Consider the following 72,089-nt stretch of genomic DNA (forward strand, 5'->3'; position numbering starts at 1 on the left):
ATTGCATTATTCTTTAACCGTTAGTAACGCTTTATGCCATTAAACATTAATTTTAGAACGGAAAAATGAAAATCTGCGATCTGATCTGTTGATTGCAGTCTAAAACCACTGGTTTGCAGATATTTACGCAAAGATTGGCTCACTCCAAGACAAAAAAATTAAAAAGTTGTCAAAATGATCAATCTGTGAGAGTGCAGCTTTATGAACTTGACAATGATATTATGTTGTTTTCTTCCATGAAATAAAAGTCAGAGTTTTTTTTATCGCAAAGATCAGACAAAAATTAATCTATTGAAAGAAACAATTCAATTTAATCCACCAAGTGGACGTTACGTACCACTTGATACCTACATTTCTCCACCCAAAGCATTGCGTCAAACCCTTCTCGAGACAATAAGTACATAAAACAAAAACGTTTTACCCCAGAGCAAAGAAAAACATTAAATCGTTAGCACAGGATAAATCTATTATCATGCAAGAAGCAGACAAAGGTGGTGGTACAGTAAAAATTAATTATGAATTTTATAAAAAAAGAGTTTTTAAAAAACATGTTAACCTATGAATCTTATGACTGAAAAAATGCATCCAAACGATCAAAAAGAAATACTTACTTAAGTAAGAAACTTCGTTAAGAAAATCAATAGCATAACGAGACATGAAATTATCTAGTTGTTATTTTCCCAGCAGAACGAGAACATTTTACGGTCTTCCTTTAATATACGAAAGTAAACTAACTCACAATGTGCGCAATGAACAAAGTAGTGACTATATCAATACATAGAATCTTAAAGATTTGCAACTTATGCTTTGAATTTGAAACCAGTCGTCTGAGTTCCCTTTCGGATATTTTATTAAACCTTTTTTTGTAAAAAGTGTGTATTATTATATTCGTGATAAAATACACTTTCTTAAGATCATACCCTGAGACACATAAACATAATGACGTAAGTCTAGAAGTTATGTGTTTCTGGCTTGATAAATATCGATAGTTGATAATAGTGAGATTTGGCTGGTATTTTATTGTGTCATCGGCATTAACCCTGCGCTATTATACGGGGTTTATGTTTAAATGTTTGACTATTGAACTAGTTACTGTAGTTATTCATATAAATATTTCAATCTTTCATTATTGAAGGATGTAAAGAAATAATTACAGAAAACAGTAAGTGTTCACCAACTCTTTTCCTACACATGTCACGCTTGTCCTCGGCTACTTAATTATGTCCTAAAATTGATCAGTCCACGGAAGAATCATTTGCCTATATATCACTGGAAACGATAACTATACGGTGTATCTTTTGGCAATTGCTATTCTTGAACAAATGAAGTTCAATGCATAGAGTTTTTGATTTCAAAATGAAAACAAGCGTTGAACAAATACCATTTTAGACATACTGTTAGATAAGGCAGGAACATCAATAACTGCCGATGTATACTTTAAAACCATCTATTCTAATTAGTACTTATTGTTTGAGTCATGCCATCCAAAACACACTAAAAGCAACATACCTTTTTTAAGCACGTAGGCGTTGTACCATTCTGTCGGATAAAACAGTTTTTAGATTTTTTTTTATTAAGATTAAGTGAACTCATGCATTCCAATTAAACGAAATGATATAAAACTGTTATTATAAAAGCAACACGATTTCTAAAAGTGTATTAATGGAAAATTTTAGAGAAAACTGAATACAGTTCATTTTAGCACGTAACCCGAAGAATAAAGAGACATTAGTGTTTTAAAAGATAATTTTAAACTTTAAGATTCTGATGAAACCACGAAAATGATATAAAGTAGCACTTAAATAATTAAATTCCTAACGAAAATGAACAAAAAGATGCCCACGGTTCACATAAGATTGTTCGAGGAAAATGATGTGAAATTGTGAAGATAACGTGTCACTTATTAGAACTATATATGATCTATGAATAATTGACTTCTTATTTATAACTAATAAGCTTCCTTTACAATTGAAGTGAGACTCGCAGTGGTGTGACGCCCACTCTGATATATGAGTTTGAACGATAAAGTAATTAATATTTAAGGCTAGTGTAACTATGATGGTCTATATTGGTATTTCTAATCTTTTTTAATTGTATTAGGATAATGATGTTTGAAGACTAAAGAGCAAAATCTGATTTTTTCTGTATATGGATAAACACCTAATGGATTGTTTTAACTCACAAAGCGCGGTACGTACACACGCCAAAATGCTTTCACTTTTATATTTCTCTTATGAAGACATATATAAATATAAACTAACTGAGTAGTGCACCTCTCAATGTCTGCATAATTATGTATTTATTATTATAATTTATGTATTTTATTATTTTTTTCATTATTGTGTTAAGTGTTATTGCTGGTTTTTTTGTCGCCATGGTAAATGTACATATATTGTCAGATGGGTACATGACCTTCTTGGAAATAAATGTTCTGTTCTGTTCTTTTTTCTTATTTATTTTCACATAGAGTACCATTAACATATTCCTCTTTAAATAATATAACCTTTTATGCATTTTCTATCAGTATGGTTAAGCTCACACACGCACGCACGCACGCACGCACGCACGCACGCACGCACGCACACACACACCCACGCACAAACATACACACACACACACACACACACACACACACACACACACACACACACACACACGACAGTGATGTCCCCTACACTTAGATATTCGTACAAGAAAAGCTACAATAGAAATTTAATATTTGTTAAATAATTAAAAAAAAAAAAGTTCTGTTCTGTTCTATTAATTTAGCTATAGAAAGGATTTTAATTCACATGTCTGGGAAAAAATCAAATCAAGATCATGGAGAATGTCAATAGTACTTCTAATAAATGTATTTCAACATACGTATTAGTAAAATTTCTTTAAACGTTTGGAATATATGTTTTAAACGTTGACTCTAACATTAAGTCATGTATGTATTTTGACGATAACGTTTTGTTCGAATCTCGCACATGATTTGGGGTGATCTTTTCATATGCATTTTAAAATTAATACGTTTAAGCAGATATCTAATTTTGATGAAAAAAATTGCGAAAAGCATATTGCAAAATCAAAATGATATGAATATTAAATCTGTTGCTAGTATAATCCAGTCATCTTTTGTCAAGTGTGCATTTTAGAGAGATTTAAAACATTTTATTACAAATCTCTTTGTAATATGAAACGAAATCAAGTTCTTTACAGCATATTTCAGCCAAATTTGGCAACATTTGAATAAAACAAAATGGTAAACATGCAAACAGTGTTCAACTGAGTGCAACATTGTTTTCCATGCTGTTTTATTACTCTCATGCTTTTTAATTGAAAGACACATCCTTTTATCTATCACAATTTAACTTTATAAGTAGGTAACTTCTGCAGACATAATGCCTGTATTTCGAATTTCAAACTTAATTCTGTTTCAAAGGAAAGAGCAACGAATGAAGGACCATTTTCAAATTGAACCACCGATTTTAAGGATGACCAAAGACTTAAAACATTAAAGCATTTTCGAAATAACTGAAATATACATCATGGATGGTTGATACTCTTTACAGAAATCCTCAAAAAACAATTAGTTTTGGAAAAATCACGGGAAATTTCGAAAGATTCGTCCAAAACGTCCATTGAATGCAAAGATAGATAGATGGACATGCTCAGTTATAAAAATTACAAACATATTATCATTATTATTATTATTATTATTATTATTATTATTATTATTATTATTAATAATAATTGAATTCAAATGAACTTGATTAACCCCATGTAAAGGGGCTTTGTATATTTGTGTAGTTATTTAAACTCATGACATACCACTCAAACCTAATGAACATATATTAAAGAATTCAAGACATTTCTGTATTAAACTGCTCTGGCGTTCCAATCTTGATAGACATACGGTTTTTGTTAATAAGTTTTATTTTATTTTCCTTCCTAGGAGGGAAAGTACATATCAAAGGAAATTAGCAATGTTTATCCACAAGGCTTTTGAATTGGGAAACTTAATGTTCTATGTATGATCATGTTGTGTAATACATTATAATGATAGTGTAACTACTGTCTCATCATTATGTTCATATAATATACTATGTGTACTTTCTATGTATCCTTCTTGTTTTGTTAGTACCTTGTTAGCATAAAGAAGTGAACATGTTTTCTTATATATTTTGACCAACGATCGATTGACATATGTGTATATACTTATATATATTTTTCTCTAGGTACGTAAGTCATTTGAATGCACTGTATGGCATATTAATGTCTCTTCTTTTTCTGCTCGCAGGCAATGATAATGGTACTGCTTGTACTATTCATGCAAGTATCAGCCGTTCACAGTAGCGTTATACGTGGGCCTACGACATTTACGTTACAAAAACGACCATCCAACACTGGCAGTGCCAACACAAACATAGCCACGGTCCAACGGCAGCTAACCCAGATGGAGTCAGTAGAGAGATACTACCAGCAGCTCTTTCTTAGAGGATATTTGTCGGAGGAGGCTTTTAACAATTTGCGTACGTACCACGCGATGTTTGACAGAAAACTAATAACATAGATGTATTATCTTATTAAGTTGAGATAATGAATTTACTCTAAACGTTTTTCGAAAGGCTTACATCACCAAAGAGATTTATATATGTATGTTTTATTTATGTTTCAATTGTTTGTTCCTAGACTAAGAATAAAACTGAATACGGACAATCCATGTTCCTATTAGTCAGGTTAGATAATAAGTAGGATGCATACATGCAAGAATTGGAAATGGTAATTTGAACTTACACTGAATGTTTGTGTTGCTAATTGTACTATATTTATAGCAAATACTGCATTTACAGCATACCTTCCCTATTATTGCAACTAATATGCAAAAAGAAAGTGATTACTAAATAAGTGTAACATACCTTATACTCTTCAAAAACATTAAGTGATGAAGAGTGTTAGTAAAGTTTACGTTATTATATTGAGTGTTAATACCATGATCTGTTTATTTTTTGCAGGTAGTATACAAGATTACATTGAATACTTACGGAATTATTTGGACACGACTCAAACAAACGGACCAAGCAACTAGATTGACGAAAGAGGAAAAAATAATTTTGAATAAATTCAGCATAATAAGCCCGTATTGGTGTTTAAATTCCAATGGCAAACGAGAACCAGTCTGTATCCACGACTCGCTCATAATGGTTGTTTGTCGAATATACTTGACCATTTTGTTATAAACAAAAGGTTATCAATTTATTTGCTCGGCTGTTTACCTAATACTAATGTCGAGACATTGTAATAACCTTGGTGTCGTCGTACACAAATTTTAATGTTTGATACAATTTAAAACCACACAATTACAGTACATGTACGTTATACTTGATGGATGCATTTTTTAACATTTTAATGCATTATTTGTTTAACTCATTTATTTAATTGCTCAAGACAAAAAACAACATATGAGTTGTGTCCCTTTAGTATCGTGGAATTTGTACGAATGGTTAGCATGGTAACACGCCCACGTGTATAAACTTGTTTAAAAGACTTGTCGAGATTTGTTTAACTCATTTTACTTAAATGGTCAAGACAAAAAACAACAACATATGATTTGTGTCCATTTTAGTATCGTGGAATTGGTACGAATTGTTAACATGGCAACACGCCCACGTGTACAAGTCTGTATAAAAGACTTGTCGAGCTATGATCCTTAATCGATGGTGCTCTTGTTGGTGAACTTAATCAATAACTACCAAGTCAAATGAATTTCGCTTGTTTTTCAACTATATTGTTGTTTTTGTTAACATTTATCGGAACTGAAATAACGACCCTCATAACATTCCCAAAGTTTAACAGCAAAATTACTAGTACACTTCAACATCTTGATGCAAGACTAGATAAATTCGAGTCGCGATGTAAACGTGTCTTATGTCTTTTCCACTGTACGTCATTGACTTCTGCAGTTTCACAATTAAGCCAGAGTCACCGTATAATGACCTTCTGTTAGATCTAACCATTACAGTGGTCTTTGAGGTAAGGTTACATACCTACGTAGGTACCAATGGCAAGGCATGAAATGCTGATTCCTTGAAGCCTTATCGAATGGTGCCAACAAGACTGTAGTTTCTTGTACATCGGATCCCCCATGCCAGGCGAGTCACTTGCAACAACGCGTTTTCTCTAGTTTCTTTTATTAGGCCACACAAAATTAATGTTTAGCTCCTCGAATTTTTTCCATAAAAAATGGAGCGAGTGAGTGAAAAAAATACGAGTTTGTCAGTTTTCATAAAACCCGAAGCGAGCGAAGGGCGAAAAATAATTCTTATAGCCAATTTAAAGAAAAAAATCTTTTAATTTAATTGCCCATTTATAACATAACTGCCAACTACAGCATTTTAAGAGATGGTCAGAAAATCACTAAGAACCTACTACATGTATGTCTAAGATAACCTAAAGTGGACCAACACGCTATTGTGACTCTCGTGTACATGTTCCACATCCGGTGAGTCAATTGTTGGTAAGGCGACAAAAGGAATGATTGGGAAATGGCATTTGGCCCAAATGCAACTCCGCATTTCTGTAAATAAAACTGTAGAACATATTTGACGTATTCTTTACATCGTATAAGTGTGGCATATTTATCAATATTACCGTAAGATAACCTTAAAATGTTTGCGAATTGTTTCGTGTTAACCAGTGAGTGCCAGATATCACGTGATGTACGTAGTAATGGCCGCGTTTTTCAAATCGTATAGGAAAAAAATATATTTTGGATATTTAAGTGATATTCGACGGTTCAAACTTGGGAATTTATTTGATCATGATGTGGAACTTCTTATTAACATGACTAAAACATCAAACAAAAACCGCAAGGATAGGACTAGTAGTGGAAGTGATAGTGATTCAACAAACAATAGAAAAATCGCAAAACAAAGAGGCCCTTCTGAGGAACAATCTGTTGACATTTCTGTAAGTGAAATTCTTGGTCAAACTAATTCTGTTTTATATGCAGAGGATAATGTTAACACTGCAAAGAACAATATTTCGTTAGATGAGTTTAAATTGTTTTTTTGAAAATCTTAGCAATAACATAGTAGATTGTTGCAATGAAGAAGCAGAATCGTTTTGTAATAATAATGACTTCAGCCAGCCTAATACTGTATACCCTGAATTAGATAATCCGATTAGTATTGAAGTAGTATAAAACTAGGTGGAGCGATCTTTATAAAATAAAGATTTGGCTCCTTTTGCTGGGGAGCGATCTTTGCTTTTTGCTATCGTATATGGTCTATGGGAAATAACTCGTACAATGGAGTACATAGGTGTATACAAGAGTGATGTACCTGTGAACTATGGATTCTCGGTTTAGTGTGTCATATGAAGATGGGGGGGGGGGGGGAGGGGCGTACTTTTGTCGAGAGCCGTTACGGGTGATATGATATGGTTTAGTCATTGTTTTTTTATAAATGAAACGGTTGTTTATGTTTTGGCTTCATTGATGCCGAGTTTGATCTACCGTCAGTACTACGCGGTGTCAGTATAAACACAATATTTGGTGTATGGGAAATAACTTTTACATACGAGTACATGTGTCTTGTTTTTAGAGCATTATTTTCACTTTACTTACTCATAAGAAGAGAAACATTATATAAGCTTTTAGTTTTTCAATTTTGTTTTTAATGAAATGCTTAGTTATACCTATTAATATGTGTGCATTATTGTGTTTTGTATATGTGCTTACATATGTTTTAAAAGGTTTGTATTTACTTAATAAAAACAGCTCAAACTAAACTTGTTTTGGTTATACAAGTGCGTGTTAGACATGACATACTTTTAAAAGTATATTCGACCTACTATTAAAATAATTTAAATATTATCTGATATTTCACACGTTTTCGGAAATGACTTGTATTATAAAATTAATTTATGAAATAGCGATACTGACATTCATAATAATTGTGGGTCATGTATCATTACTAATCTGAGTTCCAAATCAGAAATATATGTAAATTATATTACTGTTTATGAAAAGCGTTATTATATCATTAAATAAAATTGTATAAGTTAAACATTATATGGTATAATTTAAACATTACATTACCATGAGAATTAAACATCTTCGTTAGATATGAAAGTATTACATTTTAACATACCATCATTTTGAAAAGTCACTATGATAACCCTTTTTTAATTGAAAAATAAAATTGTGTTATGATTACTGGATGTCTCACATTTATGATTTTTAACCTATATATTTTCATCAGTCTACATTTAACCTTTGTTAAGTGAGGATGGCTAACCAACATTTTAGCATTGTGTTAACACAGCTTTTAAAGTGCCAGGTGGAAAACAGCCTGCTTTGCCACAAGGTGTGTTTTTGTTGTTGTTTTTTACGATTTATCAACTTATTTATTATATTAGAATTAAAATATCGTTTACGTTATTTTTTTTTATTTTTTTTTAGGAAAGACAATTACTCAGTAAGCTAGTTTTAGTATAGCTAATATGACGATATTAAATTTGTGGGAATTTTGATATGTTTATCTTTTTTTTTTTTATCCGATTTGGTATTTGGTGGTTTGCCTCTTTAAGTTGTAAGCTTTTTATTGTAACTTTTTTAGAATGCTGCCTTAGAAAGAAAGATTGGTTCTTTGTGATTATAATTTGCTTTACTGAATTATTTAACAATTTCAAGTTATTTTTATTTTACTTCATGTGTGACATTTGAAAACCCAATTTGTTATGTCAAGACAGAATTAAGCCATAATGCATTGAAATACACACATTGACCAATTTAAATTTACAAGTAGGAAATTGTTTCGCAAACCACAACCAGATTCTTAATGTTTATTGCTCTTGTTTTTCAGTTAGAAACCGTGAGATCTCAATTATTGGGGATCCAACAATGTATGGAAACTCAAAGGGAAAAGGAGAGGTGGGTTTTTTAAATATTTTTATTAAGGATGATACCTTTAGGAAATATAACATCTTTTTAAATACAACAACTTAAATCAAACTTAAAAACAGTCAACAAACATTAACGTGACAATAAACTTTTGTTTTAAAAAATACCCTTTTATACCGAATAATACTGTTATTGATAGAAAATTGACAAAAATGGATGTGATTGATTTTAGAATTAATGAAAAAATATTTACATTGGTAAAGGATGTAAAATGAACATGACAATGTTATGAGGTAAAATGTTGACATGCAAAAAAATATATGATGGGATATATATATATATATAATTTTATTATGATATATGGCCTCCGGCCCAATCATTTACATAAACATATATATTTAAATCAATACAACAGGTGTGACAGGTCATGAAAATTATGCAATTCAATATTCATTATTCATAACGTAATATAGATATTATAGATTGGTTCTATTTTACAAACATATCAGTGTAAGTACATAGACATATTTAACAATGTGCATCATTTCTTATAATTCAACACATATGAAGGTAATATTGATATACTATGCGTAAAATGGCAAGAAGTTTTATCAATCTCATATGCTGATATATCATTCAATTCATGATTAATACACTATGCACAATGACATAAATATATGCCTATACATAATAATCATGGAAATAATTATTTCGTAGTTTGAAAGCATGGTATACAAACATAGCAGTATTTCTTATAATTAGCTCATTTCTACTTGACATCAAATTATAAAATCTTTGCAATGTTGGAAACTCATGATACATGCTAGATATGTATTTAACACGTAATTTAGAATAAAGGGGGCACACAAGAAGGAAATGAAATTCATCCTCGACAATACATTCACAATATGGACAATATCTATAGTCTCTATCTATTTCATAATGCCTCCCCTTTTCAATCATAAGATTGTGACAAGAACTTCTAAATCTTGCATAGCAGATTCTGACCTTTACAATATCAATAACATGTACATATAATGCAACTTCAAAGGTATCTTTGTAATTTGCAAAATGAAATAACTTGCTATTCGAGAATATCCTTTCTCTCCAAGTTTGCACATATTGGTCTTTTAGCCTTTGAACATATTGATGCAAGAACACTTTCTCATTTGCAACAGATTGGCATTCCCATATATATCCAAAACCATTTATATACAAATGTTTTCTAACATGTGTCACCCATGATTCAATGCCCAAGTTATCATAATACAAAAGCATATTATAGCATTTCCTAACATATCTGTCATTATTTAAATTCAGGATTCTAATCCAATATTTCAAACATCTCTTGGCAGACATAATAAACATAGGAAATCTCCCAAGATCAGCTAATATAGCATCATTGCAAGCACTGGGTGGGACTTTTAAATATCTTTTACAAGCAGTAACATGTACAGATTCAATACATTGCATATGTTTTAGTCCCCACAGCTCTGATCCATATAATAGAATAGGACTTATTTTAGTATCAAATATTTTATAGTACATCGAGTAAGGCACATAACACAAATTCTGCAGAGAAACATAGATATGATTTAGTACACGTCTTGCCTTAAGGGCAACAGATTCTGACATTTTATACATCGACAATCTACTTGTAAAATAAACACCAACATACGTAAAACCATTTACAACTTCTATACATCTGCTATTGTAACCCCATTTCTCACTTCTGGCGATTCTACCACCATTTTTAAAAACAACAACTTTTGATTTATCAATATTAACAGTTAGCTTCATTTCTAGACAATATTTATGCAGTAAATTAATTTGCTTTTGTAACCCACTTATCGTATCCGACAGTAGAGCTATGTCATCAGCAAACATCAATAAGAATATCTCTGTATAATCCGGAAAAAGTTGAATACCTCTGACATCATTATTAGACATAAATACAGATAACTCATTTATGAACATACAGAATAAAACAGGACTAAGACTGCAACCCTGACGTAGACCAACAGGGCATGTGAATACATCTGAACATCCTTCATCCGTTTTAACATAAGCTTTAACAGAAGAATATATAGCATTAATAGCATTGTACAAATTTCCCTTTACACCATTCAGGCTAATAACATCATACAATTTTTGTCTAATAACTGAATCAAATGCCTTTTGAAAATCAATAAAGGCGACATACAAAGATTTCTTTCGGACATATAGTTGTTTACTTATTAAAGATAACATAGTAAATGCATTGTCAATTGTACTATAATTGGTTCTAAACCCTGCTTGTGACTCACATAATTTACTGTACATATCAACATAAAATGTCAGACGTGCAGTTAAAATTGATATATATATTTTACTCGACACATCAATGAGTGCAATACCTCGAAAGTTATTAGTATTGTACTTATCTCCCTTTTTATAAACAGGTATAATAATTGTTTCTGTCCATGCTGTTGGGAATGTACCCGTAGTGAATATTCTATTAAAAAGATTAACAATAAATGGAAGCAGCGGTTTAATACCATATATTAAATGTCTTGGCTTCAAATTTCCACCAACTGCCTTATCAGCCTTAAGATGTTTCACACTTTCTAATATTTCAATGTCAGTAATAGGGGAATTAAAAATATAGTCTGTAATATCGTCAACACTGTCATCTGGTTGGCGTTCTCCCATCGGTTCTGCGTTGCTGCTCGAGTCGGTAGAAGAAAATAACTGTTTGAAATGTTCATACCATATATCTAAGGAAATATTAGAACTGTCAACATAGCAATTGTTAGATAATTTCTTAATTTCACCCCAAAACAATTTAGAGTTATTAATATTCTGCTGCAATTCCTTGGTGTAATTCCTCTCATACTGATATCGTTTTCGCCTACATAGTAGCTGATAAGCTTTTTTCTTATTGGTATATTCTACGAGACTAATTTGGCTTTTATTAAGTCTAAAAGCGCGTAGGAACTTTCTAGTTGTTTTCTTAGCTTTGTGACATTCATTGTCAAACCAGGATTTTGTTGATCGTTTTGATTTAACTGATTTTAAAAATGTTTCACTAGAGAGCAATATTTTGTCTTCAAGTGTTTCTACAATAATGTCTATATCTGTATTGTCATCAATTAACATATTATTCAATTCTTCAAATTGCCCTTCATTAATATTTTGAATAAGGATATCTTCATAATTTCCAGCTGTTGTGTTGTTTAGATTATAGAACTTGCTTTTATTTTGCTCTTTATCATTTCCTATCGTACTTTTAAAATCTGTCTTTAATTTTACAGCTATAGGCATGTGGCAACTTTCTTCAGATTGTAGAACTCTAAAATTGTCAATGATAGGCATCATATCTTTTGAAACAATGAAATAGTCCACTACACTACATCCATTTCTGTTAATAAAGGTATATTCGTTACTTCCAAACCGACCATTTACTATTGAGAGACCGAATGTTTTGCATGTATCAAGTAATTCTCGGCCAAATTTATTAACTAATCTGTCACATGAATGCCTTAAAGTATCTTCGCTATTATCAAATAAATCAGCATATTCGTGTAGTTGTGGCACATTGTCTACGTGTACTAAATTGTCACTTTCAAGGTAAATTGATATTTTTTATCATCAAGTAATAACTAAGAAAATATGCAGTATCAGTATCATAAGAACAGGTATAAAATACAACAAAAAATATGTGAGCGTTGAGTTTATCAAAAAGCATGGATGTGTTCGATTGAAACAATCAGACGGAGATCGCTTGATTGCTAGCAGAGTTTTAATTCACGATGGTCGGAAGTATTATAGACATTTCTCGCTATTGGCTCTCTATATTTTTCACCAAGAAATGGCAAGCAATGTTGTACAAGGATATAGTCAGCACAGTTCGCTTTATTTTAAAATTGATAACAATAGTCAAACTAGGATTGAAAAAGAAATCGAAACACCTGTCGAAAAGGCACATTTACAGCAGTCTGGTTACGGGCGCAGACTTAAACGCATATTATAGATATAGTGTTGCAGATATCAAAGGCGAAGAAGGATTTGCACTGTTGCAGATGACATACACAATGAATGTGTTAGTAAACGCATATAACATAGAGATATAAAAATAGAACATAACCAGTCCTGTAGACATACAAGCTGGGTAATAAAATGTCATCGAGAATATTACTTATGTAATATGTATGAATTGTAACCAGATATAAAACTTACTTGATTAAATTTGGTAGTAATTGTAGTTTTAAACCTAATGCTCAGTACTGTCACAATGAAATGAGTTCATTATTTGGACAGTTGAGATGTTTAATTTTAAGCACACCTTTTTACAATCTATATGACTGAATACAATATCAACATAATATTTTAATGCAATCATTATTATTTTTAACTGATCTGGCGGCGTCGTTGATACCCAGCATCAACATTTGTCTTGTTTCTATATGGAAAACGCTAAAAACATAAATAAAACTACAACTAAAACACACAACAATTATAAGACATTTTATTTTACATCATTACAGACATTTATTTTACTTAAAAACAAGTACGTGTTGCAAAACTATCAGATACAATTGTGTTATGGAATTAAATGGCGTCTGTATTCTGCATTGTGTAAGGATTGAAAACAAATAAATTCCAAAAGCACTCTAGTCCGAACGAATTAAAGTATCTTTAAATGATTTTCACTGTTTTGTTTCTTCCTCTTGCTCTGCATCCAACTGAGGAACGTCGTAACTGTACAAGACCTTATCTAACAGAAATCTCCGCTTAAGGATGGCGTACTTTACGGCTTCCTGTTCGTCGTAGTCCTCTGTGTCTTTAAGTTGATTAACTGTTTTCTTTATGGTTTTATAGATGGTATCTCGCTTGATAGAGTCAAACCACATCAACTTTGCCCCAAAACTATTCATCAGGGCCTTTCTGTAAGTACCTCGCATATTCCCAAAGACATCCTTCTTGGCTTCGCTTTCACTAAGGTCGGTATCATCCTGCATAAGTTCACGCACTTCCTCCTCGTACTGCGATTGACACTCTTGAAAAGCCTCATGGACAACCTCTTGCCAAGGATCAATACCCGAAGAGTTCTCCGAGGTTACAGACATGTCGTCGTCGCTGTTATCAGACTCGTTTTCATCAACAGATCCAAAAATATCCTCTTGATCAGTAACGTCAGACATAGCGTCTTCATCCGAATCTTCGTTTGAATGCACAGACCTTTTATGTCGCAACATATTATCGCGTCTTCCGAAACTTTTCAAACAAAGATCACACTGGTGCATCGCAACAAAATCCTTAAGCGATAATGAGGAGGAAAGTGAGTGAAACATTCAGCTTTATACCTGCCCGATGGTAACGATGTTTTCGGACTTTTCTGAAGTTTGTCTCGGCGTTTTCTGTCTAGATGGTGCCACCTTTCTAGGTTTCTTGTTGCCATTATTACCGATAACACCCGCACTGAGCACTTTGCCCTTTCGTTTGTTGCTGGCTTCTTTCATTCTTTGTAATTCCAAGTCAATCCAAGTCCCTTTAGGTTTCGACTGACGGTCAAGTATGCTTTTGGCGATAGCTGTCGTCTGTTCAGCCGGGAGAACCATCCGTATATACATTTTGGAGAGAGGCTCATGTCTGTTTCGAGAGGCACTGCTTTTTAATTTACTCCTCATCTTATATTTTCGTGTATCCAATAGATCCATTTTTTACCAATAATGTACGACTTGACTACTTGTCATCCAAACACTCACTGAGGTTGAAAACTTCATGACACTTGATTTTATAGTAGCATCATTAACCGCGCGGGTTTGTACCAAGTCTTTTCTTCAAATGCAACAAAAATGTTTTCCGATTCTGAAACGTTTGCTCGCAGCATATACATGTGTAGGAATAATACGCGCAGGTATGCCATACTCGTAAATGGTGCAACAGATTCCTCCAGGAAAAGAAAAAGTACCTACATTTGAGGCACGAATATAGACGAATTTCGTTCTCGTTTGGTTCCATTATAAATGCAGATCTGTCAACGGTATTTCGCCGTACACTGACTTTAATTCGACACAAGTATATTTGTTAAAGGAATGCGTACAATGCAACCCTCACGTTTCTCAAATGCTTGGAAAACACTACTAGAAACTCATTATAGCCTCCTCGTCACACCTCCCTACCTCCTAAATCCTCGTCAATCCCTCATGTCTCCTGTTGTATTTGAGGTACATACGCATTGATAGGGTGGAAGAAGACTCTGAAAAAGAAAAAAAAGAACCTATAAGTAAAAGGACAAGAGCTAAAACTGCAAAGTGATTTGCATATTAAGATTAATTGAAAATCACAGAAACAGACAGTAAATTTTCTGATACATTTATTAAATGTAAAAAGTTATTTCGTAAAACTTAAGTACAATATTACATTAATACACGCAACATGTTTATTTATCAAAAATAAACCGATAATAAGCTCAATTCAAGTTAGTTGTCTTACGCGGTGTCACAGATTTTCTCTGCTCGAGATATCACTCAGAAAATTGTCAATTCAAATCAAACGCCAATGTAACTATTGACTGCTTCTCTAGTCAGTTACCTTTCGTGATCGTTTATTTAGGTTTAAAAACTAAAATTATATGTTGTATTATTTTGTTCCTATTGTTAGTTTTTTTCATTAGTGTTATTTCTGTTGTTATACATATGCATAGTTACAGTGTTAGTTCCAACTTGCTCTTGATTTAATCTTGTATTCATGTATGATCCATTTTTTTTTTTTTTTTTTTTAACTGAAAACTAATTTTGAACTTCTATTTTCAATATAACATGTTGTTACATACCGGATAGACATTTCGGGTTTTGTTCTTCTGGATACTGCAATAGAATCACATTTCATGTATTTTATATTTGTGGATGTAAAAATAATTATCATAGGTATTTTTACTTTGATAACCTTATTTTATACGGTTTAGTATCTATTCTGTTTTTAATATAATCTCATATACTACCTCATATATTTTGTATGTCGTATATATTCTACCTCATATATCCCATCATATATTTTTTTGCATGTCAACATTTTACCTCATAACATTGTCATGTTCATTTTACATCCTTTACCAATGTAAATATTTTTTCATTAATTCTAAAATCAATCACATCCATTTTTGTCAATTTTCTATCAATAACAGTATTATTCGGTATAAAAGGGTATTTTTTAAAACAAAAGTTTATTGTCACGTTAATGTTTGTTGACTGTTTTTAAGTTTGATTTAAGTTGTTGTATTTAAAAAGATGTTATATTTCCTAAAGGTATCATCCTTAATAAAAATATTTAAAAAACCCACCTCTCCTTTTCCCTTTGAGTTTCCATATATTGTTGGATCCCCAATAATTGAGATCTCACGGTTTCTAACTGAAAAACAAGAGCAATAAACATTAAGAATCTGGTTGTGGTTTGCGAAACAATTTCCTACTTGTAAATTTAAATTGGTCAATGTGTGTATTTCAATGCATTATGGCTTAATTCTGTCTTGACATAACAAATTGGGTTTTCAAATGTCACACATGAAGTAAAATAAAAATAACTTGAAATTGTTAAATAATTCAGTAAAGCAAATTATAATCACAAAGAACCAATCTCTCTTTCTAAGGCAGCATTCTAAAAAGTTACAATAAAAAGCTTACAACTTAAAGAGGCAAACCACCAAATACCAAATCGGATAAAAAAAAAAAAGATAAACATATCAAAATTCCCACAAATTTAATATCGTCATATTAGGTATACTAAAACTAGCTTACTGAGTAATTGTCTTTCCTAAAAAAAAAAATAAAAAAAAATAACGTAAACGATATTTTAATTCTAATATAATAAATAAGTTGATAAATCGTAAAAAAACAACAACAAAAACACACCTTGTGGCAAAGCAGGCTGTTTTCCACCTGGCACTTTAAAAGCTGTGTTAACACAATGCTAAAATGTTGGTTAGCCATCCTCACTTAACAAAGGTTAAATGTAGACTGATGAAAATATATAGGTTAAAAATCATAAATGTGAGACATCCAGTAATCATAACACAATTTTATTTTTCAATTAAAAAAGGGTTATCATAGTGACTTTTCAAAATGATGGTATGTTAAAATGTAATACTTTCATATCTAACGAAGATGTTTAATTCTCATGGTAATGTAATGTTTAAATTATACCATATAATGTTTAACTTATACAATTTTATTTAATGATATAATAACGCTTTTCATAAACAGTAATATAATTTACATATATTTCTGATTTGGAACTCAGATTAGTAATGATACATGACCCACAATTATTATGAATGTCAGTATCGCTATTTCATAAATTAATTTTATAATACAAGTCATTTCCGAAAACGTGTGAAATATCAGATAATATTTAAATTATTTTAATAGTAGGTCGAATATACTTTTAAAAGTATGTCATGTCTAACACGCACTTGTATAACCAAAACAAGTTTAGTTTGAGCTGTTTTTATTAAGTAAATACAAACCTTTTAAAACATATGTAAGCACATATACAAAACACAATAATGCACACATATTAATAGGTATAACTAAGCATTTCATTAAAAACAAAATTGAAAAACTAAAAGCTTATATAATGTTTCTCTTCTTATGAGTAAGTAAAGTGAAAATAATGCTCTAAAAACAAGACACATGTACTCGTATGTAAAAGTTATTTCCCATACACCAAATATTGTGTTTATACTGACACCGCGTAGTACTGACGGTAGATCAAACTCGGCATCAATGAAGCCAAAACATAAACAACCGTTTCATTTATAAAAAAACAATGACTAAACCATATCATATCACCCGTAACGGCTCTCGACAAAAGTACGCCCCTCCCCCCCATCTTCATATGACACACTAAACCGAGAATCCATTGTTCACAGGTACATCACTCTTGTATACACCTATGTACTCCATTGTACGAGTTATTTCCCATAGACCATATACGATAGCAAAAAGCAAAGATCGCTCCCCAGCAAAAGGAGCCAAATCTTTATTTTATAAAGATCGCTCCACCTAGTTTTATACTACTTATTGATGAGGTGAAGAATGCTATTAAAGCATTAAACCGTTGTAAATCCAATGGTAATGATTGCATGTTAAATGAATATTTTATTGAATGTGCCGACATACTTGCTGCACACATATATATGAGATATATTTAACTGTATTTTGAACTCCGGTTGTTATCCGGATAAATGGACAGAAGGGATTATTGTACCATTGCATAAAAAAGGCGGTGTAAATGATGTTAACAATTATAGGGGTATTACTCTAGTTAGTTGCTTTTCAAAATTGTTTACGACTGTATTAAATAAACGCATTGAATTTATATGCGATAACAATAATATTATTTCGGACGCACAATTCGGATTTCGTAAAGGTCGATCGACTGTCGACGCTATATTTTTACTTACGTATTTAGTTAAAAAATATATGAACGAAAATAAACGATTGTACGTTATATTTGTTGATACGATGAAGTGTTTTGATACTATTTATAGAAATGCGCTGTGGTTGAAATTATATAAATTTGGTATTCAAGGGAAAATATTGAATGTTATGAAAGATATGTATCAGAATAATAAATCTTGTGTAAAATCATGTTCATCATACTCAGAATACTTGAGTTATGCAGTTGGCTTACGACAAGGGGAGGTAATGTCCCCAATATTATTTTCACTATTTGTCGAAGACCTAGAATTGTTTTTACAAGATAGCGTTAATTCTGGTATAAACATAAATGAAGTTGTATTAAATATGTTACTGTTTGCCGATGATATGGCCATTTTAGGGAAGACACCGGCTGAAACTCAACATCAATTGGATTTACTTAATACCTATTGTAATACTTGGGGTCAAAATTATGGTATTTCGTAAGCGCGGACGTTTATTACCGCATGAAAGCTGGATCTATGATGGCCAAAACATCGAAGTCGTTAGCGATTTTAACTACCTAGGAACTGTTTTAACTATACTGGTAATTATGCATTAAACCAAGAATATTTAGCTGGAAAAGCTCTAAAGGCTTTAAATGTGTTACTGTATAAATGTAAAGAGTATGATCTAAAGCCTCATATATTTTGTCAGTTGTTTGACGCCTTTGTAGGGTCTATATTAAACTATTCATGTGAAATATGGGGTTATACTAAATCGAAAGAAATAGAACGTATTCATTTGAAGTTCTGTAAAAGATTATTACATGTTAAAATCAACACTTGTACTGCTAGTGTATACGGAGAATTAGGTAGATATCCCTTATATATTACTAGATACATACGTATAATTAGGTACTGGTTGAAAATAGCTAACACTAATAATATATTGATAAGTGTTGTATATCTGCAAGCAGTAGCTGATAGTAATAAAGGATATTCCAATTGGGTTACCAATGTTAAAACACTTCTTAATGATTATGGTTTTACACATATATTTGATAATGTATAAAATGTAAACGTAAATACATTTGTTCACGAATTTAAATGTAGAGTTATAGATACATTTATGCAGGAATGGCATGGTTCATTATCTAATAGCTCTGTTCTTGATATGTATACGGTATTTAAAAATGCATTCCAGTATGAAGAATATCTGAATATATTACCAAGGAAATACCGACATTATATTTGTAGATTACGATTATCTGTACATCCATTAAGGATACAAACTGGACGATATGCACGAAATAATACACCGCGTAATGAACGCTATGTGTTGTAACCATCTTGATATTGAAGATGAATACCATTTTGTATGTATATGCCCATGTTATTTAGTTATAAGACAGAAATACATTAAACGTCATTATTATGTTCGCCCCTCCGTGTTTAAATATCACCAACTATTAAACTCTGTTAATAGATTTGAGCTTATTAATCTCTGTAAATACGTTAAGGAATCACTATGTATCCGTAACTGTATTCTAAACAATGATACATAACTCTGTTCATCCTCTTTTATAGCCTGTTTATGAAGCTGTTACACTACTGCGTTTACAAATTTATACCTTATAGTAGTTAATTATAATTGCATAACGCTCCTGTAACACAAATATTTGTTCAACTTTTAAACTTACCTTGTACAAACACATGACCTATTTAAGTGAATTATTATATGTGATTAGACAATGTACGTTAGTATAAGTCTTAATAAAATGTCTGTTCTGTTCTGTCTGTTCTGTTAACCACTTAATTTTCGGGATAATTATCTAGCTATCTAGTTAATACTCGCGAAACATTTTCGGTAAGATAAACTTCTACTTCAAAGTTAATAGGCAAAATTCGGCATACAAATGCCTATGGCCATTAAACACATGGTCATGGTGATAACATAAACAAACACAAAGATTAAATAGTACAGTAGAGATCACAATTCAAAAAGACACAAAAAACAACAATATAATAATCAGACAGGTAAGTTATAAATCATAATTATATTCTTAATTATTATCAGTAAATTTTAGTTAAAGTTCCAGGGTAGATTTTCTTAATTCCATTGCAAATTTGATAAATCTTACAGTATTTAGTAACTTAATAGTTGATTTGCTTAGTAATACAGATTTTAACATATTTATAGAAGGCCAGGAGGTGTTGCCTAAGTATATTTGTCTCAATCTAGTGTATAGAGTACAACACAACATGAAATGGTACTCCTCTTCTATCATATTTGAAGAACAACATTTACATTTTTTGTCAGCTCTGGCAGTACCAAAATATCTACCATTTTCAATTTCAAGATAATGTGCTGATATTCTAAAACAGGTCATATATTTTCTTAGTCTGTCATTTTTAATATGTACAAGATAATTTTTAACAGAAAAGTTTTCCTTAAGTATATTTTATAATGTTTAACAAAAATTTATCAGATCGTTCCTTGCATACAATGGATAAAGGAAATCTACCAAGTTCACCATATACAGCAGAGTTAGGGGTGTGTTGCTTTACACCAAAATATATTTCAGAAATCTAATATGTAGCTTATCAACTTCCTTAAAGTTATAAACCCCCCCCCCCCATACCTTTGATCCGTACAATAAATTTGGAACAAACATAGCGTCAAACAAAGACAATTTAGTTTTAATATCGAGATGAACTTTGTCAAACAATGACAAGAGACTATGGTAGGCCTTAAGGGCTTGATCATTTAGCATTTTTACTGCATTTGACATATTGCATGTATAGTGAAAATTGACACCTAGATAATTTAAGTTATCGACTATATTTACCAATTCATTGTTAATATAAAATTGCACATTTCTAGCTTGCTTCCGTTTTTCAAAAACACAAACTTTAGTTTTATTTACATTGATTTTTAATCCCCATTTAACAGAATAATGGTGAATAGCATCCATCTGGGCTTGTAAACTTGCTGGATCTGTAGTAAATAATGCAATATCATCAGCGAATAAAATCATATACAATGATAAAATTTCTAAATTCTTAGTAGTAAAGGCTTGAAAATTTAAATTCTCAAGACGTCATTTATAAACAATATAAATAAAAGAGGAGAAAGTGGTTCTTCTTGTTTCAGACCATCGGTTACATCGAAAAATTGACCAAATTCCAATTCGCCAGCAGAGCATACTTTAACACATAACTGTACGTCATTATAAATACATTTGATCATGTTGGTCATTTTACAGCTAATTCCTGTTTGTATTAACTTAATCCATAACGCATCTCTATTTACCGTATCAAAGGCTCGCTGGTTATCAATAAATACACACCAAAGCTTTGACTTGTTGTTTAATACATTTATGATAATAGCGTGTAGAAGAAAAATGGCATCAGCAGTAGAATGATTATCACGAAAACCAAACTGGCAATCACTATACTTATTATTCAGTTCACACCAGCTTTTTATTCTATTCCTCAAAATTAAAGAAAATACTTTAGAAGTAACATTAACTAATGTAGTACCTCTGTAATTAGCAGGGTCAGATTTATTTCCCTTCTTGAATATAGGGACCCTTCGACCAAGATTTAGGGTAAACACAATTGTCATATATATAATTAAAGGTAGTACAAAGATATGATCAAATAAAATCATTCGCATCTATGAAAAAGTCCGCTACATAATTATCAAAGTCACATGACTTGTAACGGGAGTTCAGTTTAATAGTTTTACTAATCTCTTCAATTGTAATAGCTCAGTCGAGTTGTCATATTCAAAGTATCATTTCTAACAAAATCGAGATCATTCCTATTAAATTGCCCTTCAGTACAATTTGATATTTTGGAAAAATGTTTTAAAAAAATCATCAGCATCAACAGAGTTATTGCTGCTTGAAGTATTTCTGATTTTTTTAATATAATTCCAAAATTTGCGTGGAGAAGATTTACTCATTTGAGACAACGTTAAATTTTCTTGGCTATAAAATAATCCTTTAGATTTTCTTTTGGCTGCAGCAAAAGTACGCCGTGTAGTAAGAAATGCAATTTTATTTATATCACATTATTTGAGGACAATAAACGCTTGGCTTTTAGAAATAAATCCTTGTTCTTTTTACAATTTTCATCAAACCAAGGAGATAAATATCATAAGGCTAAAAGCAGGCTTGAAAGTGCCCAGAACTGCCACTTGTTACCTTTATTTAAAGAAGGAAACACATTAAAACATAGGCATCATATTATAAACAAACATAACACACGACTCATTTACAATATTATCTAGGTTAAACAGGTTATCTTGTTATGATTGGCAAATTCCACTTAGTAAGTAGCATATAACTGGCATTGTAACTAATAAACAAATACGAGTGATAATTTTTTAAATAATGATAAAACATATATATTTAAAACCACTTTAAATGCATGGTCACCATTGTTATATCGAAATTGTGAAGCGTCATGATTAAATCATATTGTTTATTATATCTTATTTTTATTCTAAAAAAAGTGCTAGAAATGAAATTGTCCATTTGATGGGAAGGGAAAGTTTTGTATGTTTTTTAGTCCAAGGCCTTGCAATAATAATATTTCTGTTAGTATTGGAAAAAACCCACAACAACAGCTAAAAGACAAGATGTATTGTCCATTGCTAAAATAAAACATTCAGAACTGCACAGCAGGACACTCAGGTCGGAGATCTGATAGACACCAAAAGACAATAAAGAGTATTAAAAACACTGAAGTTGTGTATTGTACAAGGATTTTTCGATATTTATTTATTTTATTTATTTTTTTTATTTTTTTTTTTTGGGGGGGGGTGGGCGGGGGGGGGGGGGTACTTATAGAAGGCTTAAAATAGCCTTTAATACAAGATCTAAGTCGGTTCTAACAAGAGTTATTGTCATCTGTCTAACTCTTACAAGATGCAAATTATATGTAAGGCAAATCCCAGTACTCTGGATTCAGTACTTATGCGTAAATACATGTAGTGCGTATATTTTAGATACCGCGGCATAATTGATGGTTTTACACTTCGAGCATATTAAACGTCTATCTAAAACATTAATTATACGTGTAGTTCAACGACGCCGAGGCAGAAAATACCTAGCCATGAGCTTACGTTATCCCTACTGCACCACAGCTCTTACACTGCAACGCAAACGTAAGCCGCAAACATCTCTAGTTAGCCTTAACTGAATGCAGCGCTAAACATGCAAATTGCAAACCAACGTTTATAGCAGCAAACCCTTTTACTGAACGCAGGGCTGAAATCGACGAGCACACATTCGAAACACTGAAATTACATACAAAACTTTCCCTGCCCAAAATAGACAATTTCATTTCTGGCACCAATTCTAGCGAAAACATACATATATCCAAACCGTGAATAATATGATAGTTTGGGTGGTGAAATAGTATCTTGTATAAACTTGATACATACATAGAATGCGACTATGACGTAGGACGTTATGTAAGGTTATATGACATTAGTGACCTTTATAAACTTCGATTGGAGTGGGTGCTAGCCTCTCACCTTTTCGGAACGAATACATCTCTAATTTCAAGCTCAGTCCTACACGTGCATTTATGCTACGTGTGCTGGTCATTTCTAGCGAAGTTGAATTACCGAATACTGTCAATCAGCCTCATAGATAAGACAAGGGCCCGCGTAGTGACACTCTTATTCAAAATCAATACATACACATGTATAACAATCATCAATTTTGACTGATAAACCTTTAACTACTTACTAAATAATGTATGTTATGGAAAATATGAATTACTGATAACAAGATTGTACCCGTGTATTTAATAGCAGACAGCGCAAAAATATTAAATGATTGGTGAATGCTAAAAGATTTACAGTGGTCTACTTTAGTCTCATAAGGTAGAAATGCCGTGTTTTATGCTCATTTCTTTCAAATTAAACTCGGAATCCTTCATAAGAACCATTGTTTTCGACATTTATTCATCCTTTTATGAATATTAAAACAATATTATTACTTGTAGTAAATCTTATTTGGGAGTAAGAGTGCATCTTTCATTTGAATTATTTTTGTTTGTTTTTTACAGTAGCGAGATTTAAACTTTATATTAATCACTCTCGTTGGCATGATGTTACTCAAGAGTGTGGTCTTTATAATCTTGAGGGGGAAACCGGAGTTCCCGGAGGAAACCCACTTGTCCGGCTTGGCGACCACAAACCAAACTCTTTTGCGCCCAAGCCGGGGATCGAACCCGGGTCGCCAACATGTATATGAGAAGTGATTGCGCTAATTACAGTGCTAGACTGATAAGCGTGATTGTTACTGTCCCACTTATTTGAGTCCCTTGGGTGCATGCAACCTTAATGGCACCAGTTTGTCTTAGTTCTTGCATGATCTATGTAAGATAGATATCTTTAGAGCAAAAAACATAAGCAGTATGTATGCTACTATATAAATTATATTGAAATAATGGTGTTAGTACGTTAGTTTAGATTTTAAAATGTTTTTCCTTTATTTGTACTAACATATACATTATTTAAACTTTTCAATTTTAAATATTTAATAGAGGAGAAAATAAAGTATACAGATGTACATGGGATCAATAACAAATTTAATCCTACTCCCAGATTGTACCTTTTCGGATTTAAAGGGTATCGCTCATGTTTTTAGACCAAAAATAGTTTCTCGGTCATGCATCATTTATATATTACTCTATATTATCAAAATTACAGAAAAAATACAACTTTAGTAAAAAAAAAAAAATTAGTGGGGTACGAAACCACGCCTGTAAAGTCAAGAAAAAAAATAGAGAGCCTGTACTTATAACGGTGATGGATATTTTTATCTTCTAAATACATTGATAATCTGATACAATGTTCTTACTACACACTACTATACAACAAACTCTTAACAATGGTTCCAAACTGTGGTGCGCATTCATAGATTACCAAAGAGCTTTTGACACAGTAAATAGAGGTGCATTATGGGTAAAATTGATTAAATCAGGTATAAGCTGTAAAATGATCAACATGATTAAGTGTATCTAAAGCGACATCCAATCCTGTAAAAAAATAGCTAGAGATAATAGCTTTTCTCCAATGTTTGATGTAACAGTCGGTTTAAAACAGGGGGCGCCATAATATCCCCTTTTGTTTACATTATTTATAAATGAATTATATGAAAATATTGATATCAACTCACTCTGTACTAAAGACCTTGAACTGCTATCTATGTATATGATTCTCTTTGCTGATGATATTGTGCTTTTTACTACTGATGCAGCCAGTCTCCCGGCTCAGATTAACTCTATTTATCATTACTCTATCAAATGGGGTTTGAAAAATTAATGTTTATAAAACAAAAGTTTGTATAAAGTAAATAAGTAAGTAAGTAAATTGTTTATTATTGTGACATGTGCAATTCAAACAGAGTAGTAATAACATATATACAAACATTTGCACCCGACCCGTTGGGTCTATAGGTCACCAAATCTAAAGTGTAATGTAAGTAACATAAGGTATATAACATAAATTGACTAGTATCATAACAAAGTTGGTATTACAGATACAATGTGAGTTCCAAGAATATGTATATTTGAAAAGAGGAAGCAAATTAGAAATATTGAGTTATTTATAAATAATGAGATTATTGAAGCTATTGATAATTTTACGTACTTAGGTATTAATTTTATGTACTCAGGCACTATGTCTAGTGCTGATAAGATATTACATGTTCAAGCCCTTTGGACAAATAATAGTCTCCTGATGTTGTTCGATCGAGTCAAATTACTTGTTAAGACCAAGTTAGCGTTGTCCAAAACTATGATTGTGCCTGTTCTTGTACACGGGTCAAAAGTCTGTGGAGTTTATAATTTTAAAGAAGTTGATAAACTGCAAATTAGATTTTTGAAGCATTCACTTTGTGTCAAAAACAAACTCCTAACTATATGCTGTTTACGATGAATTTGAAGAAATACCATTATCTATCGTTTGCAAGGATGCTGGGCGACTAAGATGAAATCTATTATAAATCATTTAGGATAAAAAAAAAATACTGATAACTTAAATTTGATGTAAATGCCGAATACTTTTCGTTCTTAAAAGCTAGACTCCGTGACCAGTTAATCCAAGACTGGCGCGGACCGATAAATAGCATGACTAAATTAGATACATATTGTTCATTTAAAAAAAATGAATGCGAAGAATATCTTGATAAAATTGGAAATGATAATTTACGCAAACATTTTTCTTCCATGAGGTTATCTGCTCACATGTAAGAAATCGAAGTCGGAAGATATACCGGTATTGCGAGAGAAAACAAACTATGCAAATGCTATAACGCTAATATGTAACTGAAAATGAATACCATTTGTATCATGCTGTAGTAAACTACACACACGCTTATAAAACCTAGGTAAAATATCATAGCCAAGTTTAGATATATTTTAACGACTAATGTCAGGCAGAAGAACAACTAAGATAGCAATTTACATTAAAGAGGCCGCGAATTTAAGAAAAACTTTTATTGTACAATAGCAATGCTCCTAATGTAAAGCTTTTTTATTTATGTATTTTCCGTTTAAATGTTTAACAATTTATATTGTGATATTTAATTACATAATGTATATTTATTATTATATCGTTATTCTCCATAGTTGAGCTATCCTTTTGCCATACTTATGTTGTTAATGGCCAACGGCTATTTGATGCCGATCTGCCAGTTAACTTTGAAACTTGATAATATCACGTGACACTGTGAAGCAATCAATCGCACAACAACATAGCCGTTATTAAGTGATAATAAGTGTTATTAAAGCTAATGAAAATTGTGGTTTTCAAAGACGATATTCAAGCAAATATCAACATTTGCTGAAGGGTTCCAGCTATTACTATCTTAGTTTTAACATTCCTAATGATTTGACACACTTTATTTCGTAATGCAAAAAATGCATTTTACCAATAAAAAGCATGAGCCGTTCATATTAATTTATAGATATTAAATTACGGAAACACTTGAAACATCCCCATGCAATCTTTTATTTGGTCATGGGTTACCTTAAACGGGAAGTAACCGCGGCGTTGAGTTTGTGCTCTCTGAAGATATTGGTCGTATGTAATCTTCATCTCGAATAAAAAGTTTCGTATTAAAAAAATGCCTTTCTTATTGTACTATTCAAAGTATTTTTTCTCAATGATAAAAATGAAAGAAACTCTCATATTATAATTTTCAACATTTAAATACTTTTATTTTAAAAATTCGTAACTCCCAATGTTTTGATGTTGTCAAAATACCAATGTTGAGAATCAGAGCCTTCCGTAGGCGATGGTTTTTGGCCTTATTTGCGTTTATTTTCGTTTTGTTTTTGCTTATTAGATCACTAGAACAGGTAAAAAACAAGCAGTTTTTCATATTTGAAATGATGTAATAAACATATAGTCTTAATTCGTGAATTAGTATTCGTACCCTTTGTATTCGTACCTGTCTCCCAACAATTAGTCTTTTTCGTTTATGCTCTACAGTATCATCAGTTACCATGTTGACATATGCAACACACACATACACACTTGGACAATCATTAAACTCCACAAGAGGCACAACGAATTATTTACCTAGCTCTCAGTTAGAAAAATCTACACAGCCTTATGATGGCTTATCCAGCATCCATCATTCACTGGAACTATCTAACATCAAACATAGTCAACCAGCCTTCTCTTGTGGGGTTCCAGTCAGCCCTTGTGAGACTGGGAGGCATCTAAAAATTATTTGTGTCTGAAAAGTTGAGTGAAGCGATCACTTCAGATGATGATGATGTGATCCCTTTTCGCCAGAAAATGGAAGTTATTTTTGAATAACTCTTAAAAGTTCGAATATTTTCAAATATGATTTCACAAGGAGAAAATAATGCCCCATATCTGAAAATATATATTAAGATTTATAATGAACCAGTAGGCAAGTGGTTCTCAAACAGCGTTTGTTCTTGGGACGTTCATAATTTTTGTCTCATTTCGGAAGTTACATATTATTGTAATGTGCGACGTCAAAGACGCAACAGATCCCTTCAGAGAAAAGCATGCTCAACCCTGAAGGGGTCCGCTGGTCTTTATAATTATACAGTAAATTCTCAATCCACACAGAGCCCATGCTTTGCCAATTTGCATATTATCAACCAAGTAAACCAAGTCTATAACGGAATGTTATACTATGAACGCACAACCGCCGCCTACAGCCGACTGTTACATTTTGACATGTATAATATCATCTGCACTTAAAAAGGTTAAAATGTTCTCACCTGACTGTTGCCTGTATTTTATGATGTGCTTTTTGCACGAGCACTAGTGTTGGGAATCGGACAGAAAAATTACTATCGATAATCAGTTTATGAAACCGATCAATGATCGATAATAAATTGATTTAATAATTATTCAATTATCTTTGCTCATCAAATTTAAGGCAAACATATACAATGCATGCACCAGTTTTAAGCACCAATGTTCCCTTACAATATTGTTTGTAGATTTCTTTACATAAATTAATATTATATATTCAGAAAGCGACTACATGAACATGAATCTTTTAGTGTTTACAAGTTACTATTACAGAACATGAGACCACAGGCTCTAATTATTGTCTTCAATTTAGTATTGTGAACATGTGTAAAATAAACACTAAGATTCAATTTCTTTTTTAATAATCATTCAGTAACAAGTACAACAAGCGGTTGAATATTCTATATGTTTTACAAGAACAGTTTCTGTTTTACAGGAACAGTTTCTTTCCGAAAACTGGTAAAACTAAATTCTTACATGGTTAGAAGTAAAAGATAACATGTTTTAAAAATAACTTTTAAAACACAAACATGAGAAGTTGAGAACCCAATCCTTAAGCAGTTAAATTACAAAAAAAATTTGTAATAAGGTACTGTAGTGACTAATTGACTTGATAAGAATATGAGTAAATAACATAACATAGTAAGACCTGAACATTTCAACATAAACTAGCATTAACCAGAAATAAGTAAATTATTCGGTAGCGGGCACGTCCCTTGTTTCTATAATCGATTGTTCAAATTTCACTATCGATTGTCGCCTACGTATGCCTTTCCGATCAATTGTCGATTAAAATCGATCATCGGCACAACACTAACAAGCACTGCAATTGTGATTCCCAGCTGATTTTAAATGTGATTTTGTAAGCAACTGGAAAATTTTAGAATTTCACTTGAAATACTCATGACCTGATGAAAAATGTCAAGCATTTAAAGCATGGTGAAGCACCTGATTGACAATAACCAGGCACTTGATAATGTTAGGAAAAAATTCATTTTTAGTTGAATATTTACATTCAAAACATGTGAAAAATAGATACCCTTGTTACTGGCTGGTACCAATGATGTCTTATGTACATTTGTATATATAGTTATAATAATCATTAAATGACAAAAGAATATAATCTATTATTTACTGGTTTATAAAATTCTCTTTTAAACAAAGTAAATGAATAAAAAAGGTTAATGGCAGGATTCCCGGTTTTGTTGATAATGTTTAAAAAAGCGTTCGAGAACTACTTCTATCAAACCTACACATGTCAGTTTGACCCCTTTTGAACACCTCATTTCTAACCTACAATGGAGTTAAGTTTGATATTCAATTTCCCTTTATTTTGCATTATTTCATCAAAAGTAGAGATTAAGTTTATTATTAAAACAAATATTTAAATATCTTCAAAAATCAGGAGAATATCTCGATAAAACCTCAAAAAGTGTGCCAGAACTACTTGCCTTCTGGTATGTTTTAATTCTTTATTTTTAGAATGAATTCAATCAGTCAAATCCAAAGAAATAAGAGTGTACTTTACGAGGATTGTTTGAAAAAAAAAATGTTCCAACAGACAAGAAAGTATTCTATATTTCCCTCTAAATGTATTTTCTATAAAATTGAGCATTTTGCTCTGTTTAATGGAGTATTTTTGGGGCAAAATATTTTCATTTTTGTTGAGTGGTTTAAACTTATAATCCCCGCTGGAAAAAAATGTGGTGTAATCTGGTGCAAATTGCAATATTGTTGATAAATTGCTCATTTTCAGAGAAGGTATAAGGTTTCCTATTGAACATAAATAATCATATGTATGAAAAACAATCATAATGGAACAAGGGATTGACAGGGTGGGTGAATAATTGGTGCAGACAAAAAGCAGTACAATACTTGTTTAATGAAATGTACATTTTTCATCGCCAGAGATGTCTGAGATGATGAAAAAAAACTGTTTCTTTAAAGATACACTCTTACTCCCAAACAAGATTTACCACAATTAATAATAATGCTTTAATATTAAAATAAAGATGAATAAATGTCGAAAACAATGGTTCTTATGAAGGATAGTATCATACCGAATTTAATTTGAAAGAAATGAGCATAAAACATGGCATTTCTACCTTATGAGACTATAGTAGACCACAATAAATCTTTTAGCATTCACCAATCATTTAATATTTTTGCGCTTTCTGCTATTTAAGACACGGTTACAATCTTGTTATCAGTAAATAATATTTTCCATAAAATGCATTATTTAGATTATTTAGTAAGAGGTTAAATGTTTTATCAGTCAAAATGTATGTTTTGTTATACCGTACATGTGTATGTATTAATTTTGAATAAGAATGTCACTTTTAATTTCTTTTCGTAATGTTAAGCAATGTAATTGTTATAAGAACTTAAAAGGGAATTGTAAATGCTTTTATTACATTTGCATTCCTGCTTTAAGAAAAATAAAATGATTTAATACTTAATTGCTTAATTATTTTTCTTTTCAATTACACTTCCCCACAAAAAAAGAGTGGGTATGTCTAATTTTTAGGTAAAGCTGTGTCTGAATATCATAGGAGTAGCCATTTTGTCTGGGTCAACATGAAGTAGAGTGCTATATAAAAATGCTACATGAAGAAGAACAACATACGGTTAAACTCTCTCCAATGGTAAAAAACTTGGTTTGGTCGGGAAACAGGACCAAAAAATTAATAATTTGATAGGCCTTACATTGTGACGCCTAACATTCCCTGATCATTTAGTTTCCAGTGATATTGTTCATGAATATTCACTGGTGTTTACAGGCTGTTTTCGTAAATAGTGAAACAAGCATCATAATTTACCTCAATCAAGATATTAAATTTTTTAAAAACATTACAAAAAAACACATTCTAATTTATCTTCCCCTGCAAAAATGATAGGAATAGTAAATAAAGCTACAGTAAAAAGCTCAAATTGTAAATTAAATGCAATGTATTTACTATTATGATTATATCATTGTAATATTTCTAGACTTTGAATAATACAAAAATTGTCTATTAATAGGGTAAAAGATGTGCTTAAATGAAGTAATTGTACGTTAACATGATCTTATTTTCCCAAAATTAAGGACTTATTTTCTCAATCAAGAAGTCATTTTACGTAGTTAAAATGACTTTATTGTACAAGAATAAAACACTGTTTCCTGCTAATTTCAGCTGATCAGCCTTATCTCCAATATTGATATGGGTTGCTAGAAATCATTCAAACTCTTTGATTAAGAACAAGATTTTGACTTTTTCATTACGTTTTAATTGCTTGTCAGTTTATATATCCCATATACCAAGAAGCCCCCTTCTATTTGCTGCAATTTTTATCTGAAAATTTCCAGCAAAATTCCAGCCATACCCTAAAAACCTCAGGTCATACGTTTTGAGCCCAGTCTGGGCGAAATAAACAAGCCTGAAGGCCAAAGCTTGTAAAATCTCTTCTGGGCCCAAACAATACTTATGCGTTTTGCATTAAAAATGCAAATGAAGAAATGTACATTTAAAAGAACTCTAAAAGTTGGCTTTTATATGTATGATATTGTACTGGTAAGGTTCAAATTTTGAAATTGAGTTTATATTTCTGATATAGGTACACATTCCCACATCAGGGGCATATGATGTTGAACACACTCTGCTAAGACAACCATTCCAGTGGCACCCGAGACTAAGCGATGTAGAAACTGCAAACATTACCACCTGCAGAAACTCCGTCCAAGGCAGTCAGCTCATTGTTGATGAAAGGGGTATGGAACAGTATGGAAAATATTTTGTGGTTCTTACTTACAAAATATACTTTCATTTTTGGTCTGCAATTACAAAAAATGTGATGGAGTTTTGTTCATTCAAGAAAAAAAGTTTTTATTCACGTTAGAACATGTAGCATTTTTTATCATGACAGTGGTCGAAATAAGTACAAGCTTGTGAGCCTTACTTTGGTCAGATATTTGCAGATTATCTGAAAATTGGTATTTAAAGTGTTGCTTGGGAGCATTCCTGAAGTCAGTTACCGGTAGATGTGTTAGAACTCTTGTTTGATGATCCAAAGAAGTTCAATGACTTGATATGTTTTTTTTGTAGACTTATTCTTTTGTAGACTTATTCTAAAATGTTGATTGTTGCAGGATATGTTTGTTCGCGTGGGGATTTGACATCAGGAGGGTGCTGTGAGGGTACAGCCAGTCAGTATAATTGCTCATCGTGCAAGGCTAACGGCTGTTGTATGTTCTATGAACACTGTGTGTCCTGTTGTTTACATCCAGAAAAGGTACTTACTATGTAACCGTTTGTGTTTATTATTGGTCTTTTAAACAATTAAGTCATAGGTTTCGTCGCATTGCGTCACTTCTAGTTTACATTTGTATTGTTGAACATGAAAAATTTTACTTTATGGAAATTGTGATTTTTAGCTTGACTATTCGAAGAATAGGTGGGCTATACTACTCGCCCCAGCGTCGGCGTCGGCGTCCGGTTAAAGTTTTAGGGCAAGTTGGGATTTCACTTATAAGTCCAATACCCTACATTCAATTGACTTAATACTTCACACAGTTGTTCAGGGCCATCACATGATGAGGTTACATAACTCCATATTATTCTTTACACATATTATGGCCCCTGATTGACTATGGAACTTGGGTTAAAGTTTTAGGGCAAGTTGGAATATTTATTAATAACTTCTATATCCTTTGTTCAATTGACTTAATACTTCACACAGATGTTCAGAGCCATCACATAATGAGGTTAGATAACTCCATATTATCTTTTATACAAATTATGACCCCTGATTGACTATGGAACTTAGGTTAAAGTTTTAGGGCAGGTTGGGATATTGTTTAATAACTTCTATACCCTTCATTCAATTGACTTAATACTTCACACAATTGCTCAGGACCATCACCCAATGAGGTTACATAACTCCATATCCTTAATACAAGTTATGGCTCCTGATTGACTTAGGTTAAAGTTTTAGTCAAGTAAAAGTTAAGGGCAAGTTGGGATTTTAATAAAAAAAACTTCTATACCGTTCATTAAATGCACTTAATAAAATTCAAAATTATTTACGACCATCTTACAACAAGAAACATAACTCCGTTTTCAGCCTAAATACAAGTTATGGCCCTTGATTTTTTTTTATATTTTATTTCCTTTGAAAGGCATATTTGCATATTCTTAACCTCATTTTCATAACGGGAAATCAAGTTATTTGAATGACTTGTGTCATTGTTTGGGCAGGCTGGTGGGAGGGCAGCATCAAAGTAACCTTATATATCAAATGATTTTAGTTAGGTTTGACATAAAGAGACCAAACATGGTATTATTACATGGTTATTGTATCCTAAGTCAAAGCGGCGTAGTCGAGCGCGCTGTCTTACGACGGCTCTTGTTTATTTGTACATGTAGATCAAAATATTTAAATCAAGAATTATTTTATGGCTATCCTTATGTACAATACATGCAACAAAATGTAAACATAATTATGTTGCCTGATTATTGTGAAATGATATTTTGGTACAATGTTTAGATGAATTGTCTTTGCAACCTCTGGATAATCATAATGTTTCCATCACCTTGATGGTGACTGGTATATTAATTTATCATCATTACATATATAATTTATTTCCTCACAGCAACCACTGCTTGAGAAAGTGTTGAAGGAAGCCCGCCAGATTTATGACAAGCTGATAGTCTCAGCCTCTGACCAGTTTGAGCTCTGCCTCGCTAAGTGTAGAACATCCTCAAAGGTAAGAAATTCAACAGGGATATAAACCCCTTAACCCAGCTGGGCATGCATTCCCTGTTATTAAAAGTTATTTTCAGAATTGGGACTTACAATCAGTAATTGTTCGAGGTAATTACAGTAACTAAATTCACAATTTTAAAGTCAGAGGAGAGACTTAGTAAAACCAATTATGGTTAATTCTCAATTCTGTGATTTACTCACTGTTTATGCATTTCATCACTCATTATTTTGTATGTATGTTATGCATTTCTGTATCTCAATTGCTTATTTATTTTGTTCAATATTTTCTACAATTAATACTGGTTAAACTAAATTCAGTAATCTGAAATATAGCATAGAAGAAAATGTGCAGAGTTATCATTCAGTTAGATGATTGAAGATGGTATATAGTGTAATAATGAGACTTTATTACTTCTGTACTTCTATCTGTTCCTGTATTTACAGAGTGTTCAACATGAGAACTCCTATCGTGACCCCCATGCTAAGCATTGTTACGGAGAGAGTCCGCCAGACCTACAGATGGCGCTCACTTGAATGCTAAACTACTTCAGATCTCGCTCACATTGACTTATATATATATATACAGATGATGTGTACATGTTCCATAATATTTAAATTGTAAATAGTATCTGGATGTATATATTATTTTGTACCTTTTTATTGTGATATCTTTTTTTATATATGTTGTTTGGTATAGTCCTTTAATTATGTGATTGAATTTGTTTTGAATTCCAAATCCACCCTATCTGTGATATGTACATACAAATGTGTGCTTTATGCGTGTTATCAGTGTAAAGCTATTAATTGTAAACAGTGTCAAAGTATAAACTGTAATCAGTGTAAAGGATTTTAACTTCAACCAAGAACCGCAAATCATACGCTTATAAAAAATACAATGGCTCACCTGGATGAATTGAGGAACAGTCGTGCAGACCGTGAGCCGTACAAGGTTCAATGGCTGGACTCTGCCTACCAACAGACACTCCTACCCAACGCCCCATGGCATCAGGTATGCTGTTAAAAAAGTGTTGTACATTTTACCAGGTCTCATTAGGTTTTCAAGGGTTTATTGCTACAATTGAGGCCCTTATTCAAGATCTACTTGTAAAAAAGTGAAACAAAATTATAAGGACATGGAATTGTAAACTAAGAGTACATGTAACATCTTGAGTTCTGAACAAAGAATATAATTTGTGCAAGAATGACATATATAGAGAACATACTGGAAGTAAATCTTGAGCTAATCATAGTATTGAAAACTTACTTAAAAAGATTTTATTTGATCAAGTTTTTATTATCATCAGTGATCCTGATATGTCCGCTTCACTGTATTCCCAGATTGAGGACCGTATAGCATACATTATGGCCCAGCGTGTGGAGAAGCAGTTTCTAAAGCCGGAAAGGAAGGAGGCCCTGCTCTCACTCCTTGGGCAGGACTTCACTGATAAATACCTGCCATCTGCACGCCGCAATCCATGGGTCTTGGTGAGTATGGGGTACTTAAAAAAAGTTAGTTGTTAGGTTGTAAGGTAGTAGCCGTGCTCACACTTTTTGAGCATGACCGCCATATATATGTGCCTTCTGAACGCTATTATCAATGGGTCTAGTGAGTGTGTGGGGAGCTTTAATTATTAAAGTTAGCTGGTAGGGTAGAGGCCCTGCTCTCACTCATAAGGCAGGACTTCTGTTAATTATCTGCCTTCAGCACGCCGTAAGTCCTTGGATGTGTGGTGAAATTCAGGTAAGCACTGAAAGCCTTTACTTAGGGCCTGTGCTTATGGATGGAAACAAAATAACATAATGACAATCATTATTTATAAGATAAGCATTCAGAAATGATGTCGAGTAAGAAAAATGATGTTTTCCCACTCAGTTTGCTGATGATAACTTTGTTACCCCCCAGGAGCCTCCCTCCATGACCCCCGGGGAGAAAGCGAAAGTGATACGTGATGCGCAGGCATACCTGAACAGTCAGATGTACAAGGCTGCCAATGATGTTGGATATGAGCACATGACAACTCCCAACCCCTCGTCAGTTAAATTCTTGTTGCAGTTTTGTCACACCTTGAATTGGTTATAGATTGTACTGAGCAGTCTCTGAATGGCTTATTCAAGTTTTAAATGATATAATCCTTTGAAATTGTCTGATTTTTTTATTAAATTACCCAAAGAGCACTACAAGTAAATTAATTTCAATATGCTGGCATATAGAATAAAGTTTGGTTGAATTATGAAGATACCTGTTTCTACATTTTGTCTATTCATCTAAGCCACCAACGATTTGGTTGAGAACTTGTGTCCAAATCAGAGGCCATAAGAAAATATCACTTGATATCACATAATGAAGTTTCTTGCAGATAAATAATTAACGGAAACTTATCTATGCTTACCCTAAAATGACCCTTTACTTGTCAACAACCTCATCCTACCATTTATATTTTGCAGTGGTAACCCAGCTCCAGAGTACTCTGCCTTCCTGCAGCATTCGTTCACGGTGTTTCAGACAGGACTGGACCGGGAACTCTTCAGACAGGAGGAGGAACTCACAGTATGTCAGCAGTTAAGACAATGCTCCTTGTTGCCATTCAATTGAAGATTATATTTGCCAATAAATAATAGCGCATGGTGGTATGATCTATATGATTACGTTGACCACCTGTAATATACACCCTCCGATAAGTGGTCTGGTGGAGCCATGCTCTCATTCATGTAATGTTACAGTTAACTAAAAACTGTCTATTTTAAAAAGCACCATTTCCATTATAAGAAAGTGTTTGATACATAACATGCAGAATTTTGTAGTAAAATAATGAGGGAAATATACAACAACATTTTTAGATGTAAAAAAATAATACCAATAGGAAACTTGATAACCCTACCATGGTTGTGAATTTACCCCATATAGAAGCAGAAGAAGCAACAGATAAACATGGAGCGGAAATACCAGGTGAAGATACCTGCCCCAAGCAGACTCAAGCTCAGTGGTGTGTCGACGGCAAGCTCCGGTAGTGTTGCCTCCAGCAAGGGAAAACCCAGCACTGCAGCGATCAAAGGTGAGAGGGTGTAGTGGGCACGGCAGCCCATTGTAGAAAACTTGATAGGGTTAATAATTTTTTGTCATTGAGAATATACAAGATGCAAGAATCTTTATTTAAAGTGGGGTATATGATAAGAAGAAACATTAGCTCAATTTTCACACATAGAGGAGAACTTGTGTATCCTTAAACGCGTGTTATTTAATTACTTTTGCTATTTTTTTTAAAGATTTTATCCAGTTTTGTACTCTTGGCTGCTTCTCATTTAAATATATATATATATGAGGAAAAAACAACTTTGTACCTTGATCATGTTTTTACCCATATATTAATTTGACCGCTGCATCGCCAGTTTATTTCATTTTGATACTTTTTCTTCTGTGCCATTTTGTTGTTTGATCAATTATTGATTTTCCCCACCTTTTTAAATGATATTGACCTTTACTTCTTATGTTCTTCAGCCTAAGTTTATAGTCAGTTATAGCTATATCATACTTGTTATAGCCAGATAGATATTATATTAGTAAGATTCTTAAATATCATGTTTTAGCATGTGGTCCTCATATATACACGTGACCTTTTCTACTGATGTTTTTGCATATGTATACATCAATGTATATGTACTTTTTATGTCAGGGTTTAAGCTAAAGAGTTATAGAAGAGTGCTGCACCCTGTCCATCTTTGGCAGCCCCTTTCTGCCCTTTAAAGACCAGCATTTGTTCCATCTTGCCTTAATAAAATAAAATGCCTAAGATAATCAAAAAAATCATATGTCTTGATTAAAGCTTAAAATATTATTATAAATTCATGCACATTTTTCATATTTGGCAGTTGAAATCTACTATTACTCCAATTAGGCACAATTCCTACTATTTTTTGTGAATTAATAAAGTTCAAATTCTTCTCTCCCAGACACAATGTGCCCTTTTCTACCTTAGCACCTTGTCCTTTTTCTGCAGCACCCTTTTGAAAACCTGGCTAAAACCCTAGTATGTGGTCACTTGTAAGTTGAAAGTGTTAAAAATTTCATCTGGACTTCTAACGTAGTTTTTGCATTTTCATAATTATTCAGTAGAGTAAAGTAATGAACATTTTCCGTATTTCTTAATTATAGTCAATATTGCCTACCTTGTTAACGATGTTCACATGAATAAAAATTTATTTTATATGTTGTATATATTTGTATGAGAAGATGCTTTATAGCACAAGTTATAAAGTTTTGTTCTGTTCTATTCATGTTGTTTTGTATGTGTTATTGATTGTAGCTTACAAACAGGAAGGTAAACATGAACACACTGGCTAGCATTGTAATACAATAATGTTCACTGCAGAATTATATACATGTTATATGTCACATTGTTTATGGAATAGCCTTATTAGTTCATCACAAATGCTTTCACAATTACAACAGTTAGAATTGAAGGATGATCAAGATGAAGGATGATCAAGTTTTGTTCAAAATTGATGGTTTAACTCCGAAGTCAGTGATAATGGATTATAGTTTTTAAAACTTGATTATCGCAAACAATAACCTAGGAGTAGGATTTGTTATTGGTCCCAGCAATAACAGCATATTTTTTGATAATAGTATTTTATTTTTTTCTCATTGAAGGTTACAAAAACATGACTTTTCCATGACTATAAATGCATGAACTTATAACTTATCCGGCTATTACTGGTGTACTGAATGATCAGGAATTTAATTTATAAAACAATTTGATAACTATTGTACAATATGTTTTACCATTTTAACATGAATCAGTATTGATTATGAAATCAATAAACTGGTTTTCGATATTTGATCATATTTTTTTGTCCAGTTTTTAATCATTTTTGATTATGAAATGGATGAATTGGTCAAAATGGCGGACTGCAATTTCGGATAATGTTTTTTGTCTGATTTTCAATCTCTAGTATGCTAGTTAGAACTGTGATTAATATTTGCTCAGTAATTGTTTGCTTACAACATTTTAGGATATAGAAGTAAAATGTACACAAGTTGAGGTCAAAGCATACAATAATGACTTGAAGTTATCTGTAGATTTATTAAAAATAAAAATTCAGATTTTGTTTGATGTTACTCTTTGCAAACATGTCTGTAGCAATGAATATGTAACACATAATTATTTGGTTCAAGGTCAGTGTTAACTGCATGTGTGTGGTCACAACAGGTAATGGTGGTGTTATGCATGTTTACAACAATACTAAGAAATAACTATTTATTTCTGAAACAGCAAACCCTTAGACTTACATATGTTATCATTTTTGCACTAAAAGGCATTTTTCTGTAAAAACAGTAATGCAAATGAAAGATTTTAGTCTAGTTTCATATACCCATAACCATGTATACACATTTTAGAAACCAATGTTTTGTAAAAATATATCAATGTCATTGTCATTTTTTTCAAAGGAAATTATCTGTGCCAAACTGTCCACCATTCCCTTAATTATTTTACCTCATGCAGTCTGAAATTCACTATCCCCCTTCGTTTCCCCCAACACAGAGTCCATCCACAAGGTAGATGGAGACCCGCCGCCCCTGTGGGGGGCCCAGAGTGACCAGATCGGCAAGTCAGTGCTCGCTATCCTACAGAAGGACCCTCGTAAGTTTGATCACGTGGCTGGACGTCTACATGGACGACAGTTGCCTGGGAGTCTACGCTCATACATGTGGTCAGATGTTCTGTTCAAGGAGGAGAGGAAAAGACTGAAGGAAGTGTAGGTTGCTATTGAAATCATACTTTTAAACTTTGATAATAATTTACGTAACAACAGGTTTATTAGCATGAATTAATACCGAAAAGCAATGGAGTATTTGGTTATATGCAGCAACTGAACACATTTTATGAGTATTATGGATATGCATGTAGTCATGAAATTTGATGTAAAAATTAGTGTTAAAATAAACAAACATCACAGTGAACTGTTCTTTTGTGATGTGTTTTACACATGTATGTTGTTTCTTTACCAGTGTTGTAGAGAAGGTTGTGCGTGAACGGTTTGCAAAGGCTCTGACCCGCGGCATACAGGACCTGAAGATCAACCGCTCCACCAGCTCACCTATCAATGGTCTCATAGAGAATGCTGTCATCGAGGTATGTTGTATCATCTGCAAATGTCTTATGTTTTAGGTTGTTCATCATTTCCAATGTTCAGTTTAGGGATATGATAGATGGAGCATACCCTACGTTGCAACATTTTGCAACACACAGTCTTAAATAGTGTACAGTGTAGGGATATCAACTTGTATGAACTATCCAGATCATATCTAGATGCTCTTGTAAAGTAATTGCTAATCAGTCCACAGTTACAGTCCAATGTCAGTGTTGTTGTTTATTTACCTGAGTTTATCTCTTTTCTCTTTCATTATGATGAAAATTTTAGCTGCTGTTTTAACTGCCATTTACTTTCAACTATCTTATTCCACACACAGACATACAACAAGACGACATGCCTGGTCCCGTATAAAACACCAGAACATATGAAGGAGGCTATCCGTACCCTGAACGTGCTTTATGTGTATGACCGGAGTTACGAGCCGTATCTGATACACTGGCTCTTCCCTCTTCAGATAGCCTTCCAGACTCAGGCCATGGACGGGAAGGATGACAGGGGTCAGTAAATGTTGGCAGAGGGGTTCAGTCGCACTCACTCTGACATTGACATACACTAAAACTTTCAAATTCCAAATCCAGGGAGTAGCAGTACTAGGAAAGGCCTGTAAGGTCAATGCCTGAATGCATCTTTAGTTACATGCATTCAGTATTGCAACAGTGAAAATTGATAAAACTCATGGCATCAAAAAAGAGTTTAGGCACACTCTGTTTAAAACATTGCCTTTTTTTAAAATTGGGATCACTCATTTTGAAATGCCTATTCTGCTGTTTATATCTATTCACAAAGAAACACTTATGTGCTTTAGATTTGATAAACAAATATGACAGATTGTCAATTATATCCAAGAATGTGGCCAACAACCTTAATGCCATGTCTCCGCTATAAAATGTTTCAATTTTCCACATGTAGGTGAAAATGTGATAGAGCTGGCCATGTACTTGGACCTGCTCAACTCTAGCCTGTTCCCCCCCTGGCCCACTGTGTTTGCTATAGCAGAGAAGGTCCTTTCCACTGTCCGCCAGGCTGACCCTGACTTCTATAACCACCTCAAGGTCATCTCAAGAATCAATGTCAAGGTCAACCCTAAGGTAGGTTGGATATGGATGGAAGTTTGTATTGTTTTTGAAAGTTTGTTGATTCTGAACAAAAACTTACCTATTTGAAATAAATGTGAACTTAAGTCAGTCTAAAACATATTTCATATGTCAAAGTAATGAAATCTGTAGGAATATCACTCTTGATAAGAATAATTTTGGTTTCCTTAACATGTTTTCAATTTTAACACTGTTAAAGTTAAGTTTTTCCAAATATATACCAAAATCTGACACTAAAATAATTTCACTTTAAGACTAAATTCTTGATCAAGCACCAGGCTTGTGAGTCGTAAAGAATTTGGAATTGACTTGAAACAGTTGAGTGTTTGTCTTCAGGAGTTCCTGGTTCACTTGATACATGAGGAGAAAGCAAAAGCTGAACAGCTTCTCAAGTCCACACCAGGCGGCCAGCGGGAACAGGAAATGTCTGCCGAGCTACTGGCTGATCCTCTCATCTTTTTAAGGAGGTGGATTGGAGAGGTAATGCTATGGATAAAGTTGTTGTTGACCACATTAAAGATGACTTGTTATGTTTAATATTATATAAAAAACTGGAAATAAGGGCGAATTTCATAACAGCATGATGTGTGCTTGCATTAAATCAAATCCCTCAATAATAATGATCCATTGTTCTTTGACTATAAACGTTAAAATTAATTGTTTGTATGATTAAGCTGAATATGTTTTGTAATCTGTTAATATTTACAGGATTTGTACGATATACTGGATGTGAAGTGCTTTATGAAGGGCAGGCAAACTGGCATCATTGAGAAGTAATGTATCACCCAGCTGACTTATGTATCTTCATCCTGTATTATATATCTGATATGTATATACATGTATTCTCAGGGTTTTGTGAGCGTGCTGGATGCCCCGAGTGTGATGTACATCTGGGACCAGTGCTTCATGCAGGGCTGGCACACAGGTGTCATTGAGAACTTCTGTATTGCCTTGTTGGAGCTGCTCAGACATCGGTTCATGGCTGCCAGGGACTACCAGGGTATGAAAGAGGTAGGGGAAATGGTTTTATTAAGGCCCCGCAAAAATAAGCGGGTGCCCTTTAGCAATAAAATTGATCTTTTATGACACGTTAAATAACTTGGGTATAATCAAATTTACAAATATTTGAATGAGCTTGGAGTATCAATATTACTTTTACATCAAATTGCAATAACCGTGACTTTATGACCATAACTTTATTCTTAACAAGTTGGAAAATTATTAATTATAATAGCAATGAACTGTAACTCTGTTACCCATTTTATTGAACTGAATAAAAAGTGAAGCGTTAATTGATGGTGATTTCGACTTAACACATTTGAAGAACCATGACTCTGTGACCTGTTGATACGAAATATCCAGTATATAACTCTCACAATTTATTGTTAGTTTATTTACATAAAAAGCTGTATAAAAATGTATATTTCAGGGGAAGTGTTAATAATATGTGAGCAACAGTTTTTATTGCATGACCCATATTTGTATATCCACCCACTTGGCTGTAACCTTTTGATTGTTCCCTCTGTCATAAGTGCTATCAATAATTATTTGAGGCCCTTGCCACACACTTTGGTGGCTCTACAAATAGTTTTAAAATCAGAGCCTGTCAGACATTGATTCATGATGTTAAAAGTAAAAGATTCTTGCGATATCATACAAGGTTTCCGATAAGGGCCGAAATATTCCACCAAGTAGTACATCATTCAGTATATGCTATTGTAAACATTTCTCACATTAAGTAAAAAAATTGTATTATTTTCACTGCCAGGTGTTCCTGAATGAAGGCTGTAAGTTATACACAGTAGACCTTCAACATGCCTGGATCCACCTGGAGCGGGGGAATGACCCTGCCGACATTCCCTACATGAACAGACAGCGGCCACAGTAAGTACATTGGAATATGGTTGAGGTCTTGGAGTAGGAATAAGCAGCAATATCAGGGATGTGATTTGTCCATGGATTCCCAGATTTCCACAAATCTTATGGCTCCAGGGACAAAAAAAAAATAATTTAAAAAAATAGTTAACTGGTTAATTTAGGTTGTTAATTTATTTGTTGTTTGTATTGACACTCCAGTTGGCTTCAAATTGGAAGTCAAGAGAGACCTCAAAAGGGCTTCAAAAAGCCACTTTTGCTTCTGCAGGAGGGTGCTTCACCCTGTTTAACCACCATTGGGGGCCTAAAGAGCACCCAGAAACCATCGCCAAAATGGTTTTCAGCCCTTAAGATGCCAGGTCAAACACGTCCCTGAATATGTTTGTAGTATTAGATGAGACATTTGATGTTAACCTAGCATTGAAGCTTTAACTCTTGTGATATCTCTCTATCAGTTCATGAGGAGTTCTCTGTATCAATTCATGAGGAGTTCTCTCTATCAGTTCATGAGGAGTTCTCTATCAGATCATAAGATCTCTCTATCAGTTCATGAGGAGTTCTCTCTATCAGTTCATGAGCAGATCTCTCTATCAGTTCATGAGAAGTTATCTCTATCATTTCATGAAGAGTTCTCTCTATCAGTTCATGAGGAGTTCTCTATCAATTCATGAGGAGTTCTCTATCAGTTAATGGAAATCTCTCTAGCAGTTCATGAGGAGATCTCTCTAGTATTTCATGGGGAGATCTCTCTATCAATTTATGAGGAGATCTCTCTTTCAGTTCATGGGGAGTTCTCTCTACCAATTCATGAGGAGATCTCTCTGTCAGCTCATGTGGAGTTTGAAGTTTAATTTTTATATAAAACCAAAAGGTATATATCAGCACTCCAAAGTTAAACATGATTCTATGCTTAGTGATTAACAAGTGCATATATGTTCTGTAATTCCATATTTATCATAAAATGCATACATAAATGTACATTAATATGTCTGATTCTAACATTCATACATCGATATATTAATGATAATCGATACCATCAATGTGTTTGACAAGGTAATCAGAAGAAATAGTAGGAGAAAAATAAAATTACATGATGTATTTATTCTTGAAATCGCCTTACAAAATCAGGGAATCACCGACAAAGACAAAGCAGTCTCCTGTTGTGTAAGTATTTGATGTCCCTACAGAAGCACATATGATTTCACAAAGTAAAGTGATGCCTCTCTTACACCAGTAATGATAAGATTTACCTATCCGTCTAACAAGAGTAACAATCTCCCATGCTAACAGAATTCAGTTTACGTTGATATTATTTGTTTGCAGAAACTTGTGGAAGTATGCATGTGTAGGTTAAAATGAATAATTTTTCACTAGTAAGTAAATACAATAAATATATATATAGGGTGAATTAAGACCATGTATTCACTTATTTAGGGAAAAAGTAATATTCATAGTTGATCAAATTCATTACATGATGAACATTCAAAGGTCTTCTTAAAAATATTAAGGGCTATTCCATTTAAACATAGAACCCCTGGGGGGAACGCACTTTTCAATTATGCCACTCCCCTACAGAAGCAAATTAACCTTTTTGGGGTCCAAATTAGCGAAAAAAAACACCCACCCATATACCGGTACTATTAAAATAATTGCCTTCCCCCCGGGGTCATGTGTTTTACTGGAACAGCCCTTACTAGAAAAAAGATGCATTTTTCCATATAATTCTACATTTTCTATTTATTTAAGTACTCATGTGACAGATGGTCACATTTTCTATCTTTTGCAGCACCCCTGTATCGCGTATGAGCACTGCCTCATTCCCCGCCTCGACACCAATAGAGGGCATCCTGTCACCGAGCGGTGCCAAGGACATTAAACTGGAAATGGTCATACCTTCAGAAGTCTTAACCAGGGTAAGGAAACAGTGTCTAATCTTATTTAGCTAGACAATGGACAATGACAGACTTTTAAAAATAAGACAGATTTCATTTGTAACGATGAATTCAAAAATAAAACGAGGAACTCACCAAAGAAGTTTCTGTAGAAGAAAAGAAAGGCATATCAAAATGGTAAAGTAGCCTTTAATTTTTACTGTGTTATCCTTTTTAAACAACTGTCATTAGACTGGACATATAATGGATTCACCTTCTGTGGGTGGTTGGTGGCCATCCAATATTTGTCCACTCTCTCACTCGAAAAGCTTTTGTCAGGAAATCACTGAATTTGGACAATATGTGCATCAGTACTTGGTAGAATATCTCTGCCAAATTCGATAACAGCCCTGTTTCCCCAGTCACTATGGAGGTATGGCCCTAGAACTGCCAAACTTAATGTTATATGTGTTGTAAATCGAGATTTGTTTGTCCAATCATCACCAAGCCAGGACAGTATGGGAAGAATATCTCAGCCAGGTTCGATAACCAGAGATGTAGTTTAAGTCACTTCAGGTAACAACCTATAAAATGCTAATACATATACTACCCAAACTATTTTTAGCAGGTTTATCTTGAGACTTTGCCACTCTTGTTGAATGCATAAGATTCCATAAATGCATTATTTTATGCATTGAGTCTTAATCCTATAGTAAGTCTCCTGATGCTGGTATTTCTTCTCCCAGGAGCCCTGGCTGTCTCGTGTGGATGCCAACTCCATCAAGGTCTCTATGGTGCTGTATTTTGGTGAGGTGCGTCTGCAGTCTCACACCTCCATGATGCCTTCCAATGTTGTCTCAACAGCACAGGACACATACGGAAACACCATCTACCAGGTGAGAACAATCATGTCTGTTTAGTTTCTTTGCTGTAACTTTGAATCAGTTAAAAATTAGCCCATTTGCGAACATGTTTCGTTCAATAGTTATTTGGGCTTTTATTTTGCCATCAATATGCCAATTTGAAATTAATTGGGCATACATGTTTACTATGAGAAGCTGCTAGTAGGGTACAAGACCCCTATCTGTAGGTCAAAGGTCAAGAGATTTGGAGATTTGTTTGCCTGTTTATTTTTGGCAATGATATATATAGATTGTGTATTGTTTAGTTTGGATAGATTATCCAAAAAAAAAGCATTTGTATTTGATATTAACTTTCTTGAAGGCTAGAGGCTTGATAAAACCAGCAAGTCACATCTATATCCAACAAGAAATTTTTTATTTGAAAGCCACTGAGAGTGGCATTCTATGTTCCGGTACATCAATGATCTTCTGTACACATTTTATTGAATATGTAGGTTACATATCTTTGTATTGCAGGTTGTGTATCCAGAGGATCGCTTTGTGTTCCGGGACATTGACCTTGCCCCGTACGACCTTGAGCGGGAGATGGGATCGCACATCTATGCTATTGTCCGTGTAGAATATCAGTTTAATGATCCTGTACATAAAGGTCAGTTAGTTAAGTAATAGTTTTCCCTTTCTTTCCTTAAAATGATAAAGAATTAACAAAGTTTTAAGTTGGATCCGCAGATAGTCACATACAGTGATAATACATTTGAACTAGGGCATTTATAGGACTAACATGGACAGACTTCACCTCAATATAGTAGCATGGTAATTGCTGATTGTTCAGAAAGTTTATATTTATCAAAGGAAATAATTCTGGAATTAAGTGATCTGTGAGTGGTAAACATGATTTTCTCCATTCATTAAATTCTCTATGGAAGGTCGTCAGGCTGTGCCAGTAGGTTGGGCGCGGGTGCCGGTGTTTCAGAGACAGAAGACAGATGGTGCGACGTCTGTTACCTCATTTCTTGACATCCAGTGGGATCTGCAGGCAGGCGAGAAAACTGTTGTCCTCCACCCTGGTGACGTGCCCGAGTCGGTCATCTCATCAGAGCCAGAGACACCCCAGGATTACAAGAAGCCTGACGGTGAGTGGTACAGGAATGTGGAATGTCACTTTCATATGATTTAGATATTTATCTGAGCACAAAGTGTTTAAGGAATGTGGAATGTCACTTTCAATAGTTTAGGTATTTATCTGAACACAGAGTGTCCAAGGAATGTGGAATGTCACTTGCAATGTTTTAGATATTTATTTAAGCACAAAGTGTCCAAGGAATGTGGAATGTCACTTTCAATGTTTTAGATATTTATCTGAGCACAAAATGTTAAATAAATGTAGAAAGTCACTTTCAATGTTTTAGATATTTATCTGAGCACAAAGTGTAAATGTAGAATGTCACTTTCAATGTTTTAGATATTTATCTGAGCACAAAGTGTAAATGTAGAATGTCACTTTCAATGTTTTAGATATTTATCCGAGCACAAGAGTGTTCAAGGAATGTGGAATGTCGCTCTTGCCGGCTTTATTTATATATCTAAGCATGCTATCTACAATAACTTAAAAATAAGTTGCATCATGGGATTCCTGGGCTTAAGTTGGCAATCTTGATCTGTAAAAATTCACTGCTGTACTCAAAATAAATCAACCTTTTAGTAGTATGTGGACCTTTGGGCAAACATCCTTTGTTGCAACACAAATAAACTTACACAATTACGTGTATATCACCACATTATATGTGTACATTTATGTTTAGAACTGTCTATTTTTTATTACCATGTTCATTTTGTTCAATTGTTGAACTTTACATAGGGTTAGGAAAATCTCTTATGCACAAAGTTCCAGGTAAATTTTGCTCTTTAGGATGGTGATTTTAACAGGATGTTACTTTGTGTTCCTTTGAAACTGCATGCAGTTTGATTGTGATGCACGGAATGCATGCTAATGGTACATCTTGTTAAAACCTTGCTAAATTAGTGTACAAGTTGGTTATCTTGTAGCCCAAGACATTAAGTTTCAATAGAAGTAGAAAACAACATTTATATATTTTATGGCTAGTTACAGAAGTACTATAATTTATGGCTAGTGTGTTGTTATATCTATAAAAAACAATTTTGATCTTAAAAAAGTGTTATAATTGATGCATGCAAAAGTGGCTTGTGATCAGTCTTTTGGAAACTGATGTGTCACTAATCAATGTTTTTCCTGGAAATAATTATGTTCAGGTCAGAGAGATATAGATCACTTTTCTTGATTGCTTATTAATTTTTGCAATATAATTTGAGCTGCATAATTTTGGGTCTTCGTACATAAAGTTCAACTAGCTGTAGTACTTTATTGGTATTCATGCTGATATCTCTTGCATTGCTTAAGTTATGTGTTTACAAGGAAGACCACAAATTACGGTACACATTTTGAATACAAAATTTGACTTTACATGTGATGTCATAGCAAAAGTTAGTTATTGAATTGACAGGCATAATTCACACATCAGTATTACAACTAGGTTACAATTTTTCAGTATTTGTCCTGACACAGTTGTTTATGGAAAATAATAATAAATGATGAAATGATTAATTTTAGTATTTTTAAACAATTAGGTCATTTAAAACAGACACTATGAATGGAGTTAAAATAACGGAAGTAATGGCTACTATTTAAAACATGAGTTAAGTATTTGTCATAAATTATTTAGAAACTGTTGTGCCAATAACAATCCTTGTAAAGAAAGAAGTTTGGAAAAAAGTTATTCACTGAAAAATTTATTAATTTTTGCATTTTTATTAAAGATAATTTCATTTGTAACATTTATGAGGGAAGTCTGATCAAATGATATTGCTCATAAAATTTCCCATTTTTCTCTACATGACTGTATATAAGAGGGATATTGGTCTTAAATTCCCCAAACTCTAGGTGCGATCTTGGGCTACAATTCCAAGCTGACCCTGATGCTGTACGACCCCAAGAATGAGCCAATGGGAAAGTATGCCCCAGTCATACCCCAGCAGGTGCCCCCCTCTGACACTCGACAACCTTCCCCTGCACCCAGCCCCAGGTTAGTCCACGTTTTCTATAAGAGTATTTGTTTTTAGACAAGTATAATTAGGGATTAAACTCTTTATTTTGTAAGTGTATTGTTGAATTAGCAGTTAAGAAATGCTTACACTTAATGGAGTTTGAAATAAGCAACTTGTGACACATTGGGGTCATTTTATCAATAAGGGCACAACGAAATATTGTAAGATCTTGAAATTCAATTAATGTGAGTGTCAAAAGCTGCCCGTAACTGACCAATAAAGTTATTAGTTTCAAATAGAATTACAACCTATCAGAAAAAATGCTGCTTAAAAGAGATCATACGATAAGTGCGTTGGTAGGATGGCCCTGTAATTCATGTGAGTCTGTGATTTATAGGGTGATTGTCATCTATCATGAGATTTATTCAGACTTAGCTTGCATTTTTTCTGTCTTTACAAAAAATTTTTTTACTGTTCTTTAATATTAGTAAAGTAAATCAGTTGCACATCTATAATATGTATATGTGAGTGTGTGTGTCTCATACGTAGGAGGGTGACACCAGTCCCAGTAAAGCAGCCAACACCCATCCAACCAACCCCTGCCCCACGACCCCAGTCTTTCTCTGAACCCTGGGTCCCCTTCAAGAAGGAGGCTGCAAAGGGTGACCCAAAACCTACGGGGCTCAAAGATCCCTTTGACCTTTATATTGACAGTGTGCGCTACATACCGGACAATGCATCTGTGATAAAGGTTGGTTTGCTTGTTTATGTTCACTTCTGTATAATCTGGGCTTTTTCTGTAACTTAACGTAGAAATGTTGTTAAAATCTAAGACATTTATAGAACTTTTTGAACATGATAAGGGGTAAATGGTATCTGCATCCCTTCAGAAACGTTTAGCTTTTTATCAAAGCAGGTGTCCCTTTCCGCGGCATCACATTATGGACACCTGAATTTGTATACATGTCACTTTCTGTTACCCCAAGGCTGCTGCCATTTACCAATTTTTGGCATGCGAATGAAATCCTAGTCCTCCCTGAGCACTCTAGCCCTGCCTCAGTTTCCCCCTCTCCTTAACCTGTATACATGTTGCTCTCTGTTACCCTAGGTGACAGGCCGGCTGCTGCGTACAGGAAGTTTGGGTCAATTGGAGGACATCCTAACCCTCCCTGAGCTCTCAAGCCCTGCCCGCTCCCCGACATTCAACTTCCGGATCCCCGTCAACCTTGGCAGGAAGGAGGCGGATACCGGCATGCTCGCTTTTATTAGAGTTTACACTGTTGATGTGGTTGAGGACACCGTTGGAGTAATTGGAAGCTGTCTGGTGCCATTCTTCAATAATAAGGTACATTTTATCACATGAATGATACATATCCTATTAGTTATTCTGAAATTGTCATGTTGAAAACAGTTTGTGAAGGAGCATGGTTTGTCAATAACAGCTATAAATTTGAGATATGTATCAATTTTGTAGATAAATCTTTCTAACAACCTTGAGTGAGTTATTGTATGAATTGTAATGTCATCTTTTTCTTTGTTTTTTGCTTGGCTTTTTTATGTTCATACAAAATATTTGGTACTAATGATAGTATTGAACAATTGCACAAAGAAATAACTGCATATTTTTACCATAATTTTATGCAGAAACATTTTTACCATATGTAGAAACTGCGTGTGGGAGGTTTCCAATACCGGCTGCACAACGGTATGCCAGTGTTGACCCATGCATCGGGAATCGCCGCCATCAAGCCGACTGACATGGACACTATTCCACCCATGCCAGCATGCTCTGTCCTGGTCCGCATACTGCCGCATAGTGAGGTATGTAGGGAGAATTGTTATGAACCTTTGTCTTTGGATACTGGCATTGAAATATTGCAATTTTCATGAACATTTGTCAGGATTGAGAGCTTTTAATTATTAGTTGTAAAGCTTGGTTTTACCTTGTTTATTGCATCAAAAGCAGGAGCTTGTAATGAATATAAAATGTTTTGGAAACTATTCCAAGGGGTCGAAGTCCCTTTACCCTGCTTTTGGCATGAATCCCTCATACAGAGCCAGGCTATTTTTCAGGATTGACCGTTATCAGCTGTTTGGAATATTTAAAAACACTGAAAATATTACTATCTATTTAACTAGTAAGTATCTTACAATTGGTTTCTAATGAACTGATTATGATCATTAAAATAGTTGATGAAAGTTTTAAATTTTTCTCATGTTATCCTTTCTTAGAACCCAGCACCATACCCTGGTTACTCGTCAGGCTACTTTGAGAGCTCGACAGCCAAACCGTCTGTGTCAGAGTACAGGATATTCCGGAGTTACGGGGAGCACATGGCATACCCCGCCACTGTGAGGGAGATGATACAAAGAATCATGGAGACTGAGGGCATGCAGCCACAAGGTCTGTTCTGGTTTAATGATAATGTGCTTTGATTTTATTATCTGTCCCAAAAGTCTTTTCCTATGCTTGTTTTTTGGTACTCACACTAGAAATCTTTCTGTCATAGATCAAGAGATCCAATTCTATTTTTCATTTTATAACAAATGCCCTTTATGCTTCAATGCTTAAAGTGGATAATTCCATTGTCCCCATATTGTGTACAGGTCAGACAGACACAAACTTGCTGGACTGGCTGCAGACAAGACTGGATATTCGTCGCCAGCTGACCCCTGGTCGACCCGCGGAGAACCTCTCCCTGGTGCGCTGTGTACGGTACAGGCTCAAGATGGGCCTCAGTATCAAGATCAACCAGGTGTTTGGCATGCAAGGTAGGTAATAAACCAATGATGGTGAATACAGGCCTCACAAAAATGAAGAAAAATAATTCCATTGAATATACATGAAACTGTGATTAATGATACATTTTGTCTGATATTGGCTTTGAAATATGTTTAGGTTTATAATAAAAACTATATTTGCTATCAATAATATCAAAGTAAGATCATCAGGAAAGAATGCTTGTTTTTATTCCAGAGGGCATGTACATCCAGTGTTTTGCGCGTGTGGCCCCAGGGCAGAAGGTGTTGAGTATGAGCCCAACCAATGAGGGTTGGGGTGGGGAGGAGAAGTTTGTTACCCTCAAACACAAATATGACAGCTACCAGTCCGCCCCGGAGTGGGAGGATGATGCCTCGGTAGGAACTAGATTTACACGTTCATGTATAAGTAACTGTTGGAACATTTTAAAATCCTGATGATAAAGAAGGGCTCTATTTTGTCATTAAGATTATACATAAATTGTTCTGACTGTCTTAGATTAAAACATGTTTTCAGTAGGCTGGCTAACAAATCATGTCATCATTTCTATTAAGCTGTAGAACTGCAATTCTTAATGATTAAACATGGTACTTATTGAATGGCATAGGCAATTTTATTGTCTGGTAATGTAGGTTTTATCCCAATTTTCAGTGGTTAAACTTAGCTTAAGCCTGTAAGTTTGGTAGAGTTCAGTGTTTGCTGGGGTTCTTTTTTATTGTCCCAAAGCCATGTTTTTTACCATTTTGAAAACCCAATATTAATCAGACTTGTTGGTAGAAATTCTTATTTAAATAACTGGCTGTCACTTCATTATTTATGTATTTAAGATATTTGCATATGAAATATGTCTTTCAATCTCTTCTCAATTCATGGTAGACCATTATGTTTATATATTTCAGACTTTACACCCGTTCTATGACCAGTACTCATGCCTGGTTGTCCAGCTGTTTGGTCTGGAAGTCCAATATCACCCAAAGGCAAACCATGCAGAGGTGGGCAATGTTACAGACCTGAGGGGAAGGGCTCTCTCCCTTGAGGACGAGGACCGCATCATTGGCTGGGCCGTGCTGCCATTGTTTGAAGGGTAGGTAGACTTCATTTTCAGAATATATTCAAGATTTAGAAGAAAAAAATACACTCTTCAAAACAACTTACACAACAAAATACACATTAAATGTAGAATGTTGAAAGACTCTGATTAAAGAACTTGTTGAGTTATACCTCTTAGTTACAATAAAAAAGCGAGTAATTGGAGCAGCATCTTGTTTTATTAGATATGTACTTTTTATGAACCAGTGGATGACTGTGAAAGATTACTGTTGGTAATGGTGAACATGATTTATGGTATGATTTTAGCAATCATGCTGAAAGTTACACCTGGTAAGACTTTGCACGTTGAACAAGAGTCATATATGTACTCAGAAAACTGAGTGTTTCTGCTTTATAGAATACTACTCTCTCACGTAGAAAGATTAACAGGACAGGATTAATGTTGTTTTTTCTCGTAGATTTTGTTAGGAGTGATTTGTGTTGGTAAATTGGACACTTTTCAGGCATTCTGAAATCACATAGATGTATTTAGATACATGTAGAAGTTATAGGTGTCATGTTTGATGTGTTTTCTTTCCATTATTATTTGAGCAAGCCTGTGCACACATGCAATATTTTGTCTTCGTTTCATCTGTAGTCTACTATGTAAACAATGACACATACACTATGTGTGTGGTTGGTGGGATCACTATGTATGGCTTCAACATCTTTATGACATATCAAATAATACAAGTGACATTACATAACATTTAATAGTATTTGAACTTGTTTTGTAGCAACTTTATTCTTAAATCATGTGTTTGGAAATATTTGTTTAAGTATTTATCTGAACTATAAATACTGTTTAAAAATAAAAATGTTTTGCTTTAATTAAGGTAAATTGACATCTGGTTAGTACCTAGATAACAAGACAATCATGTAGACTGTATGGAGAGTGGCTTTATTAACCAGATTTTTTCTTTATCATTACTTAAGAAACTTAAATGTACTTTTCCAAGCATTTCGGAGTTTGTCTGTTTCTTTGTTTGTCTGTTTCTTCTGCAACATTATTGATAGTTTCACAAATATATTAGCTGGTATGCACTGAAAAGGAAGAGGGTTTGACCCACTCACAAATACAGCCTTTCTGTTCTCTTACGTGTTCTGTTGGTGGTAAGCAGGTTTCCCTCACAGCTTGATTTTACATTGCGCCATTATGATAAATATAAAGCAAAACTCACATACTTGACAATAGTTGTATACTGTAAGTATTATGATTAAACTAATCCTTGTCCTTATAGGAACTTAGTGCTATTTGGGACCCACCATGTGCCGGTATTTGGGTGGAATCCCACCTCTGTTCTGCCTGTAGGAACCCAGTGTTGATAGGGACCCACATGTGTCTATATTTCAGGGGAAGCCCTACGCTCCACACAAACACAATAACACACATCTGTTCTCCCTGTAGGAACTCAGTGCTGGTAGGGACCCACCATGTGCCCGTGTTCCAGGAGGAGCCCTATGCTCCACACAAACACAATAACACAACTCTGTTCTCCCTGTAGGAACTCAGTGCTGGTAGGGACCCACCATGTGCCCGTGTTCCGAGGCAAGCCTTCTGCAGAAATTCTCCAGCAGCTTACAGTCCTTCCATGTGAACAGGTTCTCCAGGCTCAGACATGGAACAACAAGAACAAATATGTGAGTTGGTCAGGGACTCCTATCCAATAAAAGATTTTTATACCCCCACAAACAAAGTTTGAGGGGGTATATAGGAGTGAGCTTGTCGGTCGGTCTGTCAGTCGGTCGGTCTGTCGGTTTTCATGGTTTCCGTACGATAACTCATGAAAGGCTTCACAGATTTGAACAATTTTTGGTACACATGTGTAACATCAGAAGATACAGTTTGGTACACAGGTATAACATCAGAAGATACAGGTCAAGTTCGATATTGGGGCTGGTGGGGCCAAGGTCAAGGTCACTGTTACTAAAAATAGAAAAACGGTTTCCGGACGATAACTCATGAAAGACTAGACAGATTTGAACATTTTTTGGTACACAGGTGTAACATCAGAAGATACAGGTCAAGTTCGATATTGGGGCTGGTGGGGCCAAGGTCAAGGTCACTGTTACTAAAAATATAAAAACGGTTTCCGGACGATAACTCATGAAAGGCTAGTTTTTCTTGTCAGCAGTGTAACTTCTAAATTACTCAACAGATTGAAATAAAACAATGCATGCATGATAAAAGACGATGCAGTGTGCAGTAACCTGGGAGTTATGGCCTCTTTTCAAAGGAATGGTTTGCCATTCCTGTGTCCAGGCGGCATTTGGGGGTATTCATCACTCCTGTGACAGCTCTAGTTTTATCAAAACATGAAAGACTATTAAGTGTTTAGACATTTTGACAACCAGTTGACTTTTGTCATGGTTTTCAACTTTTTTCAATTCATTTATCTCATCGTTCATTTCAGACAGTAGAACTGCCCACATATTAAACTAAATTCATGCATGATATTTCAATTTAGGACTCCAGTCCTAAGTCTGAAAGTCTATTTAAGTTCTTTTTATGCCCCAAAGGTGGGAATATTAAAATCACATCGTCCGCCCATCCGTCTGTGCATCTGTCTGTCTGTCAATGCTTGTGTCCAGTTTTCCATGTCGAAAGTGTAACTTTGTCCTGCAATGAGGGATTTTAATATTACTTGGCACATGTATTTGGTACATAAAGATGACATGTCAGGCGCAAGACCTATGTTCCTACCTCAACGGACAGAGATCACACTTACAAGTTTATTATACTGGAATGGTCATTTGTGTCTAGGCTGTAACTTTGTCAGGCCGGGAAGGTTTTTAAAATATCTTTACACATGTGTTTGGAACATGAAGACAACATGCTGTGCGCAAGACCCATTTCCCTATCTCAAAGGTCAGGTCACCTTGACAGGTTTATCGTAATGCTGCTTATAGTTCATGTGTGCTCTTCCTGAATGTAGACATACGAGTAATTGCAAAGCCCATTGACCTGGATGGCATTTTAAGGGCATTCCTCACTTACTATTACATCTGTTCTGTATATATGTAAATCCTTCCATTGTTTTGACTGTGTTACAATTATTCAGCTGAATGTTTTTGAAGTAATACAGATCTGATTTATCCGACGCCTCACTGATTAACAATTAACAAAGGCTGTGAAGATTAATTTGTTGCAACAACATTTATTGCCTTCAACCAACTGGTCAATCTGCAATGATAACATGACAGATTCTTAAAAATTGGCAGTCTTACTGTTTTTGTGTAAAACATTTATGACGTAAGTTATATCATGAAGCTATAATCACATGATAGATACTTGTTTCTCTCCTTCAGAATGCTGGGAGTATGCAGATCACGGTGTGGGATTCTCACTTTGACTATGAAGAAGTTCCAGAGCTTCCTGTATGAATTTTCAATATAACATTTCCTTTTTCTTGTCAGCTAGATTCAAGAAACAATATCTTAAATGATGAATATACATGCAGTTAAATTAAGAAGTATATCACATTGTTCAACCTACATATCTATGATTTGACACTTGACATTTATACCTACCAACTACTTATGCAGTTTATCATCATATTCATTTGACTTTTCTCCAACCAAGTAAAGCTCATTTCTCTTCCAGCTGTTTGAGTATCTGCTGGAGCCCGTTGGACGATTGGAGGACTACCGTAAGGCACGTCAGCCGGGCTCTGGTAAGACGCTGAACCACTTCATCCTGGACTCGCTGGAAGCCAAACACAAGAAGCAGGGAACCAATAGCTCAGTCTTTAACAAGGAGAGGGGCTTCTTCAAGGATCTCATGGAGAACACCTTCTACGAGCTCATGGTAAGGGAGAGGAGGTTTGCTGACATCTGGGCATGGTTGTTGTTATTGTTGCAAAGTACTGGGGTGTATTTACTATCGTTCTTATCTTTGTTCTCCTAAGTGATTCCATCCAGTCTGTTGGTCAGTTATTTGTACAGTCCAATCAAAACACTTTTTGGAATTTTATCTTAAAATTAATTGAAATCTGAGGTGTTTATTAAATGTAGTGTGTTTGGATGCATCCATGTTATTTATAACCAGTAAGTAGGGTTATTCAAGTGTTGCATAGTCCACAATGTAGTTTATGAATAGATACAAACTTGTTTGCATCTTAAGGTATCAGATGCACAGTAAAGGTACATGTAGTCATATCATGAAGCCATTTCTGATAATATTAAACATGGATGCCTGGTGACCCTATCTGATAGGGATCAAGTCATTTCCTACCGTAGACATTTCTTACTAGTCATTTCATAACATAGTCATTTTGTACCCTTCAGTCGGTCACTTCATAAACTACTGTTGCATTCCTATTAAGTTGTGGTATTTGCTCAGACTTCTTTGATATTTCTAAGTGACATTCCTATAATTTGAGTCAAAGAATTTGGACCACAAAACATAATTTTTGTCACTATTCTCAGTAAAGTTTTGAACTACCATAACTGTTGAAAATAAACTTTCACTCACATATGACAATTTTTGTAACAACACAGCACATTATTGATCAAACTCAAACATAAGTTTCAAATATACACAGTGAATGAGTCTATTTTATAAATAACATTTAAGACAATAAAATCAAGGTTGCTTAATGACTTTTAGTCGGTTACGAAACTACTGTCTGAAGAGTATGAAGTGACCAATCTTACTTTTGTACTATTTAAAATAGATTGCATAATGATTACTTATATGTAAAGAACTTATTACAGTACGTGTTTTTTTCCTTTATTTCAACTGAAATCAGATTTGAAAAAGCCTATTTAGAAACGTCCGTGGCCAAAACAGCTTGTTTCCATTTCTTGTTTCGGTATATATTTTTTATATATTATTTGTCTACATATGAAACCCTTTCTGATGACACCAGAATAATATGGGTTCACCAGGCATCCAAAATTACATAATTGAACATCATATTCCTTAACTGCTTTGCTTTTTTTTAATGAGATTATTTGACTACATTTACTAACTAAATGCAATACAAATAATTGTGCTAGACTTGGTTTAATCTGGCCTTTTCTTGGTTGAAAGGTTGTCATTAGGCAAACCATAGAAAGTGATATAGTGATGGGTCTTTACAAATAGTCCAATATGGCAGTGCCCATTTTGAAAACATGCTGTATGTGCATTCATCCGTCAGTGTATCTTGCAAATGGAACACATCGTGAACAGTATGAAGCTGTATTTCTTTCAAGCGTGAATCTTATTTCAAGTTTCTCAAAAGCATGATTAAGATAAGGATCAAAATCGTTCTATTCAGTACATTATATATGTTAAGAAATGGGTCTACTATTAGCGTAATGATAATTGAATTAATCGCCGGCGGCCCCATCACCTTATATCTCCAAGCCTGTTTAAGAGGTCTATTCCAAAGCTTGCCATAGATGGATGAGTTGTTATGATTGCAAACCTGTGTGCATAAGAGGAAGCAATTTAGACAGATTAGTTGTAAAAGCATATAATAAAACACTTATAGCCTGATGATATCGATGTACAACCATTCATTGAATATCACTTTCTATGGTCAGTAAAATTTAATATAGACAATAACAACAGTCAACAGTCAATAACATTACTATGAAGACTAAATAGTGATACACTGAGATGCAAAGTTCTGTGTATTCGCCATGAACATGAATCAGCTTTCACACATAAAAAAATGTTTTTTAGCAGTAAAATATGTGATACCTATACAGTGTGAAGTTTTCCCTATGTTACTAGGTATATCTCACTTTTGAACAGTTTTGATATATTTTGACATTGTTTTTGAAATATTTCTGCAGATGTATATCATTAGTATAGAAAGTCCAGTACTTTCTCCAAATTAGTGTAGTAAGTGTTGTGTTTTTTTATTATAATTTTTCACAACTTTTTGTTGTTGATTTTCTTGCCTTTTGATCACTGATAAGACACTTAGATTTCTGTCACAGTTTTTTTTGTTTTTTAATTTTGTCACATGTTGCCATGTTCACATGTTATGATTTCTTGGTTTGGAAATATTGCGATTTTATTAATTTAGTAATGCTAACATTTCATCTTAACTGTTTTAGTTAAGCTTAATAAAATATTCTGATGAAATATGTACAACAATATAAGAAGTCCAAGTTCCTCTACATACATCATTGGAGATAAAAAAAAATATATTAAAAAAGAAAATTAAAGAAAATTGAATGTTTTAACATATTTGGAAATTGATAATCTTTGGAGATGTTATTGTCAGAACATTCATTCTAAGTTCATTTACTGCAGGAGGGTGCCCTGATGACCGCTGGCTATGGACCTCTCTAACACCAGCCCTGGCCAAAACTCCTAGATACAGTAACTGTCATAGGAATAGGACAGGACACCTCTACAAAAATCGACTTTATCTGTACAATGCTGTTAGATTACACAGTCAGTGACAGCCGGCTATAGATTGCTATATCTGTTGTGGTCACCTAATACCACTAGTACATGTTTCTTCTATAGCATACACCTCTACTGTCAACAAGTTATGTGTACACCACAGTTAGCACTTAAAAAATTTGGATCAACAAGCCCTATTCAGACATGAACAAGGTCTAAAATCAATTTACCAGTGTTATGCATATTGGCTTGAACTTAGTTTAAACACTGGTACCATGGACCAGTCATTATAATGAGTCTGTTTCAGTTCATGTTAGGTTACATGTTTAGCTAACAGTGTAGAACGTAGGCCAACAGTATGTTTAGTAGAAGAAACAAACATTATTGATTATTAAATCATGGACAATTTCTGGCATAGAAATCGCATAATGTCAATGTTTATGTGTAATGAGATGAATTTTTATGTGATGCAATAAAAATAAAAATGATCACAATAATTGGATTATTAATACACTTAAAATGTAGATCATGAAACTAGCTAGCTAGCAAGCCAAACCTGGGAACATTGTGTCTTAGTTGTGCTTCTGTTTCGTATGTTGGTGGATATGTGTGATGAGAGTTTGTGTAAATGTATTAGAATCTATACATGTGTACACAGTGCATTTGTATTATAATGAAAGTGATATTGTACTGTTTCTAAAAATAAATAAACTGTGGAAACTATGAGAGACGTATTGTACATCACTTAATCTGATAACCTTGCTCTATAAAGGGCTTAATGCATGCATTTATGAACATGCATGGACATGGTAAACGTGTTCTCAACAGTTCTTCTAAATTTATTAGGGGCTGCTCCATGGTTTTATATAGGGAGTTGGCATCTTTGGACTTGCACTCCCTTTCCAATGTACTGAAAAATGGGCCTGTTGCTTAAATAATGATCGAGTTTTACCCATTGTTAGACTGAAAAACATAAAAGCTGAGTGTTCGTGTGGCGCTCTTGGTATTATACAATTTCGTTCGATTTGTTCAATATGTCAAGTTTAGATTGGATATCTCGACAGGGGACAGGCACCGAGTGCGACCTCTGCAAAACTACTGGAGTAACAAGCTACAAGTTTTATACATTTTGGCTCCTCCAAGGTCTCTATGTGTTGTTGAACTATCAATGTTATCATTGAAAAAAGGTTTACAATTACATGTTTTTCGCGGACATGAACCGCTCACCCAGAAGATGTGAACTGATTCGTAACAAAATAGACAAAATTTGAATACATGCGGTAGTGGTTGAATTTATGAGGCTAACTGAACCTTTGCATGCATTTTGAATTGGCGCTCGTGAACAATTAAAATACAAAAATAACATTAAATCATGAAATTTCAATTCCCCAAAGCCGGAACAATAACACAGTTGCTTTCATGTTGTGTTACCATTTTGTTTACGAATACACTTACAACATAGGCCCTCCACAATATAACAATATTATATGTCCGGGATTCATCTTTGTCGTTATTGAACAAATCTTTTTCAAACTTTCAGATATTAATGGCCATGATGTAAACTTGCGCCTCTGTGAAATTGGTACGGGTCACATGACCCTGACCAGAGTTATCTACCCTTGATGTGTTAAAGTAGGCAAAATAAGCCCTGTCCGGGATTCATCTTTGTTATTATTCAACAAATCTTTATCAAACTTTCAGAAATTAATGGCCATGTTGTAAACTTTCGCCTCGGTGAATTTGGTACAGGTCACATGACCCTGACTGGAGTTATCTCCCCTTGATGTGTTAAAGTAGGCAAAATAAGCCCTGTCCGGGATTCATCTTTGTTATTATTCAACAAATCTTTATCAAACTTTCAGAAATTAATGGCCATGTTGTAAACTTTCGCCTCTGTGAATTTGGTACAGGTCACATGACCCTGACTGGAGTTATCTCCCCTTGATGTGTTAAAGTAGGCAAAATTAGCTTTGTCCGGCCTAACTCCAGGGCAAACAACCTAGACATGGAGGGGTGGGGGGTATTCGTTAGCCTATGGCTTACAGTTCTAGTTCGTGAAGCATTTAGTGCCTAGTGAACGTTAAACCCAACCAATCAACATTTTTTTTGAAAACTGGAAGGTCAACGTTTTGATACGACCATTCTATGAATTGAAGATTAACTTGCATCTTAATTGCATGCAAGATTTCGAAAGATTCGTAGAATTGCAATTGTGATAACTGGCGATAAAAGTGATTTCTAATCCATGTTCTGAGATTGCATTGCAGTTGTTTTCAATTTTCAAACAAACCATGGAAGGAGTTCTAGGCTCAGTCCATACATGCACAAGACGTGACCCCTTCGGCGTAATCTGGACGATGTTTATGCTCTCCGAAGGGTGGATAATATAATTGCCGATATATTTGTCCGTCCGTCTTTCCTTCCGTCCGTCCGTCCGTCACATCCGCTTGTCTGCAAAATAACTTCCGATTTGAATTGGATTGAAATAAAACTTGGCTTATTTTCTTCAGTTTTGCCCTGTATTAAAAGTAACCAGATAACGATCATATGGTTTCGTTAATGTAACTTTTAGAATTGTTTTCTGTTTGACTGATATTGGAGTCGCGATGACACTTCGTACAATTTCGCATGTTATGCGTTGCAAATAGCTGTTATGCGTTCCGATGTCTATAATAGTGCACTTTTTGCATATGTTATTTCTGGCAATTGCGAACAGTTTCAATTAAACCGGAACAACTGTTCACAACATCGGAATCTCTTTGAGCTTTGGAAGATTTCTTCTTTCAGAATGTATTCATTTATTTGAAGTGATGAGTGCGACCCGGTCAACTTCCTCTGCAATAATTTATGTTGCTGTATTTGAACATACATTAAAGTGACACTCTTATTCAAAATCAGTACATATACATGTATAACAAACATAAATTTTAAGTGAACCTGGGTAAAAGAGACCGCGCAGTTGGTAGACGCACAATATATGTCCACTCGGTGAAATCTGGACGATAGTGTGCGATCTGTAACAACACACAAAAATACAGTCGTTGGGTCCAACTGCCATTCCCTGTGGGTCTTGAATGTTCTTACCATGGTCAGTGACTGTGATGTGGTCGGACGTGCTGCTGGACACATCGAAAATATAGATCAAGTTTTGTCTTCTCACAGCGACAACTAACAAGTTTCGATTTTTGATGAATGCTACTGTGGCCGCATCTCCAAGCCATTTCCATTCTTTATGTGGCAAGTCACTTTCAAACCTCCATATCTGGCCAGTAATAAAGTTGAACTTTTGCGCAATGCGTTTTCTCAGAGCAAATCCAACTACAACGGTGTCGTCCCTGTATTTGCATAAGGAGTTGTAAAAACTGTCAAAATCAAATGTACGTCCTTTAACGTACACCGGAACAAAGTTACCGGAACAATCGATGTCGATTACAGCAAGTGTATGATATTCACGCATCGAAACTACTATTTTATTTCCATTTATCGCCACTACGTCGAGGGGTTCCCATTTTAGCTTGGTGGAAGCAACTTCTTCTAGGTTCTCATTCACAACTACAACCAATCTGCTATTCCTTTCCGTGGTTACCAATTTTCCATCACGCAGAAAATCGATGCCGTTAAAAAAAGTGTTTTTTTGAGTGTTGCTTTAGTTTTAATGGCCCATGCTGCAGTTTAAAGTATTGTGAAGGAAGACATCTGGATACATTTGGAATGTCTTTGAAACTGCACTTACTGAACTTAATGGCAAAGCGTGGGTCCATCTTGTTAATATTCGTAAAAGTATGATTACAGACACAGATACATCAATTTGACGAAAGCCATTAAGACACGACTCTATTTCTTTAACGATGTCTGCCAGTGCATTTTCCAACAAAGCATCTGCTTATGTCTTCACGAAATACCAATTCCTTATAAAACACGAACAATCTTTGTATGTCTGTGCATAACGTGTTCAAATAACTCTCCTTGGACTCTTCTATTATAACCATTTCCTCCAGCCTTCCCTCAGTTGATTTCTTAGAGGCATCGTCCAGTATTGTCTTGTTTTTGACAGAGTTTAAACGCGATAATACTTCAAGCAATTTTGTATGCAGTGATTTACAAATAGCGTTTATGCTTTCTGATGTCTTTGAAACGCATGCCTTTGATGCTTTAATACGTTTAACAATGACCGATGGTTTTATATCTATGCTGCGAGCCTGCTGCTGGCCGACCGCCCGGACATGTTCGCAACTTCGATGACTTTCAACGGCACAGCAGGAGCAGCACAAAACCTGATGATCGTCACAGAATATCTCATATGGCTTGTTGTGTACATCACAGTAGAGAAGATCATGCGACTGCTCTCTGACCAGTGCCATCAGGGAGAGCAGATCCTTGAAGATGTGTCCGGCCATGAAGTCGTACAGTTCGTGAAGACGGACACACTCCTGACACTGAAACTGATCACAAGTATCACAATGAACCGATGCATTTTGTCTAATGCCACTTTTAAGACAAGGTGCACATTGAGCCACTGACTTATTCATATCCGCCATTTTATGGAGACTTGATATCCGATTACGACATCTACCACATTAGTTGTATCGTACTGATTAATCGTCCAAATTTGTATGGAAATTCTGTGCTAGTTTACCCACAATTTCTAATAGTAAAATATGTGTAAAACCTTAAATCATCATACAATTGTCATATACCAGCAATATTGAAATTGTCTGTAAATGACTTCTGGAATGAACCGATATATCCAATAAGTCGATTCTGTACTTGTTTATAGCCGGGTATCGCATTTGTACGCAACGTGATGAAATAATGTAGAACACAATAAGTATCAGCATGTTGCTCAGGTCTACGCTCTAATCATCCGGGACATGTCATACCTAGAGATAGTCAATCTAGTAAATAATTCAATATTTTGATAATTGCACGATATCTTTTATCACTAAACATGATAACCACATTAACCACATGAGTTTAATGGTTCAAATTTGTCTTAAAATCCTATGTAAGTTCATCAACTTAAATTAAATATGTGCAAAACCTTTAAAAATGACACAATTGGCATGCACTAGCCGTAAATGTTTGTAAAATGCATGCATCTAAGTTGCATTTGTCGACAGACGGGTATCGTATGACAATTCTGAACATGTACTTGTATTTGTTCATTGCTGTTGTAACATTATAGTATTGATTCCGTTGAAATTGACCTCATTTTTTAACGTTAAAAACTGATCCCGACCGTTGATTAATGACCATTCCACGCGTGATATTTTGACCCTCGTTGAAAACTGATCGACTTTTTATAATAAAAACAAGCTGCCCCTTAAACGACGAACTTAATTCCAACATTCTAGCGGTAGTTGTGTCCCCTTCACCAACCTAGAGCCGAAAACGAAACCCTGTAGGCTGATTTAAGGACCTTTTCTATTAACTGTTACATTTCAAAAATAAAATCAAAGTTTGGCTATTTGGTCTTTCTTTGCGAATCATATGGTATCCAAATAGGTTGCTTTAACTTTACCTTCGAACTTATAACATACACATTCTTGATAAAAAAATGAAAACTTACAATTTAAATGTTTTCTGACTTTTGAAAAACAAGTTGGGATTTTCACTTATACTTCCATTTCCCCCGAATTCAAATGACTTAATACTTTACACCGTTGTTCAGGACCATCACATAATGAGGTTAGATAACTCCATATTATCTTTTATACAAACTATGGGCCCTGATTGACTATGAAACTTAGGTTCAAGTTTTTGGGTAGGTTGGGATATTTATTAATAACTTATATACCCTCCATTCTATTCACCTAATTCTTCCCACAGTTGTTCATGACAATCACACAATGAGGTTACATAACTCCATATTATCCTTAATACAAGTTATGGCCCCTGATTGACTTAGGAACTTATGTTAAAGTTTAGGAGCAGGTTAAAGTTTTAGGGCAAGTTGGGATTTTAATAAAAAATAACTTCTATACCATTCATTCAATTGACTTAATACTTCGCACAATTAATGACGACTACCTTACAACAAGATTACATAATTCCACTTTAACCCTAAATACAAATTATGGCCCTTTTTAATTTTCTTTTTATTTCTTTTGACAAGCTCTATTTTATTTTCTAAACAAGGTTTCCACAAAGGGAAAACACGTTATAAGAATGAATTGCGCCACTGTTTGGGCGGGCTGGTGAGGGGCAGCGCCAGTCACCTTTTGCATCGAAATATTTTAGCTAGGTATTACATACAGTGACCAAACTTGGTATATAGGAAGCGTTTATGGAGACCTTTCATGGGATTGCGTTTGAGGCCCCTAGGATCAAGGTCAAGGTCAAAGTTACTATTAATAGAAAAATGGTTCCGAACCGTATTAAATAACTAAAGTAAGGGTCGACATATTGCAAGCAAACTTGGTATATGTAGAGTTTAGAGACCTTTCATGAGATTGTGTTTTGGGCCCCCCGAAAGTTATGGTCACTGTTTACTATTAAATATGATTTTAATTGCTTTTAACAGGCACATACATCATTATTGTATTCACTTCTAAGTCAAAGCGGCGTAGTCGAGCGCGCTGTCTTACGACAGCTCTTCTTTCACTTCTGTTTTCACAGGAGGTAAAAATAGATGCCAAAATATATTTTGAGTGGATTCAAACTGTAACTTAGAAGTGCCTGTCATTACCAATAAATGGGTTATGTAAGTTGATGATTTTTTTTTTAAATTCTTAATCATTATGGAGAAAGGAAGAAAAACAGCGAAATTCATTGAGTTTTGACCCAAACAAACGTTGTTTTTTGTTGACTTTAAAGTTTTTCCTTTTTTAAAGGAAATTAATACACGTTTTGTTTACCTAAAATTAATTTTTGAAAAGAGACTGTCTTTCTACTGTATCAAAATTCCAATGATATTTTAGAAATAAATTCTTTCCAAGTCAAAACCTGAATCTTACCTTGCATTCAGTTAATATTAATGTATTTGCTATTCTTTCTTTTATTGCTTTGTTTAACTTAACCACGTTCCATGATTTTTTATCTCATTGTCGGGTATAAGTTCTGTATAATTATCTTCAGCTTCTGCGTACTTGTCGGAGGGCCCTTACTATGCGGTCACGTGACAATTTAGGCGAAGCCTTATCGCTATCGGCGTTATGTCAATTAGCTAGTTCCATACCAGTAACCCATACACCTATATGTACTAGGACTTATTAACATTGCTTTCATCTGGTTTCAATTTTAATATAAAAAAACTACTGAAATGTTGTTTTGATGATTTCTAGCTCAAGTTCGAATATGTGTCATCTGGGGTCAAAAACTAGGTCACAGAGTCCAAATATGGCAAAACATTGTTAACACTCTAGAGGTAACATTTTTAGCCCAAATATGCTGGAAATTTGTCAGAAAGGTTGTTGCGATGATTTCTAGCTCAACTTCGATAATGAGTCATCTGGGGTCAAAAACTAGGTCATAGAGCACAAATATGGAAAAAAAACCTCTTGTAAACACTCTAGAGGTAATATTTTCAGCCCATATATCCGGGAAATTGGTCAGAAATGATTTCTAGCTCAAGTTCGAATATGAGTTATCTGGTGTCAAAAACAAGGCCATTGAGTCCAAATAAAGAAAAATCTTGTTAACACTTTAGCGGATAACATTTTCAGCCCATGTATCCTAGAAGTTTATTAGAAAGGTTGTTTTTAAAAAAAATAAGTCTAGTTCGAATATGGGTCATCTGTTTTTTATTGTTATTTTATTGTTTTTAAATCATTGTTGAAGGTACCAATTTCAAACTTCATGAACTTATTTTTATATACGTTCCAAGGCGGTAACTAACAATTCTTGATAAACATACCAATTATATATATATATATATATATATATATATATATATATATATATATATATATATATATATATATATATATATATATATATATATATATATATATGCACTGTGCTGTTTGTAGAGTTTTGTGCTGTTCTATGTTTCTTGTTTGTGATTTGTGTTCTATGTCTTTGGCGTTTGCCCATTGCCACTAAAACGGGTTTATGTTTTAACTTTTTGCTACTGAGCATGTTTCTGTAGCTTTTTGCATAAATATTTATTCACAGTAAAGTGTGATTTTTTTGTGACGAGTTATATAAATCCAACCAAAATATTGTAAGAGTTATTGCCATTTATATCTTTTTAAGCATACATATTTGTCATGTTTTACACGCCTATTTAAAAAATGGACATATAATAGTTCCACATATTGTGTATGGAAGGGCAGACAGGCACCATCCAGTATGTAGTCAGGTCAATCACTTTTGAACCCTTTGTCCAATCATGACCGAATTTGGTCAGAATGTGTATGAACGTGTTTGATAAAAAGCAAAATTGCTGTAGTTACCCGAGAGTTATTGCGCTTTGATTATATAAATTACCTAAAATTGCTCTTTACTTTTTAAGTATTTGTCCAATCATCACTAAATTTGATGAGAATGTGAATGGGCATAAGACATCAGAGAATCCAAATCCCTGTCATTGCCCTTTAATTATCAACAAGGCTATAGCACAAAGTTTTACTGAGGTGAGCGATATAGGGCCATCTTGGCCCTCTTTTTAAAATACGCCTAAAGGGAATTTTTTAACCATCGTTAGAAACTGCCATCCAGTCCATACTCTTCCATTTTCTGCGTACATGTAATCATCAATAAGTATATATTCCCTTCGGTTCCGCACCAAGATTTATTTAAGGGTATTCGGCTTGCTTTCAAATTCACATTAACGTAGGCATCTTATGAACGTATTTAAATATAGTGGTATTTTAATTCGCACTATTTTAAACCGCATATCACCATACGTCCCACTATGTTACCCCGGAACATTCATTCTTTTAACTAGTCATGTCTAAAAGTAGATATCACAATACCTGGATTCAATTTGCGGTAATAAAGTTGCGGCATACAGTCTAAAAATGTTGACAAATACAACTCACGTTTATCAGTGGGTCTTTGCGGACCTGAATCACTCATCTACAAGATTTGATCTCATACCTTTCTTAATAGACACAATTTGAACACACGTGCTTGTCGTTTAATGTCTTATGCCAAAGTAAAGCACTAACATGCATGCGCTCGTCAACAATTAAAATACAAAATAATATCGACATCTTTTTGATTTGTCAAAATGTTCCATTCTCCAAACGTCCGAACCATAACATACTTGCATACATATTACAAATACACATTTGATAAAGGCGATAAACTATATAAAAAAAGATGTAAAAACACAATTGCCTTGGCTTTCTATGTATCGTGAACCATTTGATGTAAACGTTAAACCTAACGAATCATTTGATGACAAATGTCAAGTCAACATATGATACGTCCATCCTATTAGTTGAAGATGAACTTGCGTTTAAATTTCATGCCAGTTTTTCGAAATGTCATGTAGAATTGCCATTGCGCTAAACGGTGGTTAAGTGAAGTATTGTCTTTTTTCAGCTGATGTGAGCGCACTGCATAGTTTTTCAAACTTCCGTTACTTCAAAACATAGAACTTTCTGAAAATTAGGGCTCTCGAAGCTCCAAAAAGTCGGTTCAGTATCGTCAAAGAGAACGAATAGTTTCTTTCCGTCCGTAGAAAAACAAATATCTTTTGGATGAAGGAGTTCGTGGCTCAGTCCATAAACGCACAAGATATGTCCACTCGGCGAAATCTGGACGACTTTGTGTGATTTGTAACAACATACAAATACACAATCATTGGATCCCACCGCCATCCCCCGTGGGTCTTGTATGTTGTCATTAGTTACCGTGATGTGTCCAGACGCTTTTTCAGACACATCGCAAATAAAGATCAAGTTCTTTCTTCTTTCGGCAACAACTAACAACTTTCGGCATTTGATGAATGCAACTGTCGCCTCATCTCCCAAAAGTTTCCATGTCTTATATGGTAAATCACTCTTAAACGTCCGGAGTTTGCCTGTTATGAAATTAAACTTTTGCGCAATACAGTTTTTAGTAGATGGACTAACGACAACTGTGTCCTCACTGTATTTGCAAACGGAATTGTAAGAATGGCCAAAGTCGAAAACGTATGCTGTAATGCTCTCTAACCGCACAACATTGCCGGAACTTCCGATGTAAACAATGTAAAGGGAGTTGACATCGAATGAGGAAACTACTATTTTGCTCTCTGATATCGTTGTCACGTCCAGCGGTTTCTTTTGTAGTGAGATAGAAAACACTTCCTCCATGTTTTCGTTCAAAATTACAACCAGATACCTAGTTTGTTCTGTGGTCGCTAACATTCCATCACGTAGAAAATCGATGCCATTATACCATGCCTTATCACACCCTCTCTTTAAGCGTATAAAGCTATTCCTTATTTCGTGGATTTGAAAAGGAAGATAGCAATGTACATTTGGTGATTCGTTCAATGTACATGTACTTATACTGTACACAATTTTGAAAACCTTGTCCGTGCTATTTATATATGACAAGGTATTATTAATGCATACAGACACATTAATTTCCCGGAAGCCATCAAGATAGGAACATGTTTCTTTAACGATGTCTGCCAATCTGTGACGAACGGCACAGTTTCCAACGAAACACTTATTTATATCTTGACAAGTCACCAACGACTTGTAAAAGATACATAATTCATGTGTGTTTTTGTACAACTTTTCTAAAAACTCCTCCTTATATTTGCCCTGTTCTAACAGTGACTCCAGATCATATGGTTTCGTCGATGTAGTTTTTAGCTTTGTTTTCTGTTTGACTGAATGGAGTCGTGATGATACTTCATGCAATGTCGCGTGCAATGCGTTACGAAACGCTGTTATGCGTTCCGACGTCTTTGACATAATTTTCTTTATTTCTTGCATGCGTTCAATCATTTCCGATGGCTTTATTTTTGTCCCTTGAGCCTGCTGCGCGACCGCCCGGACATATTCGCATTTTCGATGACTTTCAACAGCACAGTAGGAGCAGCACAAAAACTGATGATCGTCACAGAATATCTCATACGGCTTGTTGTGTACATCACAGGAGAACAGATCTTGCGACTGCACCCTGACCAGTGACATTGGGGTCAGCAGATCTTTGAAGGTGTGTCCGGCCATGAAGTCGTACAGATCGTGAACACGGACACACTCCTGACACTGAAACTGATCACAGGTGTCGCAATGAACCGACGCATTTTGTCTTTTGCCACTTTTAAGACACGGTGCACATTGCGCCACTGGCTTATTCATGTCCGCCATTTTATGGACGTGAGGTTAAAGTATGAAGTTATGTACATTCAAAGACTTGATATCTGATTACCACACCAACCACATTAGTGTATACATGTACATACTGTTTAATTGTTCAAACATGTCTTGAAAACTATGTTTATTAATCCACTTAAAACATTTAAAACTAACATAAATGCCATGTACACGCCGTTTTTTTACTTCCGGGTTGTATCTTTTGACAGACAAGTAACATAAGAACCATTGATCATATTTGAACGCGAATGTATGTGGACGGTTTACACACTCAGAAATCGATATGTTTAAGTCGGCTGCAAGTAGATCGCGTAGTAATCTAATTTAGCAATTAGACTTAATGACTTAACTCTTGGGAATCTTAATTATGTTTGCAATAATACAGATCACTGGCAATCAATTTGAACTTAGATCAATAAATAATAATAATAAAGTACGAACTACTTCCACTGATGTACCGGCATACATCCAAGGTTGTTTTCGATAAAAATGGCCGAGGAGGTCCGAATGTGCGGTTACTGGACAATTTGGCACCAAGATAAGTCGGCCTTATCAATTGGGCTCCAACACATTTGGCACTTACTCGACTCGGCACCATTAGCTTAGTCTATTCGGCACATAATTCAAATCTTTATGCGGTCATGATTAATAGAATATAGTGATCATTTAGATAAAGTTGACAATTAAAACTCAACTTTTCACATTATCAGTCGCTATATGGTTCGTTAATTTCAACATTACAACAATATGACAAATGATTTGATCATCCGATAAGGGTATCATGTTTCTTTTTTTCCGTTATATCAAATGCCTTTAGATTACTGTACGTCTGATCCGTTTTGTCTATACACACTGTTAAAACAAATTGATATATACATATATACATTTGTTCAATTGAGGATAGTTATCATTACAAGACGCGTTCATTGTCAAACATTAAATTCCAAATTCAAAAGCAATTCATAAATAATCATAAATAGTCATTTGCAAATACAATTTTGAGTGAACAATTTTACAAGAGCGCCGCGCAGTTGGCGCCAAGTGTCCCCTACCGGTTTAAAGCCTTGTGAAAAGGACCAGCGTGTCTTAAGAGAATCTCCATGAAAACTTTAACAAACCCTACCAATAAATCGAAGTTGTTTAAGTCACCCCAGGCCGTGTGATTGTGAACTGGCCTTTATAGTAAACTTTATCCATCAAAATGCAACGGTTTTAGCCGTAAAACCTATCACCCATGTCTACTTTTGACGTTTTGTCCTCTATCCACATACTGAGTTTCATAAACCTAGCTTTGATACTTTTTGAGTTATCACAAGACCAAATTGGCTATATTTTTAATGTCAAG

At 34.2% G+C, this 72,089-nt stretch overlaps 2 protein-coding genes and 1 long non-coding RNA gene across 7 annotated transcripts in view; all 3 read left to right on the plus strand.

Annotated features, from left to right (window-relative positions):
* LOC128230254 (uncharacterized) overlaps positions 1 to 5,467 on the plus strand; it is a 7,174-nt gene extending 1,707 nt beyond the window's left edge. The window contains exons 2-3 of the long non-coding RNA XR_008260190.1: positions 4,286 to 4,517; positions 5,001 to 5,467. This is a non-coding gene — a long non-coding RNA (uncharacterized LOC128230254). The remainder of the gene's footprint in view (positions 1 to 4,285; positions 4,518 to 5,000) is intronic.
* A 22,104-nt stretch (positions 5,468 to 27,571) lies between these two features.
* LOC128231515 (SREBP regulating gene protein-like) lies at positions 27,572 to 34,944 on the plus strand. The gene is made up of 5 exons (XM_052944454.1): positions 27,572 to 27,680; positions 32,215 to 32,368; positions 32,747 to 32,889; positions 34,250 to 34,363; positions 34,807 to 34,944. Exons 1-5 carry the CDS (start codon positions 27,588 to 27,590, stop codon positions 34,894 to 34,896), a joined length of 594 nt encoding a protein of 197 aa, XP_052800414.1. The 5' UTR covers positions 27,572 to 27,587; the 3' UTR covers positions 34,897 to 34,944.
* A 292-nt stretch (positions 34,945 to 35,236) lies between these two features.
* Positions 35,237 to 60,206, plus strand: LOC128231514 (uncharacterized). 5 transcript variants are annotated; one of them, XM_052944449.1, is made up of 31 exons: positions 35,237 to 35,371; positions 35,701 to 35,847; positions 36,266 to 36,393; positions 36,808 to 36,910; positions 37,268 to 37,415; positions 38,664 to 38,678; positions 39,903 to 40,116; positions 40,370 to 40,493; positions 40,832 to 41,012; positions 41,425 to 41,603; positions 41,946 to 42,089; positions 42,459 to 42,620; positions 43,378 to 43,493; positions 44,613 to 44,648; positions 45,271 to 45,397; positions 46,102 to 46,251; positions 46,735 to 46,867; positions 47,145 to 47,351; positions 49,178 to 49,319; positions 49,831 to 50,032; positions 50,390 to 50,626; positions 50,947 to 51,102; positions 51,514 to 51,685; positions 51,889 to 52,053; positions 52,259 to 52,419; positions 52,942 to 53,126; positions 53,399 to 53,422; positions 54,637 to 54,772; positions 56,441 to 56,509; positions 56,736 to 56,939; positions 59,385 to 60,206. In XM_052944449.1, the coding sequence occupies exons 1-31, from the start codon at positions 35,258 to 35,260 to the stop codon at positions 59,421 to 59,423; spliced, it is 4,320 nt and encodes a 1,439-aa protein (XP_052800409.1). In that variant the 5' UTR covers positions 35,237 to 35,257; the 3' UTR covers positions 59,424 to 60,206. The 5 variants fall into 5 exon arrangements, with proteins under 5 accessions (XP_052800409.1, XP_052800411.1, XP_052800412.1 ...); XM_052944451.1 differs by lacking the exon at positions 53,399 to 53,422; XM_052944452.1 differs by lacking the exon at positions 44,613 to 44,648.
* Positions 60,207 to 72,089: the final 11,883 nt, after the last annotated feature.

The sequence above is a fragment of the Mya arenaria genome, chromosome 4 (assembly GCF_026914265.1).
Source record: "Mya arenaria isolate MELC-2E11 chromosome 4, ASM2691426v1".
In the NCBI taxonomy this organism is placed as follows: Eukaryota; Metazoa; Mollusca; class Bivalvia; order Myida; family Myidae; genus Mya; species Mya arenaria.

What these genes read in the sequence shown, in the direction of transcription:
- LOC128231515 (XM_052944454.1), top strand. Translation starts at nt 27,588, where the DNA reads ATGTTGAGAATCAGAGCCTTCCGTAGGCGATGGTTTTTGGCCTTATTT. An exon ending in GTTGTTTACATCCAGAAAAG is followed by an intron (nt 32,890 to 34,249) that starts GTACTTACTATG and finishes ATTTCCTCACAG; the next exon opens with CAACCACTGCTTGAGAAAGT. An exon ending in AGTGTAGAACATCCTCAAAG is followed by an intron (nt 34,364 to 34,806) that starts GTAAGAAATTCA and finishes CTGTATTTACAG; the next exon opens with AGTGTTCAACATGAGAACTC.
- LOC128231514 (XM_052944449.1), top strand. Translation starts at nt 35,258, where the DNA reads ATGGCTCACCTGGATGAATTGAGGAACAGTCGTGCAGACCGTGAGCCG. An exon ending in GACAGGAGGAGGAACTCACA is followed by an intron (nt 36,911 to 37,267) that starts GTATGTCAGCAG and finishes TACCCCATATAG; the next exon opens with AAGCAGAAGAAGCAACAGAT. An exon ending in TCCCCTGCACCCAGCCCCAG is followed by an intron (nt 49,320 to 49,830) that starts GTTAGTCCACGT and finishes TCTCATACGTAG; the next exon opens with GAGGGTGACACCAGTCCCAG.